Raw genomic sequence first — 71,620 nt, 5'->3', positions numbered from 1 at the left:
TGGGTGCCCCCCGAGCCGATTCTGTCAAGAGAATTGATGGTATCGGCTCTGTTGGATAACATGTTGAACCCAGGCAGAATGGTGGGTGAGGATAATTTTGGCCGATCGCTGGAATCGGCCTCCACGTTGCTTTTGAAGGTTTTGTAAGTTCCCTTCATAAATTTTTGGGGCCGATCAGAAGGATCAGCCTCTCCTGGTTTGCTCATTGGTTTGATCTTGCTACTTGGTCAGGCTGGATAAAACCAACCCCACCTCGACTTGATGCGCTTGCCGTCGTCCACCTTGAGTGCTCCGTAGAGTCGTGGAGCGCTAAGCTCGTCGGCAAGACGAGTACCATGTTTGTGCCGACCGATGTCTCATCATCGGCTTTCCTCTGTTTAGGCGCCACTCCATTTTCCGTGGACGACCCTCTTCATCCAGGGTTCGCTGAACCTTTGCAGCCAGATCAGGCCGTGCCTTCCTTAGCGTATGAAGGTACAACCTTTCGGCTTCCTCCAGGCCGCGCAATCGCTGAACCCTGCGCTTTTGGGAACGGCTGAGTCCGTCCGGGCACCACCTTGGCCGGTGATACCTGTCTTCTTCTACTCCTCCCTCGTCTTCTGAATCCTCAAGATCTGCCCAACGAGGTGACTCAGCGCGTTTGCTTTGTGGCGGGAGAGGCCCTAGGCGCTCGAACACAGACACATTGGCTGCCTCCTTCTTTTTCTGATTGCATTCTGGGCAATTTCCGATTGTGGGCAATCGGCTCATTCCTGAATCCCAGCAGTGTCTGAAGAAGGGGCAGTCCCAATGCCTGGCGTTGTCATCTTGCTCCCTTGATGCTTCCGTGGCACGGCGCTCGTGCTCCTCCTCATCGCGATTCCGCCGACGATATCTTCTGGCTTCTCTAGCCAGACGATCTCCTCTATCATCGTAATTGGACCGTCGGCGTTGGTCATACTGACTCACATATTTGTTGAGGAGGTGATCAGAGAGGGGTCGCCGATATCTTATATTCTTCACCTCTCCCTCTGTGACATAGCGCTTGCCATCATGACGGAGCCGATCGCGTGGAGCGGCCTCCTCTGTATCCTTGCTATGAGAGCAGCTGCCCTCATCTCCATCTTTGCCAGAGTGGTTTCCAGGTCCTACCATGTTGATGCTGAACGAGGGACCCGGTTGGCAACCTTCAGGGTAGATGATTTCTACCATGTTAACGGCGGGGAAGGGTTGGGTGTCGACCTTCATGGCGTACTGGTTGAAAATTAGCCGCCCCTTCTCTATCGCCGCATGGATGTGCCGACGCCACACCCGGCGATCGTTGGTGGCATGGGAAAGCGAGTTGTGGAATTTGCGATGACGGCTTTCCGTTTAGCTCTTTCGCCGTGGGGGACTTGAGACCTTCAGGAATCGTCAACTGTTTCTCCTTGAGCAGGAGGTCGAAGATTTGTTCAGTCTTGGTTACGTCAAAATCAAATCCCCTAGGCGGCCCTGGTGGCTTTACCCATTTGCAGGCCACGGGGGTTCCTCCCCGAGTCCACTCAGCCACTTCTATTTCTTGGTCTCCCGCAGGCACTTCATCTTCCTCTGTATCGACCATAACTACTGCACGCTTGAACTTGTCTTGGTACAGGTCGGGGTGGCGCTGTTCATATGCTGATAGTTTCGAACCATGTGCGCCGACGAGGATAATCTCGCTTGGGAGGCCATGTCTTTAAGCTGTGTTGCAAGGCCTCGCTACCGCCAACTCGATCGCTTCCTTTTCAGTTATACGAACCGAATAACATCGGTTCCTAAGATTCCTGAAGCGCTGGATGTATTCTGTCACCGTTTCCCCGCGCTTCTGACGTAGTTGTGCTAGATCGGCAATGCCAGACTCGGAAGCTTCGAATGGTATTGCATATGGAACTGCTCTTCCAATTGCTTCCAAGACTGGATGGAGTTTGCTGGCAAAGAGGTGTACCATCCAAAAGCCGATCCCGTGAGGGACTGTGAAAAGAGCCTCACGCGTAGCTGATCCGACACTGAGGCCGGTCCTAGTTGAGCCAAATATCGGCCGACGTGCTCGATGGAGCTGGAGCCATCTCGATCCACCGAATTTGGAGAAGTCGGGGAGCCGATATTTAGGTGGCAGCGGGATCATCTCGTAATCGTCGGGGTACGGCTTGGAATAGCCGATCGCCCTTCTTTTCGGCATCATGCCGAACCGGTCTCTCGGTATGGTACCGATCCGATCCGCTGTGCTTGGCCGTAGGAGTTGCACTCGAAGATTCGCCGGGGTGGCGTACTTGGCCAGCCATGTGTGCTTTTCCAGCTCCGAGCCATTTGCGGGAGCTGGGCTCGGGAGTTTCGTCGGTGTGGCGCATTTAGTTAGCCACGTCCGCTTCTCAAGCTCGTCGCCGACGTTCCTCCTGTCTTCGCCGGAGTCCCCGATGTTGTGGCCTGGTTTGTGAGTGCCCGGTCACCACAATCCGGCACATACATGCACGCGTATCCATGAGGGATCTCCTTAGGCGCCTCCATTAAGAACTCGGTAGTCACTAGGGTCGCCACCAATCCTGTAGACGAGGAATGCCGGTGTAGTCGGCACTTCAGCGAGGTGCTGCCAACGCATATGGCAGCGGTGGACGGGACTCGGAGTGGCAACTCTCCTTGATGAGTCCCGAGAGCTGGTCCCGACGGCGAGTACGGTGGCTCATGATCTCCTGGATCACGCGCAGAGCGACACGCTCCAACACGTTGACCAAGTTCTCGGAGTGGCGGTGTAGCGAGTGAGCCACCAGGTAGTTGATCTCCTGCCGCAGACCCCTGGTGCGTTCCTCCGACGGGGTAGAGAGGTCTATCCCATCGAGCGCACCTTGCGGTGAGAACCCCTTCCATCCGATGCCATGGGAACGGGTTCTGCGAAAGAGCCGATGAGGTCGGCTTCGAGGGTGGCCTTGATCTCGTTGTACTGCTTCTTGAGGTCGTCGGGCGGATCCTCGTAGGTGACCGGGCGTGTCGTCCGCCATCTCGGATGTAGATGGCGATGTGGTTGATGTAGACGATTGTCCCACCGGGCGTGCCAGAATGTGTTGACTGCCAAAACCCACCGGCGGGCAGCGGCCTTGTCAACACCGTAGAGCCGGGAAGAGCCTAGAGCTGCGGCTGGCTGAGACCCCTCCGAGCGACGGCCCGCAATGCTCTTCTGGTCACACGCGGCGTTGCGAAGTGCAAGGGCGTGCCACCTGACCTATACCTGGTCGGGAAGGTGATGGGGATGCCTCGCTTAGTTTCCTCGCAGGGCATACATGTAAACATTAAATACGAGCCTCGATCGGCTCTCGAGTTATCCGTGAATCGGCTCAAAGAGCCGATCCACCCATGATTCGTACGGGGTGCACGAATACTTGGTGGTCCTGCTTGATCAAGATGAAGCTAATGAGATCTACGACGATTTAGGGTTTTCACCGCATAATCGGATCATCCTACTCCAGGTTGGGCCTCGAGGCCACGCACGGTGCTCGTAAGCCGATCCTAAACAAGGCCTAAAAACCAACATGAAGTTGATCCTCGGAACATCCCGTTTAGGACCTGCGAACGCCACCCTACGCGCCACTGGATCCTCCCCCCCTTTGTAAGGCCTAACTATTGCGAGATATTAAACTAATCCTTGTAGAACAAGGAGCAATCGTAACGGATCAGATCTACTAAATAATGATCAAGCGGGGTGCCGCCCCACACCCGAGATAGGCGTGAGGGCGGCTAGATATGCAAGGGTTGCACTACGTAAGCATGCTTAAACGAAGAACAATGCTAACCCTAACACATCTAATGATAACTACGTTGCTCGCCATCAAAAGCGCTTCGATACGAGCAACGCATGAACAACGTGGGGCTTGTGCTGCCTAGATCGCAAGATGCGATCTAGGCAGCATGTCGCTTACCTGATAGAAACCCTCGAGACGAAGGAGTTGGCGATGCGCCGAGATTGGTTTGTTTTGGAGTTGAACGTGAGTTGTTTTTTATTCCATAAACCCTAGGTACATATTTATAGTCCAGCGGACTTTCTAATGTGGTCGTGCACCAAACCGTGCACGAGTAAGATTCTATCTCTAAACTAAAATAGATCTAATATGTTACAGATACACGGGCAATTAAGCCCAACTTGGTATAAAAGGCCGATTCACGTAATCCTCCATGTATACTTCCTTTAAGCCCATCTTGATTGCGGCCCACCTCTGACTCGGTTAAATTCTGGTGATAACAGGAGTATAGTTATCAAATACCAACTGAAATTTAATAAAATAAGACAATATCAATCAACAAGCAAAGATAGAGTTTTCATTAATCTTTCGGGATAGTTACAAAGACCTTACAGTGGAGCTAAAGAAGTACGTATCGCCAAATAACTACTTTGGCGACAAGAGCAAAAGAAACAGAGAAAGAAAAAAACAAGGAGGCATGCAACTAGACCTCCGGCCTCGATGAGCTAGGAGTCGAAGCTGGCTTGATCCCGAGATATGCCAAGATTTTCTTCGTGTTGGGCTTGGCTGCCTTAATCAGCGACCTCCATCTCGATTGCTCTATTTGATCGGTGTCGCCAACTTTCATCCAATCAACGATCTGTTGGTACGTCGAGCAACCAGAGCAACGAGTGTTTTCGACGACAATCTTCATGTTTTCCTGACGCATCTTCGGTCCAAGGTCTTCGATGAATTGAAGCTCTTGGCAAGGGCAAGGAAAGTCGGGGCTCCTCTTCTTCGGGAAGAAGTAGGGGAACAGCGTCGACAATCCTGCACTAGCATTTGCCACGCCTTCACGAATTTCGGACCCATGAAGCTCCAGATAAGAAAGTGCGTCAAGGAGAGGGTCATTGACGGGATTCTCCAGATCAAAACCTTGGTTTGTTTGGGCTAACACAGGAAACAAAACATTAATCAAAAAAAAAACAAGAAACAGGAAGTCCACTAAAAAATAGAAGGGATCGATAATATTACTTTCAGTACGTCGACTTTGTGATTTCAGACGCTTGAGGATCCCCTGCTCACGAGCAGCTTGTGCAGCTTTATGCTCGTTTAAAGCAGATTCAGCATCCTTAAGTCTTTTTTGCAGTTCCTCGACACTAGCAGCTTTTGCTCTGGCTTCGTCAGCCTCGGCTTTAGCTTCGCTAGCAACAAGTTCGGCTTTCTTGCGAGCCGCCTCACTTTGCTCCAGTTTTTGAGCAAGTGCGTCGGCACGTTTATTAGCCTCTGCAAGTTTCTCTGTCGAGATAAAAAAAAGGAGGAAAGATCAAAAAATTGCGACCAACAACAGGAGCAAAAAGTCAGAAAGAACGGCAAGAATAAAGGTTGTTACCTTCAGTTCTGCTGGCATACTCACGGTACCCAATGAATTGGGATCCGATGCGGATAAGATCTTTGATCATGGGCTGTCAAAGAAGAACAAAGCAAGAGAAACATCGGCATGAAAAAAGAGTGAAGGCATGAAAAAGCAAAATAGAGGAAATATAGATATCGACAAACTTACATCATCCAAGAGCAGGGTCGAAGAGCTGCCCAATTGAGGGGAAGGCTCGATGATCGTTTCAACCCTTGTCCTTTTTGGTGAAGAAGCAAGGGGGCTTGAAGGAGGAGTGGTGGTGGCGACGTTTTGTTGAGGAGGCGAAGATTCTTCTCCTTCAACTACCGTCTCCGATACAAGCAAAGTGTGTGACGCGCTCGTCCGAGGAGCCACGTCACGAGTTGGTACTTCTTCCTCGTCATCACTGCGATTGAGGATCAATAGCATAAAAAGCAAGACACGATAAAAAACTTCGACTACAGAAATAAGGGGAAATCAAAGTGACTTACGAGCTGACGAGGGATGCAAGATATGGATCATAAGTTGCCTTCTGCTGTGAAGGATCAACTTCTTCGGCTTTGGAAGTGCCGGAATCTTCGGCGTTACTCCTCTTCCTTTTCCTTTTTGGAGAAACAGCGGGAGGAGGAGATTGGACCGATATAGTGTCCTCGGAAGATCCCGCAGACTTTCGAGAATCCACGGGATCATTCACAAAAGACGGAGCTTCTTGATTGTCATCAGTGACAATGCCCCTTTCTTCGACTTCTCCATCCTCAGGAAGAGGAGGAAGGGAAGCCATAGTAGGATGGTTACTGCAGGAAAATAGCGACAAAAGAAAAATTAGAGAGATATCAATACAATGAGATGCAGGGAAAGTTCGGAACAAGATAAAAATTCGAGAAGACAAAATACCTCGGGGAGAGGATGGGCGGAGCTGTATGGTTCCACGCGGCAAGAGGAGAGAATAGGATCCTTCTTGTTCAGCGAGGAAATTCTTCGAATCAGCTTCTCCAAGTCCTTCAAAGAAAGATCATTGGAGAGCCTATTGGCGTCATTTTCACCAGCATACGTCCAAAGGGGATTTTTGCGAGCCTGAAGAGGCTGCACTCTAATCCTAAGAAAGTAGGCAGTGATTTGAACACCAGACAGCTCTTTGCCTCGAGTATTTTGAAGCTGATGAATACGAGACATAAGTGCTTCTGTCGCCTTTTTCTCTTCTTCGGAAGCTTCAGCATCCCAGGAGCGGCGGCGTTGAATTTTGGCACTTCCGTCGAAAGGGATTATGTTGTGTTCCACAGAATTGGCACTTTCTTCGTGTATGTAGAGCCACCTTTTGCGCCATCCTTGGACAGAATCAGGAAATTTGACGTCGAAGTAATCAACGTCAGTTCGGACACAGATAACAACGCCGCCTATGTTATAGGTGGCGTTGTGGGAGCCATTGCGGCGGAGGCAGAAAATGCGTTTCCACGAGCCCGAGTTAGGAGGGATTCCAAGGAAGCATTCGCACAGCGTGATAAAAATGGAAATATGGAGGATGGAATTGGGGGTCAGCTGGTGCAGTTGAATCCCATAAACAAAAAGAAGGCCGCGGAGGAAATCGTGAATTGGGGCAGAAAGGCCGCGGATGAGGTGATCAACGAAACTAACCCGGTACTCCATTGGAGGGTTTGGGTAGCTTTCTTCGCTGGGAAAGCGGATGGCGTCCTCTTTCTTCATCCAGGCCAAGCCTCTTCAGCATGTTGACGTCTTGGTTGGAGATTTTAGATCTCTCCCACTCAAGATCTTCAGCGGCCATCGTGGACTCTGGAGTACTGTGGCGAGTGAGTCGCGTGCGCGGTGGCATCAACGGCACTGGGAAAGCAACGTTCGTGCGTGCAGAAGATCAAAGAGAGTTGGGCGCAGGGGAAGTTTTTGCAAAGAGGAACAGATGTGCGACGAAAGCGAAGGAGTGAACCGAGGTTGAAGAAAGGTTTATATAGGAATCGGGCGAAGCAATGCACCGTTGGATGAAGAAATCGTGTGGTGAAAAAAGATCTTGTAGATAAAAGGATAAAAAGGTATTTTTACTGAGATGGAATAGAACAGGCGTTACCGTACGTGCGCCAGGAAAAGCGGAGGACGTGTGTCCCCCACTTGCACGACGTGTCAACGTGGTGGAAACAATGGACCCACAAGGCAGAAAAATCCCGACTATTAATAGAGATGAAGTAAATTTGACTAAGGGAAGCGTGCCGACAAGAAAAATAAAAGAAGATTGGCGACAGGAGAAGTTATTTGAATACTTCGGGAGCCTTTGGTCAAATACAAGTTTTTGCCCAAATGCTCGGGGGCTACTTCGATAAAAGTAAAATTTCGAGTATGGCAATATAGAAATTATGGGAGCCTACAACCAAGCATAAGTTCTTGGCTGTAGCCCCGGGGGCTACTCCCATCGGGAGCGCTGTTCGCGCACCCGAGAGATGAAAAGAAGATCATATCGGGAAATAATGACAATATAGCGACAAGGTGGACTAAAATGTTGAGCCTACAACCAAGCACAAGTTCTTGGCTGTAGCCTCGGGGGCTACTCCCATCGGGAACGCTGTTCGCGTGCCCGATGAAATTAAAAAGAAAAAAGATAGAAAAGCAAGAGAGTATATTTCGAGTTATAATTAACTCTACATATACTCCCATCGGGAGAGCAATATAAGTCATATTTGACTCGATAAAATGTGCCATTCCAACAGCCGAAAAAGCACTCGACAATATATTCTCAGAACGCCAAAGTTGCGATCAATTTCTGAATGCCGCAAATTTGCGAAGGTAAGACCCCAGATCCGTTCTGCTGGGCGTGGCATCGCCGAAGACTGCGCTCTGCTACTTTTATCCGTATCAACAGATACGAAGAAAAATCCTAACGGACGCGTTAGGTACCCGATAAATATGACTGGGACTTGACAGAATGGTAAGACCTTAAGCGGCACCTGTCGAAGTTTACACCAGTATCCCGAAATCATGTCCAGGGACGTGATTTTGAAGTAGGTTTTTGCGGATTGCCACTAGAGCAGTTAACTAGTACCTGATCCGTCAGATGAACTAGCCCTAACTACCATTATCCCTGTACAATATAGAAATTTATATGAAGAAATATAGAAAAGTCTAAGTTGTCGAATAAAAATAAACAGTGGAGATTTTCCCTGACTCTACGATTCAAGCAAAATCTCGGGGGCTGCTGACATAGGCATCCCTAATGGGCCTGCCGAAGATAGTACCCGGGGTTTATTGAAGGCCCAATACTCGAAGAATAAGAAGATTCGGGAGCCCAAGATATATTAAGGAAAGTTAGAGTTGTAATAGGAAGTGCTATTTGTAATCTGGCGGGATGAGTTAGAAACCGTCCCGGACTCTGTAACTTGTACAAAACGAAACCCTCGGCTCCGCCTCCTATATAAAGGGGAGTCGAGGGACGAAGAGATCATCGAATCATTGTTTACAAACCCTAGTTTTCATAATCGTCGAGTACTTTTCGGCTGAAACCTTCGAGATCTACTTGCCCTCTACTTCCAACTAAACCCTAGCCTACAATCCATAGGCATTGATAAGTTAATACCTTGTCACATATTCATTCATACCACCTGTATTTCACTATCTCTTCGCCGAACTAGTGCACCTATCAGGTGTGTTGGGGACACAAGAGACTTCTTGCTTTGTGGTTGCAGGGTTGCATGAGAGGGATATCTTTGACCTCTTCCTCCCTGAGTTCGATAAACCTTGGGTGATCCACTTAAGGGAAAGTTGCTGCTGTTCTACAAACCTCTGCTCTTGGAGGCCCAACACTGTCTACAAGAATAGAAGCTCCCGTAGACATCACCGCCCACCCAGCGCCACCACGTTCCCGGGGCCGCCGCCCCGGCCTCCCTGCCGCCGTCACGCGCGCCCAGACTCATAAACGAGGTGGTAGAGGACCACCATGGGACAAGGCCGCCGCCGGCAGCCACACGCCGGCGAGTAGACGCCGCAGCCGCCAGCGCCGAAGACTCACGCCGGCCAACTGGGACCAGGCAAACCGAGGCGCCGGACCACCACCCGCCGGCAGGCGCACAACCGCCCGGGGACGGCGCCGGCCGTAGCGCTGCCCACGCAGCCGCCAGGACCGGGCACAGATGAAAAATCCGGGGCCGCCGCCCCGGCGCACGCTGCCAGATCGAGCCCGAACTGGCCCAGATCTGGCCCACATGGCCGAGCTCGAAGCAGACAGCAGTAGCGCCGGCCGCCGCACGCCGCTACGCGAGATCGACGTCTCCACCATGCTGCAGAGCAGCCGCGGCGCGCCCCGGAGCCGCCGCCCCGGCCTCCCCACCCCTCGCCGGCAACGCCCCACACGGGCCAGCAACCGCCTACAGAGAGACCCCCACGCCCTTTGGAGATGGGGCCCGCCGCCACCGTGGCAGGGGCCAGCGGCAGCGGTGGAAGCGGCGGCCGGACAGGAGGCTACTGGCGGCGCGGAGGTTTCCGCCCCCGGCATCGCCTAGGGAGCGACGCGAGGAGCGGGTTCGTTTCTTGCATCATCTCGCATTCTCGCTCTTTTGGCACGCAAATGCAAATTCAATAATCCCAATTTACACGTGAGTTCACTATTACAGTACCGGCATACTCTGTGGACTAAAACCACTGTATTTATTATATTCACAAAATCAAGCACTACAAAGTACTAGTACCTCCGTTCTAAATTAAGTGTCGCACTTTAGATTAAAATGTGTATATCTAGACAAAAGGTGCGTCAATTAATTTAGAACCGTGAACAAACTATTAACATGCAACAAATCAAGCCATATTTATTTTGCACCTCTTCACTACTCTTAACTCCTGCTACCACCAAAGTATGCTAATCCAGCTTCACATCCTTCTCCATCAGTCCGCTTATAGAAGTATTTGGTGGAGCCTTGCCTGACAAAACAAAATATCAACATGTCAGATTTTGGCGCTGCCACACGCACAGCATTTGCAGATAAATATATTACTATTTATATATAGTTCGTATACCTAGGTTGATTAGTTACTTTGCTTTTTGGACGGTGTGGCATGACTTGTCATCGCTTGAGCTTGAGCTGCTTCATACATGCGAAAGCAAGACAAAAGCAAGAAAACATTAGAGAGCCCGTTGATTATTTGGTCACGTCAATCAGAAAGTGCAACAGAAATCTTTTAGAGAATAGGGACAGAAAGGTGGATAAAACACTAAGGCCGGCGTCGACGATTATGCACGCATGCATGCAATGGAAGATCAGTACCTGCTCTTAGTCGGAAAAAGAAATAACAGTAAGCTGGAGTGTACTCACCAGTAAAAGATGCGTGTTTATGTCCAGGCGCATGTGGATTCTCTGCACGGTAATGTACCAACCTGTTAAACAGTTTCTCGAACCCATGGAATTAAGATACAACGACAGGGCTATATAGTACCCACCAGGATCAGGACCTTTAGAGCATCTCCAGTCGCGTTCCCCAAACCGTCCCCCAAACCGCGCCGGATCGAGCGTTTGGGGGACGTGTTTCGTTCGTGCCGCGTTTGGGGGACGTCGCTCCCCAGCCGCGTCCCCCAAACGCCGCCCCCAAACATTTAAAATAATTTTTCTGGCATTTTTATTTCAATTTCCACAAACTAATACATAATTGGGAACGTGGTTTACACGAAGACATAGTTTGGAACATGGTTCTCCACAAACTAATACATAGTTTGAACCATGGTGGACACAAATATAAAATATTGCAAAGAAACTAAACCTAACTAGGCCGTGCATCGAAGGTTTCGTGTGTTCGCTGCTAAGAAAGAACACTCGAGGGCACACCCAGTCACCTAAGCTGGAAAATCCAGCGGGAGGATGGTGCCCTTGTTGGTTCTACCGATGAGGCGAACAGGCAGAAACCTCCGTGCACGTATTCGCTGCGAAGAAACAACACTCATTCAGTCGTCCTCCTCGTCGGTGCTTGTCGTCGTGGGAGTCCCTGTCGACGTGGTAGTCCCGGAGGCAGCGCCTCTCGTCGAAGACCTTGACGCTCATGTCCCTGTTGCCGAAGTAGGAGAACACGAGGATGAAGCCGGCTTCGAGGCTGTGGTGGCGCGCGAACTTCTCCCAGCCGATGTTGAGGTACATCTTGCCGCGCGCGTCGTAGATCGCCTTGACGATCCACCGGCGGTAGCCGCACGAATGCTCCCGCAGATGCATCGTGCGCGGGCGTACGCCGCCGACGTACTCGGCGAAGGAGTCCGGCAGCCTCTGGATGCCGCGCGGGTCGCCCTTGAGGACGTGGACGAACTCGAACAGGACGTCCGGCTCCACGTCCATCTCCGACGATGAAGACGACGGCGTGGGAGGCGACGACGAGCGTTCAGCTATGCCGCGGCCACGACCACGACCACGACCACGGCCGCGGCCGCGAGGTCGGCCTCCGCCTCTACCAGACATAGCGTCGAGTCTTGTTGAGAGATGGTGGCGGCTAGGGTTTGGGAGAGAGGCGCTAGGGTTTGTGTGTGAGAGGGACGATGAGAGGCGCCCCTTTTATAGACCGGAGGGAGGCGGAGGAGCGGTGGCGCTCATTGACGCCGGCACGCAGAGCTAGGCGCGACGGGACGCGTCGCTGCGCCCTCTGCGGGAACTGCACCGTCGCTGCGCGCCGATAACTTCCGTCGCGAGGTAGGCGGCGGTTAGGTTTAAATTAATTGTGCCGCTGACGGGTCGGCCCCGCCACTCCCCGCCTCGCTTTTCGTTGTGTCCGGCGTCCCCGGAGCGTCCCCTGTGGGACGGGGACGGGCTCGGGGTGCCGGACACCGTATAGGGGCGCGCCGGACAAAAAAGGGCTTTGGGGGACGCGGCTGGAACGCATTTTCTGTCCGGCGCGCCCCAAATCACTTTGGGGAACGGTTTGGGGGACGCGACTGGAGATGCTCTTAGTCCTGGCTGCAGAATTTTCTAGTTCACGCACAGTCTTGGTACTCATCGCTGCATCACAATTCAATTGGTAAAAGAATTGGATTAGGATTTAAAAGAAGAGGGTACTCAAGACTCAACACTTGACACTCAAGATTCACGAAATCACGAGCAATCGAGATCGGTACTAACCAGAACCAGGTGATGCATAGTAATTTGCAAGATTTTGTGTTGCAACATTCGGTATACGGCTACCTGAACTAGTTTGTTGTTGAGGCACAGACTTGGCACTGCCCGCTGCATAAATATGACAGGATACAAATCAGTTAGCCCGTAACTAGTATGCAGCATGCTATGATATAATTACTGAAGAGCTGACCGGACGCCTTGGACTGCATCGTCTTTTGAGTTGGAGAGGCCCCTTGTTACGTCTTGAGAGAGTTTGAGTTGTAGAGGCCTTGTTCGTCTTGAGAAAGCTTTGAGTTGTTGATGGCCAAATGCTGCTTATATAGTCCTAGCCATTGCGAAATCTTAGAAATTTCATCGAATTAATTAGGACGATCATCACATATCCTTAGAAAATACCAGGCATTATTTACATAACGTAATCACATTGATGTGTAGTTGTGTACTTACATCCATGGGTGCCAAATTCATTGAATCTTCAGTTAGACCTAGTTGGCAGAATTAACAAGAATTAGACCAAGAATTATTTCAAGGTGTGCACATATATATGTCTGTTGTTTTTCATTTCAACAATGCACCCTAGCTAGAGTTGGCTCAGTGAACACGACGAGACAGAGAGAAAATATTCTGCTCCGTACGTCTATTAATAAAAGAGTACTTTCTCTTCCCTTAGGTCAAAAACGAAATTTTAGGAGAAAATATGAATAGTTTCAATGATAAATCAAAGTACTGATATCTCATATCTCTCATGAAATATATTTTCCTAGCATATTCACTGTGTACTAGAGATGTTGATATCTCTGTACATAAACCATGGCAAAACTAAATAGCATCTGTCTTAAGACAAGAGAAACTGGTTTTGCGTATATATACATGGCGAGAGTAGTTTCCATGAAAATGGAACTGCCGCAACATATGGTTGTCATCCGCTTGCTTCTCCATGGTCCAAGCTGGCTAATTGAACACAGTGGTTGTCCTAAAACACAGCTCAGACATCCGTCAAAACTATATACATTAGCGAAAACCGCACGAAACATGCTCATGGATCGACTGAAGGAACGAACCTAATATCATTACACGTACGGAGAACTTAAGAGTCTCTGAATTTCCTTGATCCTGCTGGCTCTGCGTGCATGTTCTAAGTAAACATCCGCAAGTATGCAGATGGTACAACTACCAAGGCGCAATTTTGCTTGATCTGACTATCGAAATAAAATTCATAGTACATCAAGTCAAGTCAGTTACTGTAGAATTTGGACGTATACGTCGTCATTGGGTGAAAATTAAGAAGTAGTACAAAAAAACTTAGTACGTTTAATTTTAAACAACATTGTACCTAATTCGTTGGAGAAGAAGCAGACAAACGTCGTTTGCTTCGATGTTCTGGGCGCTGTCACCGAAACTACCCTACCTGACTTTATGTACGGACTAGATTTGGCAGGATAAGATAAAAGGGGCGACAAACTGCAGGTGTTTACATAGAAGTCGCAGGACTAAAGTATCTGGTATAAAGGCGACAAACAAATAATGAAGAACGATAAAGAAAACACAGCGAAGACATAAGATTTAATGTGGAAATCCCCTTCCAACATAGAAGGGGAAAAACCACGCGCGCCAGCCACACTAGTGGAGAAGAGGCCTTTGGTCCCAAGCAAATGACCCACTGCTGAACCAAACCGGGTCCAATGCCCCCATTGGACCCGGTTCGTTTCTGCCCAGGACGACCCCACCCGCTGGCGCTCTATCTGTAGCGGCCTTTGGACCCGGTTTGTCATATAAACCGGGTCCAAAGGATCCACCCGCAGAGCCGCGGCGAGGCCGTGTCAGCTCGGGGAACCCTTTAGTCCCGGTTTGTATGACAAACCGGGTCCAAAGCCCCCTCTCGGCTATATAACCTTGCCCCTGCCCAAGTGTGAGCCACACTTAGCCATTTTTCACTATCTTCACAAGAGGGTGTATTGCTCTCCTCTCTTCTTCACATGCACAAGAGGTGTTCGATGAAATGCTTAAGAGGATTTGCCACTTGAGTTTACACAAATCAAGCCACACTTAACTTGCTTTTTTCTTCTTCATCGAGGTTAACAACTTTATCCTTTTCATACGCAATTGATAAAATGCATGTGTATATATACATCGTGATGTTCCGTAATGGTTTTGACCAGCTTAATTATATCATGCGGATGAATCGGCAATGGATGTACATTGACCGACGGTTTGACGAGTTCACTTGCGGGCCTGGATAATTTTATGGCCGTGGCGGAGGCAAACAAACATGGTGGCTTCATGTATTGTCCATGTGTGGACTGCAAGAATACCGTAAATTACGCTCGCTCGAGTCTCATTCACAGCCACCTTCTGCGATCCGGTTTCATGCCCGGTTACTATTGTTGGACCAAGCACGGAGAAAGAGGGGTTATGATGGAAGACAATGAAGAAGAGGAAGAGGATGATGACGGTTATCCCAATTTCCCTGAATACGATGATCCTGCAGAAGGCAATGAAGACAATGAAGTAGAAGATCAAGAGGCACCGGATGAGCCTGCGATGATGATCTTGGCCGGGCCATTGCTGATGCAAGGAGAGAATGTGAAACCGAAAAGGAAAGGTTGGCCTTCGACAAGATGATAGAAGATCACAACAAATTGTTATACCCAACTTGCGAAGATGGCCATAAAAAGCTAGGCAGCACTACTCGGAATTGTTGCAATGGAAGGCGAGAGAACGGTGTCAGCGACTCGGGATTTGGAAAGTTGCTGACAATAATTAAGAGGAAGCTTCCAAGGGGTAACGAATTGCCCGCCGATACGTACGAAGCGAAGAAGATTGTCTGCCCTCTAGGATTAGATGTGCAAAAGATACATGCATGCATTAATGACTTGCATCCTCTACCGCGGTGAGTACGAGAATTTGGATGCATGTCCGGTGTGCCATTGCATTGCGGTATAAGATCGACGAGATGACCACTGGTGATGTTGAGGGCGAGCGCCCCAAGAAGAGGGTTCCTGCCAAGGTTATGTGGTATGCTCCTATAATACCACGGCTGAAACGCTTGTTCAGGAATAAAGAGCACGCTAGGTTGTTGCGATGGCACAAAGAAGACCGTAAGAAAGACGTGATGTTGAGGCACCTTGCTGATGGATCCCAATGGAGAAAAATCGATAGAGAGTTCCCAAACTTTGCACGGGATGCAAGGAACTTAAGGTTTGGTCTAAGTACGGATGGCATGAATCCTTTTGGAGAGCGAGTAGCTGCAGCCATAGCACACGGCTCGTGACTCTTTGTATATATAACCTTCCTCCTTGGTTGTGCATGAAGCGGAAGTTCATTATGATGCCGAGTGCTCATACAAGGCCCGAAGCAACCCGGGAACGACATTGATGTGTACACGAAGCCATTAGTCGAAGAACTTCTACGGTTGTGGTCCCTAGCAGGTGTACGTGTGTGGGACGAGCACAAGCGGGGAGGAATTTGACCTAAGAGCGATGCTTTTCGTAACCATCAATGAGCGGCCTGCTCTTGGTAACATTTCGGGACAGTCAAACAAGGGATACAATGCATGCACACACCTGTTTACATGAGCTCGAAGGTGATTATTTGGAAAAAGGTCGGAAAGGTCGTGTACACAGGGCATCGTCGATTTCTTAGGATTACCCATCCCGTAAGAAAGAAAGGAAAGCATTACGACGGTGAGGCTGATCACCGGAGGAAGCCTCCCCATCGTGATGGTGTTGATATATTTGGTATGGTCAAGGATCTAGATGTAATATTTGGAAAGGGTCCTGGCGGACGGTGCGTTCCGAATGACGGCTGCCAGGACACGCGCCCATGTGGAAGAAGAAATCTATTTTTTGGGAGCTAGAATATTGGAAAGTCTTAGAAGTCCGCTCTTCAATCGATGTGATGCACGTGACGAAGAATCTTTGCGTGAACCTGCTAGGCTTTCACGGGGCGTGTACGGGAAGACAAAAGATACACCGAAGCACGGGAGGACCGGCAACGTTGGAAAGACCCCAAAAATCTGCATGAGAGAGTTAAAGGACGTCATTTATCCGGCTACGCTCTTACAAAAGCGAGAGAAGGAGATATTTTTTGAATGTCTTAGCGAGTATCAAGGTCCCGTCCGGCTTCTCCTCCAATATAAAGGGAATAATAAATATGGAGAAGAAAACATTCCGAGACACGAAGTCTCATGAGCTGTCACGTGATAATGACACGGTTGCTTCCGATTGCATTGAGGGGGCTTCTACCGGAAAATGTTCGACTGCCCATTGTGAAGCTATGTGCATTCCTCAATGCAATTTCTCAAAAGGTAATAAACCCAGAAATTCTACCGAGGTTGCGGAATGATGTGGTCCAATGTCTCGTTAGTTTTGAGCTGGTGTTCCCACCATCCTTCTTCAATATTATGACACATCTCCTCGTTCACACAGTCGATGAGATTTCCATTCTCGGTCCTGTGTTTCTACACAATATGTTCCCCTTCGAGAGGTTCATGGGAGTCTTGAAGAAATATGTTCATAACAGGTGCTAGGCCGGAAGGAAGCATCTCCAAGGGCTATGGAACGAGAGGAGGTCATTGAATTACTGTGTTGACTTTATTCCGACCTTAAGCCGATTGGTGTTCCTGAATCGCGGCATGAAGGGAGACTAAGTGGAAAAGGCACGCTAGGAAGGAAATCAATGATATGTAGGGACGGGATTTCTTTGACTCAAGCACACTACACGGTTCTACAAAGTTCCACCATGGTGGCTCCGTATATCGGTGACCACAAGAACTTTCTACGCTCCCGGAACCGGGGCGGTCGAACGATTGGATTAGACGTGAACACATGTCGACTTTCGGCGGTTGGTTGCAAAAACATCTCTGAATAACGAAGATATTGAAGATCAGTCTGTACTTGCTGGCCCGGACACCATCTTCGAGCTTGTAGTGACTTTCCAAGGGTACGAGATAAATGGGAATACATTTTACACGATCGCCCAAGATAAAAAGAGCACCAACCAAAACGGTGGTGTCCGCTTTGATGCAATAATGAATGAAGGCCCAAATGACACATATTATGGTTACATAGAGGATATCGCGGGAACTTGAGTATGGACCTTCTTTTAAGGTCCCTTTGTTTAGGTGCAAATGGGTCAACAAAACGGGAGGCGGGGTTCGGGTAGACAAGTTGTATGGAATGACAACGGTGGATCTCAACAATCTTGGGTATAGAGACGAACCATTCGTCCTAGCCAAGGATGTGGCCCGGGTTTTCTATGTGAAGGATATGTCTAGCAAACCAAGAAAAAAGGAAACATAAGGAAACAAATACATCAAACGATGAGCCAAAGCGCCACATAGTTCTTTACGGAAAAAGAAACATCGTGGGAGTGGAGGACAAGACGGACATGTCGAGAAGATTATAATAAGTTTGATGAAATTCCACCCTTCGGAGTGAACATTGATCCAAGCATCAAGTTAAATGATGAAGATGCTCCATGGTTAAGGCCGAAGAAGATTAAATGATGAAGATGCTCCATGGCACAAATGAGTATCTCAACATGGCAATCAATTTCCCATTTATTTTTGTGTAATCATTTAACTGTATGTAAGATATGAAAAGTGGAGATGTGGTTGGCTTTTTGTACCATATATATAGAGGAGATGTAGTCGTTCACGGGTTTGCGGGGGAAAAATTCCGGCGCGGTTCCGAAGATGCCGTAGAGGCATGTGCACCAACAACATCTTCGAGAAACTGCGCCACGGGAGATTTCCCAACCCTTTCCCCAACACTATTAGAGGAGATGTAGTCGTTCGGGGGCTTGCGGAAAAAATTCCGAGGAGCAACTTCCGAAGATGCCGTAAGGCTTGTGCACCAACGACATCTTCGAGAAGTTGCGCCACGGAGATTTCCCAACCCTTTCCCCAACAACGTTAGAGGAGATGTAGTCGTTCACGGGCTTGCGGGGAAAAAATTCCGAGGCGCAGCTTCCGAAGATGCCGTAGGGCGTGTGCACCAACAACATCTTCGAGAAGGCTGCGCCACGGGAGATTTTCCAATCCATGGGAATGAATCTCCGCTTGGCTTGTTGATGCTGCTTGGCAAGCCGTATCGATGCTCCTTTTATAGGCACGGCACCGCTTCTACTCGACGGGGCGTCGTGCGCTACATGCTTTATCTCATCGAGCGGTGCGTCCACCCATGCGTTCTTATCCTGCCGACATCTTTAGTCCCGGTTGTACCCACCAGTCGGGACTAAAGGTTACCCACACGTCCTTATCCCACCGACAGTTTTGTTAGATGACAAAAAAAGGATCTTTCGTCCCGGTTGTACCCACCAGTCGGGACTAAAGGTTACCCACACGTCTTTATCCCACCGACAGTTTTGTTAGATGACAAAAAAAGGATCTTTCGTCCCGGTTGTACCCACCAGCCGGGACTAAAGGTTACCCACACGTCTTTATCCCACCGACACTTTTGTTAGATATGACAAAAAAATGATCTTTACTCCGGTTGTACCCACCGGCAGGGACTAAAAGGTTACCCACACGTCCTTATCCCAGCGCGAGTTTTTGGCGCCACTGCGTTCCCGCCTATTTTTCTTCCCGCGCTTTCCCTTGCTTCCCGCCTCCGTCCTCCCGCCATTTTTTCACTATATATATGTTGGCTTGGCCTCCATTTACATATCACATCTAGACTCATATCCGCAAACCTCATCACCGAGGTCACATGGCTTCCATCGTATCTCTAACCCTCCGGGAGGCGGAGGGCGCTTTGCGCGTCGAACTACCCCTGCCCGCCGGGCTACCGCGTCCCTACCGGCTGGTTGCTCGAGCGTCGGAGGGGTACCGGTCCCTCCTGTCCCTCTAGGTGTGGCGCGCGAGATGGCCATCACGAACCACTACTACTTCGAGCTCACGCCGGAGCGGCGGAGGAATCCCCGGTGGCATCCCGAGCTACAGCCCGACTTGGGAGAGCTTCTTCATCAATCGGCGTGAGAGGGCGCTCGCCAGGCACGAGGACGGCGGCCCGCCTCCTTCGAACTTCAACGAGGCCGGCCGTCGGCTGTGGTGGCGCGACCGAACTCTCCAGGGCGTCATGGCCCACCGTGGCCCCCGCCTGCGCTACCCTCAGTCCCAGCCCACGCGTGCTCTCCCGCCGAGGTTTGACTACCGCGACCCCGATGCCGGCGACGATGATGACGGCGACTACGACGACTACGGTGGCGAGTACTATAGGGCCGGGCACGAGTATGACCGAATGACTCGAACGGTCGAATGCGGCCATGTATCTTAATTAATTTTCAGTTGAGCTAGGCACGAGTACTATAGGGCTAGGCACGAGTACTATCTGGCCATGTATCTTAATTAATTTTCAGTTGAGTTATGTACTTTAATTCCACATGTAATCCGGCGGGAAACTTTTCTCATCATCGGCGTACGCCACAACGACTTTATTGAAAATACAATAATATAGATAAACAACTAGTCTAGTCGATCTACTCGTCGTCGGAGGTTGTCTCGGTCCAAATGTCGTCCCACCGAGGGTCGTTGTCGGCCCAAGTTGTATTCGGGTTATCGAGCTCGAACACGGCGACGGCCCGACGATGGCGCCTGTTGGACCTGCGTTGTGCCCGGAGGTCAGCGAAGAACGCGGCGGTGTTGTCGACGTCGTTGGGGAACTGCGCCCTCCACTGGCGCATCAACTCCTCGTCGTGCTCGGCGATTGCGATCCGGCGCTGCACCTGGCGGTGGCGGCGACGGTCCTCGTCGTCGACGAGGCACGGCGTCCGGCGCGAGGAACTCCGCCTCCTCTAGCGATTCGACGTCCGGGAAGTTCATGTCGCACCGTGGCCGCCGAAATCGCCATGCGGCCGCGTCGTAGCGCGCGCCGCCAGCTCCCGGGGTGTTGTACGTGCCGAGGGTGAGCCGGAAGCCACCGGCACGCATCTCGGCATAGAACCTACCGGTCGGCCGCGCTCGGACGCCACGGAAACCGGACGAGCCGCGACGGCGCGGCGGCATCCCGGCGACGAATGAACGGAGGCGACGGCGACGTGTGGTTCCGCGCGCACGCGGCGCTTTATAGCACAGCGACGCGGCAAGTTTGGCGACAGGTGGCGCGGGGAAGCGGCGGGGCGTGGCACGTGGAAGCGGCGGGGCGTGGCACGTGGAAGCGGGATCTACACGTCGCACGGCGGTGGCGGCGGGGCGAGGCACGTGGAAGCGGCGGCGACACGTGGCACGGGGAAGGGACACGTGTGGCGGTGGCGGTGGTGGGCAGTACACGGCGGTGCCGACGGTGGCCAGTACACGGCGGGGGCGGTGGTGGGCGGTACACGGCGGTGGCCCGTACAGGGCGGTGACGGCGGGGCACGGGGAAGGGACACGTGTGGCGGTGGCGGTGGTGGGCAGTGCGGTGGCTTTTTTTCATTTGAAATAAGGCGGGAATGAAAATTTTTAAAAAATTTGGCCTTTGGACCCGGTTTGTATTACAAACCGGGACTAAAGGCTATTTTTGCGCGCGCAGCGAAAACGCAGCAAAAATGGCCTTTGGTCCCGGTTTGTATTACAAACCGGGTCCAAAGGGGGGCCTTTGGACCCGGTTTGTAACACGCACCGGGTCCAAAGGGGGGGGGTATATAACTGACACTTCGTCTCCGCGCGGAGATCAATCGCGCGGAGACGACGGGAACGACGCCGCCAGGCTGCCCCGCCCGCGGCCGCCGCCCACCGCGCCGCCGCCCACCGCTCGCGCGTCGCCCGCCGCCGTCCGCGCGCGCCGTCCGCCGTCCGCCCACCGCGCCGCCGCCCACCGCCACGCCCGCGCGCCCGCGGCTGCCGTCCCCGCGCGCCGTCCGCCCGCCGCGCGCCGTCCGCCCGCCCGCGCGCCGTCCGCCCGCCGCCGTCCGCCCGCCGCCGTCCGCCGCCGTCCGCCGTGCCGCGCCGCCGCGCGCGCCTCCACTCCGCCGCGGCGCCAAGGTGAGCCGGCCACCATTTTTTTTTTAAGTTTTAAGATTTTTAGATTTTTGTTTTTATATATGTTAGATTAATTAGTTTAGTACAAAAATAGTTAGTTTGATTAGTTAGATTAATATATGTTAGATTAATATATGTTAGATTAGTTAGATAAAAAATTAGTGTTAGTGTTAGATAAAAAATTAGTTAGTTTGTTAGTGTTAGTGTTAGTGAAAAAGTTAGTGTTAGATAGAAAATTAGTTAGTTTGTTAGTGTTAGTTTGTTAATTAGTGTTAGTGTTAGTGTTAGAAAATTAGTTAGTTTGTTAGTGTTAGTGTTAGTGAAAAAGTTAGTGTTAGTGTTAGTGAAAAAGTTAGTGTTAGAGTTAGTGTTAGTGAAAAATTAGTTAGTTAGTGTTAGTGTTAGTTAGTAAGTATGTAGTGCCACCGCGCCCCCGGCCCAAAATAAAGTATGTAGTGCCGGCGCCCCCCAAACGGTAGTGCCGGCGCCGACTAAGTAGTGAAGTTATTTTTTAATGTATGTTAACGTTGGTACATATATATATGATTTGTTTTCGTAGCTACGATGCCGCGACAGCGGCGCGCCGGCGGGCCGTGGTCCGACTCTCACCGAGGAGATGGAGCAGATGGGGGAGGTCCGGGGCCCGGGCTCCGCCGGGTGGCACCTGGGAGGTCTTAGCTTCCGGGTCGCGCACCTTGGTGCGGAATCCGGAGTCCCGTCGTCGACCCGGATATTCTATGGTGGAGGTCTTATGGGCCACGGTCGTTTCGGAGGGAGCCGGCCCCGCCGAGGAGGTAGCTCGGCGCATTGCGGCGGAGGACGAGCACGTTCGCCGTTACATGTACGCGTTAGACAACATGTATAGGACCGGATGGAGCGTTATGCGGGGATCTCATGTTAGCTATGCTCCCGTTGTTGTTCCGTGGCTTTGGGGGCACACCCGGCGCGGCTCGGGACCCGGTCGGCGCCCTCTAGGACCCGGTGCTGCGCGGTTGAGTGGTTGTAGTAGTGATTGATATGTATTAGGGTTAAATAAACATGAACCCGATCTATGTATGCATGTAATCGCACTATCTCGCTTTTAGCACTATATTATCGATCCTTAGTTAAGAACTACACATATGTAACTCCATTTTTTCGGTTTTCCGCATTATCCTTAATTTGATCATATGATGGTTCCTATGTATAGCTTGCAGGTCGTTGTAGAAAGCATGGAGAGAGATGAAATTCAAGAAAATTTCATGGAGGAACTCATAGCAAACGGTACTCCGGATGATCGCGACGACGACGTTATTCCGGATGATGGCGGTGACGATGTCACCGCAACTTATTTGAATGACTCCGGTGAGGGAGCGGAGAATATTGAGGAAGAAGATCCTAGTGGCGCCGGTGAGGAACAAGATCATCATAATGGCTCCCGAACTGTAGTTATCACCGAGGTATATAAACTAATTAAGCCGCTGTTGATCGACTAGATGCATTAACTAATTAAATTGTACTGACTATGAATTATTTCTTTTTTAGCCCTCCGGATCGAGCACTTGTTCTGTAAAGTCGAGGAAGCGAGGCCCGGCCAAAAAGTTGGATGACGGTGTTAGGCACGACATCACCCACATCGAAAATGATGGTAAACCGATTGCTCCGAGAGAAAGGTGCAAAGGCATTTATAGCTCAATGCGGAGTGCTTGTTAGGGACCACGTCCCGATCACCGGTTCGAGAATGGCACAAGCCGAAGGGACTAGTGCTGTGCCTGCAGAGGAAGAAGGTCAAGGTCTTTATATCGATGATGTAGCCAAAAACAGCATTATGGACAAGCTCATGTCACATTTCAACATAGTACCCGAAGAGGGGGTGACGCTGAAAAGGCCAAGATGGAGCAGGCCCTCCGCGAGTTTGGCAAGAAGAAGATGGCCGAACTATTCAAGAGCCACAAGAAAAGATTGCGCCGCCTTATCAAGATAAAGAAGACTCCGGACAATGAGAAGGTAAAAACTCACTGGGAAGAATTCGTGAAGTACGACGACGGAGTCGAAGAATTTAAGAGAAGGTCGGAAATAAATAAGGCAAATGCTGCGTTGAAGCTATATCACCAAATTCGGGTCCAGGTGGATACAGGGCTAACCGTCCTAAGTGGCAGGCAGCTGAGGCGGAACCGACCGATAAAGGGATCAGATTAGGGACACACGGTTGGATCGAACGGTGCAAGGAGTGGTTCTACGGGATTGGGGGAACGTTGGATCCGAAACGAGGGAAGTGCATCTATAAGAAAGCTCATCCGAAGGTTCCCATTGATGCCCTGGAAAAAGCACATAGGGACGTGGAGGCGGGGTTGTTCCAGCCCGAAAGAGAGAACGATGAGCTGACACGCGCCCTTGGGAACAAAGAACACGGCGGACGAACACGAGGCACGGCGAGGCTCCGTTCCGTGGAAGTATGGCTTTCTCGCGGAAAGGAAGAGATTTCCCGATAAAAGCCATGAGAGGAGGAAGGCAAGGGAAACAGACCGCTCGGCTAACTTAGAGGAGGGTATGAGCACCATGCAAGCCCAATTAAGCATGGTAACCCAAGTACTTACATCTCGGATGGCTCGGGGGCAGGTCGTAGATCCCGCACTGCTCAATGCCATCGCCCCGCCGCAATCTCAACCACACCGGAAAAGCGAGCGTGGCTTCCTCTCGGCGGGTGGATAATGATGATGATGATGACCAGGTGGTCGAGCCTCCTCGCTACCCCCGTGGATGATCTCACTGAGAGCCGTCCTTGTGAGCTGCATGTTAAAGTTTTCAACCTATCCTTCAAGGCGGCGGTCGGCATCCTCTTACCTACAAGGTCTTACCATTGCCGTTCGGTCCAAGACGACTTTCGTTGTTGTGATGGTGGATGAAGTGATGAGCGCTTATGAGGGGTTGGTGCTTGAGCACCACTGCAGGTGAAGATGGGGAAATCAAAGAACCGGGAGAAGCCCGTAGAACCACCGTGCAATGGCGGAAGGAGAACATTGTGTTTCCAGGTGAGAAGCCAACAAGCATGCCACCTCCGCCTCCTCCGCCACCTCGAGTCTCCTCCGCGTGATGATTCTCCTGTGCGCGATGATGATTCCCCTATCCATGACCGAGTCTGCTCCGCGTGAAAATACTCCGCCGCCTCCTCCTCCTCCTCGTCGGGAGACTCCGCCGCCTCCACTTAAGCAAAAGAGGAAGCTGTCCGCGGCACCTCCTACAGCTCCGAAGAGATCATCAACTCCAATGAGGGCACGGACTCCGGAGTTGTTACCACATGAGCAGATCGAAGAGCAAAGGCGTTTCTTGCGCCGAAGAAGGTGTTTATTCGACCGCGGACAGTGAAGCACTTTGCCGAGACGAGAATGAAGAGACCCGAGCCGAGAGCTGATTATGACCGCTCTCTTGGACAGTCCTCTAGAGCGAGCAAAGAAGCAAAAAAGTCGCCCGGCTTGGACAGCGAGGACATTCAGGCCGTACCCCACTTCATCGTGGAGCCATATCATGATCCGAGACGGCATCGATGATCGAACGGGCGGCTAGAGCTCGGGGAGCATCGGTTGAGTACGAAGATTACTATCCAACGGCTCAAGTGGTAAACACGTATAGATACGGAAAAGATCTCGTCAAACCCGGCGAGCTCGCGCGTCTAGGGACTCGAGATGCGAAGGTTGCATGACTCGGTACTCGAAAGCCTGTCGAAGATGTGAAACCTACCTCACGGTGTATCTTAGAGATGAGCATTACTTCCGGGGGGAAGACGAGATAAACCTTGAGTTATGCGAACTGTTTCAGTTATTCAATCAAGACGCCCTCGACAAAGCTGTCATCAGTTGCTACTGGCACCGTAAGTGATTTATTTGTGTAATTAAGTTTGTAGCTCATTCATTTGCACTAACAATTATCCTCATTATATTCTTTGTGTACGCTATACATTTAATTATGCAGAATGAAGAAGCTGGAATACAAAAGAGGCAAGCTCCTACCGCTGGGGTTCATAGACCCAAACACGGTTCATGAAGTTACGGTTCGAGACTTCGCCAAGGACACGAGAGGACAACATCGTAATGTTTTTAGAGAAGCAAGCGAGACAAAGAGGATATATTCTTTCCCTACAACTTCAAGTGAGTGTTATATATAACATACATTATGCTTGTGCATCTTCCACTTTATTCTCGTAATCATTGAGCTATGCTTGTGCGGTTTCCATTTTATTCTCCTAATCATTGATCTTCACCTTGGAGTCGTAAACGTCATGGACTCGAAACGTACGGAATATGCGGAATGGGCGGACATGGCTGCCATCCTCCGGAGGTAGTTTCAATCAATTTCGTATTGGCATCTTCATCTGCTCTAATTCGAAGATATCATCAACTAATCAATTACTCATTTACTCATTATTTTTTGCCGGGCGGGGCTTGGAAACGGTTCATCAATACCGTTCCGGGTGAATGGTGGAAACCGGAGCTTACATTTAGAGATTACCACTGTAAGTAGTACTATATATATAGCTATGTCCGTGAAACTTTATATATGATATTTACTTTCAATACGATGCTTGATTATTAGTTTGATCGAACTATTTTTTCGTAAAGTGTATGAGGCGGGAACAAGGGAATAACTTATGTGGATACTACGTACTGCACCTTCATGCGTGACATGGCCTGTCCCAAGGGTGGGGATCCCCAAATACACCACACTCGTGTACGATAACAAATTTTCACAATTAATCTTAATTAGTACCATCTATTGTATTGAGTTCCATTCATATATTGATCTCCTTTTTTAAATATAGATGACACGCCTGCGGGACACTCTCATAACAGCGGATCAAATAAAAGCAATTCAAGAGGAAATCGCGGGATTCTTTATTACCGAGGTCCTTACCCTGGTGGAGAGCACTATCGGAAGATCGTGACGGCGGAGGATATTCGTTCGGGAAAAGTTGTATTGTAAATATGCATGCATTACGTGTACTCGTGTTGACTATGTCGTCTCACTGGTGACGATGTCTATATATATTCATGACGATTTTTTGTGGTTTCTTGAATGATATAGATATGCATTGCTGAAACTCTGCCGCGGCAAGGGAAACAGATTGTTTCTGCCGCCGCGCAGAACGCGCTGGTACAGCCCAAATCGTGCCGCGGCGGAGAAATAGCAATTCTCCGCCGCGGCGAGAAACTATAGGCCCGGTTCGTACCACGAACCGGGACCAAAGCCCTTCCGGCGGGAGCTCCACGGTCGCACCACGTGTTGAGGCCTTTAGGCCCGGTTTATCTTTGAACCGGGACTAAAGGGTACCCCCTTTAGTCCCGCCTAGTTGGTCCCGGTTCGGGAACCGGGTCTAAAGGCCCAAATGGACCGGGCCTATTGCCCCGTTTTCCACTAGTGCCGGCAAATACTTCACTATATCGGGAGTGTTTACAAACGTCGTGGGTTATCTTATAATCTGATAAAGCCTAGTTGGCGGCTTACAAGACGTATATATAGGCGGTGGCAACGATCTGCTCGTCAGAAGTTAGCCTTCCTTTAGTATATGAATATGAATCACAATATAACAGCGTGGTCGGTGCATCCTCAATCAAATTGTCGAGACTAACCGCGATGGAGAAAATTGCAAAAGGCCACCATAATTGGGGTTAGGGTTGCAAAAAAACACCATCATGCTATTTTTTCGCAAAAAACACAATGTCTACGCTAGCGCTGTGACAAAAAACACTGATCGGTACCCGGACACTCATTAATTGTGTTTCTGACGAGGGGGGCCCAATGTCAGGATGACATGGCACCAAGGTAATGGTCAGCTACCGACCGCCGTGAGCGGCCCTTGACGGCATGCACCTGTCTGAACCTAAGCCGTTCGAACATGGCTCGGTCATTCACTTCTCTCGCATCAACATGGATACCGCCGCCAGCGGCGGCGCCGCAGACAATATTCGCGGCGGAGACCCAACCTTCGCTGGAGATGGCGGAGAGGGCGATGGAGGCGCCGGAGGCGGGGAAGGTTTGTTTGATGGCGTCGACTATTGCAGAAGCTCGAACCCCATTGCGCTGGAGTCGTTGTTTCAAAGGTTGGCCGCGGCGTTCGCTGAGGTCTGGAAGGCCAATCCGACACATAGCCATCGCTTCACTAGCTCGCTCGGCAGCGTTGAGTAAGTCTTCCTATCCCAGTTGAATTTGTACTTTATCTCAATATAGATTTGCTAGCTAGGGTTTGCGATTTCAGTATTGTACAATTTGTTGGAAAATAAATGTAGATTGGATGACGATACTTGGGACATCAGATTTCACTTTGATGGCATAGATAATTTGGAAAGGACATTAGGCAGATCAGACATCACATATATGATTATGTTATCATTAATCAAGTCAGTTCGATATGGGATTCAAGATAAGATGAAATATGTGAAGCAGAGGGAAGAGGAGTGTCTGGGATGTCAGTGATTGATTGGCACATGTCAAAGGTGACTGAAATGGTGCAACTATATGAGCACAAACAGTGCATTTCAATCACTATGGTCAGAGCCAACTCACAGCTCACTACAGGAATGGAGCTAGACGCCGATGGCCAGACTCTACGCCGAGGGCTTTTTATCGGGGCCGTCGGCGTACCTCCTTGCCAGGGCACCGCCGGAAGACGACCGTCGGTGTAGAGGAGGCTACGCCGAGGGCAGCCGTCGGCGTCAACCTGGCCCTCGGCGTAGCACCGGCATCGCCTGCCCTTGCACCCACGCCGTCACCGCCCGCTCACGGCGTCAGACAGACGCCGAGGGCTACCCTCGGCATAGGGCATGGCCCCCCTATGCCGACGGCCACCCTCGGCATATAGGTTTTTTTTATTTTTTTATTTTTTCTCTCTCATATTACTTTATATTATGTTTCTTTTATTTATTTACTAGTATGAATTATGTAAAAAAGGTTCTATTTTTTAAGAATTCGTAGATGGCATATGTAGGTCCCACGGGTGACGCTCTTCGCAGACGGGTCAACTGGAGCCACTATGCCCAACTTCTGCTATCGATGTACATATGTCCTAAAACATTTAGGAAAATTCCATTGCTAACCCTAACTCCAACCCTAACCCTAACCGAGGCCATTCCCGCCTTAGGGTTTCCCGCTTCTGCGGGCCAACTTTCTATTTTGCGAACATTTTGGTAACCCTAAACCTCACCCGGATCCTAACCCTAACCCTAACCCTAGGGGTAGATCTGCGGGGTCCTCGCCCTAGGGTTTCCCAAGATACAGACCATCGGAGCGTCGGAATCGCATACATGGGCTAGCACTTGGTGTGTCCGGCTTCTCGGACAGGGGGTTCCTACACTTAGGCAGATTCTGGATGTATAGGGGGGAACTCCCTCGGAGGTGAACCGGAGAGAAACATGGGATCATATGGGATGATCCTTGTTACCACATGTACCTATGACCTAACCAAGCTCAAATGGAGGCATATGCCCACTGGGGGACCCCCAATGGGATGCAGTCAAAGGGATAGACCGCGCGGTCAACAGAACTAGGGTTTCGTCAGAAATCGAGCCTCGGAGGTGGTGAATGGCCCCAAAACTTGTGTGTGTCCACATGGCATGCACAAAAGTGATACATTTAAGAACTTAAGACCTAGACACGATACAAAACACTTAAATAACTAGACCCACACACATACCAAAGCGCTTAAAGAAGTAGACCCACACACGAACCGAAACACTTAAAGAACTACACCCACACAGGAACCAAAACACTTAAAGAACTAGACCCACACACGAACCAAAACATTTAAAGAAGTACACACATACACGAACAAAGCACTTAACACTGGGTCGATGCATGACCCGCTAGACACACGGACTCGACACACACACATATTAATCAGAAGTCGAAATCTTTGTCCTCGCTGGGGGTGTCCTCTGAAGCGGTACTTGAGAGGTTCCACAACCACCATTCATCATCCTCCCCCCATGTCGACGCCTCTCCTTGGGCGTACTCTGCTTCATATTCGGCCCTCCTCTGCCGCTTTCCCGCCCTCCTCTCTCTCATGTATGTCTGCTTCTCCTTCCATAATGCGCGCTCTGCCTCGACGGCTCCGGGGTGGTCTCTGCGCCACTGTGCCATGAACTGCTCATCCGCCTCAGTGGTATCAATCCGCCGCTGGCCAGACTTGTACCGCCGCGCTTCACCCTGTGAGCGAAGTAGCGGCTCAGTAGAGAGACTCTGAGCTTCCGTCAGAGACCATCGGAACGTCGGAATCGCATACATGGGCTAGCACTTGGTGTGTCCGGCTTCTCGGACAGGGGGTTCCTACACTTAGGCAGATTCTACATGTATAGGGGGGAACTCCCTCGGAGGTGAACCGGAGAGAAACTTGAGATCATATGGGATGATCCTTGTTTCCACATGTACCTATGACCTAACCAAGCTCAAATGGAGGCATATGCCCACCGGAGGACCCCCGATGGGATGCAGTCAAAGGGGTAGACCGCGCGGTCAACAGAACTAGGGTTCATCAGAAATCGAGCATCGGATCTAGGGAATGGCCCAAAAACTTGTGTGTGTCCACATGGAATGCACAAAAGTGATTTGGGATGGTTTTATATCCAAGGCTACCCCCCAAGTTTGTCCGGCTTCTCGGACAGGGGGTTTCTACACTTAGGCAGATTCTGCATGTAAAGGGTTAGACCGCACAGTCAAAGGCGTGGACCGCGCGGTCGATTTAACGTCGACGCGGTCAAAAAATTTATATGAACCTATTATTATATATATGTTAGTATAATGTAGTCAGACAAATAAGTAAGAAAAAAAACAAAAAATAAGGAAAAAAGTAAGAGAAAAAAATGCTATGCCGAGGGCCACCCTCGGCATATAGCTGGCCCTCGGCATAGACCGCCCGCGCCGACCCATTACAAGGGAGCTGGTCTGGCAGCTCCCGACCTAACCCTAAACGCGCCCGCGCCGCTCGCTCTGCCCCGCCCGCGCCGCCATGCTCTGCCCCGCCCGCGCCGACCCATTACAAGGGAGCTGGTCTGGCAGCTCCCGACCTAACCCTAAACGCGCCCGCGCCGCTCGCTCTGCCCCGCCCGCGCCGCCACGCTCTGCCCCGCCCGCGCCCGCCACGTGCTGCCCCTCCCCGCCGCCGGCCGCCCGCCGCCGGCTGCCCGCCGCCACGCGCTGCCCCTCCCCTGCCGCCGCCCCCTGCTCGCGCCGCCGCCTCGCGCCGCCCCCGGGTTCCCCTGCACGCGACGCGGCCGTGGCTGCTCGCGCCGCCCCCGGCAGCCACGCGCCGCCCCTTCCTCCGTTGCCGCCTCGCGTCGCCCCTGGCCTCCTCGCTGCCCCTGCCTCCCCGACCCCGCCCCTGCCTCTCCTATGGTAAGTTTTTTCAATTTTTTTTCATTTTTTGTAACTTTTATTTCTAGTATTGTATGCTATTTAGAAATACAAATAGAATGGAAATAGTTTGTGAAATGTGAAATGTTTGTGAAAGGTGAAAATAGAAAATGTGAAAATGTGAAATAGAAATACAAATAGGAAATGTGAAATGTCAAATGTCAAATGTGAAATGTGTAATAATTTGTTTTTTATTGAATGGAAATAGGTGCCGTCGTGACCGCCGACCTCGTGACCGCCCCGTCGTGACCGCTCCGTCGTGACCGCCCCGTCGTGACCGCCGTGTCGTCGTGTCCGTGATTCTCTCCGGCCGCCGAGGGCGAGCTAAAACATCGCCTCCCCTTCTCCGCATTTTCTTATGTCAGTAAATTCATTTTCCAAGTAAAGTTGCGTAACGTAGGTGTCACTTCCCGTCCGCGAGCGTTACACGGATAAATATGCATTAGTGGTCAGCATATTTTGAACCGTAACTCTTGCGGCATTTACGGGACAGTCGGCGGATGCGCAGTTGTCTAAGTTTTCCATGTTCTACTCCGGTCCGAGTCAGGATTTCGGCGGCGCCTCCCCGTTGATCTCCAGATGCACATCCTCTCGGCTTTTTGCCGTGACATGTATCGGGAGAGCAACGGAGAGGTGCTACCGAAATTCTGACTTGGACCGGGGTAGAGCATGGAGAACGTGGCCAACTATGGATCCAGCAGCTGCTAGGAGCCCACCTAGTAGAGATGTAGGTTGATGCATGCGTTTTGCCCGGTAAAATAAATAAAAATATGATGCATTTAATTTCCTATTTGATATAAATGCTATGTACGTGGTTTGGCTCCCAATAAATCAGAGGATGGCTGATAATGGTTGGATGTATAACGAGCGTGTTAGTGCGACTGAGAAAACAACTGAGTGGACAAGGAAGACCCATTTTCTGGTGAATGAGTTAGCGCGTGGTACAAAGGGGCTGGTTCGGGCACTTTGCCCCTGTGTTCGCTACGTGAAGCGTCAACGTCGTGGAAAGGATGAAATGTATAGACACCTTCTGCAATATGGGTATATGCATGGGTACGTCACGGAAATCGACTTTGATGAGCGCGAACGTGACAGAGGTGAGGTGATGCGGCAGTGGCTCAATGGCAATGAGTACGATGGAATTAGAGACTTTCTAGATGATCTCGTCCACGCCGATGTCCCGGATTCGCCACCTCCAGAACCGGAGGCGCCGCCAGAACCGGAGGAACCTCCAGAACCGGAGGAACCAGAGCCAACCACGAAGGCCTTCTATGGTATGATTGCCGCGGCTAAGAAGCTTCTGTACGAGGGCGCCGCGATTTCTCAGCTCGATGTCATCTCCCAATGTCTAGCCGACAAGACCCGGTACAACAACACCCGTGAGGGCTTCGAAGCAAGTCTGAAAACAACTGGTAACATGTTGCCCAAAGATCATTGTCTGCCTAAAAGCCTGCACGCGACGAGGAGAATGATGAAGGACCTCAACATGGATTATCAAAAGATAGACTGTTGTCCGAAAGGCTGCGTTCTATTTTGGAGACAGTTTGCGGAGGACAAGTACTTGTCCCATCCGTAGCGATCTAGGTATGAAGAGGTAACGGGAAAGGATGGCCAGGTGAGGCAGTCAAGCACCGCAAATTCGATTCTTCGATATCTCCCATTCATAAAAAGAATCCAGCGGCTTTACATGCACGAGGAGACAGCCAAATAGATGACGTGGCACAAGTATGGGAAGAGATTCGAGGACGAAAACAAGCAGTTGAAGATGGGACATCCATCCGATGGTACGGCATGGAAGAACTTCGATAGGAAATTCCCCCTTGCGGCAGCCGAGGCTCGGAATGTCAGAATTGTGATAGCAACAGATGGCTTCAATCCAGTGGCGGAGCCACACACTAGCTGTGTAGTCACTTGACTACACAGTTTTTCAACTATACAAAGAAAAATTATGTAGAAATTTTCTAAAAATTTACATAAATACATATATTTGACTACACAGATTTAAATAGACTACACAAGGTTGGAGTTCTGTCTCCGCCACTGCTTCAATCCATATGGTATGTCGACTGCCAATTACAGTTGCTGGCCCATGTTTGTTATTCCGCTCAATCTCTGATGAGGACATCCCTACCTCACTACTACCTCCGTCATTACCAACTGAAGATGATCCTGCTGTGAAGCTCAAGTCCAATGAAGTCAGGATTGGACCAATGACACGAGCTCGTGCGAAGCTACTTAAACAACAGGTGAACTTGTTTCTAAACGATACCTTGATTGATGAGAACTTTATACTACCTAAATCCTATTACTTATGTATCATCAGGTATGAAGAGGAGACAAGCATCGCACGAGGAGGAGAGGAGCAGTCTGGACGTGAAGATGGACGTGAAGGCTGGACAAGGAGCTGGACATGAAGATATCTCATGGACGCGCGAGGGAGGAAGCGGGAGGAATGCGCGAGAGGAGAAGAAGAAGTCCGAGCCGGTCCGGCACCCGGTCGGACCGGCCCCCACGCCGGGCCGCCCGGTCCCCGGCCCGGTCAGCCGGCCGCCAACCGGCCGCCAACCGGAGGAGTGCCTCGTGCCGGGCAGAAACCGGAAGCTCGCGGTTCCCGGTTGCCGCCCGGTTGACCGGACCACCGACCGGACCGGCCGGTCCACGGCCCGGTCGACCGGATTCCGGAGCCGGACCGGTCCGAGTCTATCTCGACCAGATCTATTCTGGGTCGGTTATTCTTGTATCTTTTCGACCAGAACTCGTCCCGGACACCTATATAAGTGCCCAGGACGCCCCCTAGCTGTTTTAGACCACGTTTAAGATAAACCCTAGTTTTTAGTTGTTTGCTCTAGCAAAAACTATTGAATCCCTACACCATATTGCTTGATATTGTGTAGATCCTGAAAAAGTCTTGTGTGATCTGCTGTTCCATTGGGAATTAGACGGTTGCAACTTACCGCTTCGTGGTCGGCGGCTACATGCGCAAGTGTGTGGAGTTGCGAATATCTTGCAGGGTTGAGAGCTGTTGCATTGGCGACAGGGACCAATCGAGAGATCTCGTCGCGTCATACAAGTTATCATCCACTTCATCGTCGTGTTTCTCCGCTGCCATCACCCCGTGATCATCATCACCACCGTTGCTTACTGAGAAGATCGGGCCACCCCATATCATCTTGGTATCAGATTTCCGAGTTTTCCTCGGTAAGCCATCCACAATCCACCCCATAGTTGAGTTGTGAGTGTTTCCTATCCGAGAAAAAGCCATAAAAAGTTAGGGTTAGGGTTTGCCATAGCCTTAGATTGCACTAATTTCGAGTTTTAGTTGCTTTTCGTAGTTGTTTTTGCGTATCTTTTTCTTTCCATCTAGTATTTTAGGGTTTGTGTTTTCTCTATCATCTAGTTTATCATTGTGTGTCAGTTTTGTTACTCCGAGTCCACATAGCGTACAGTGTGCTTGTTCCCAACCATAGACACAGCCTTTCGATATAAAGTGACTAGGAACTTCCCCAGAAGAGACTAGTTTTACCGCTCGACAGGCTGCTCGTTAGGGTTTTGATGCTTTGCAATTTCTGTTGGCCGTGTTATCAAGGAGTTGAGTCAAAAAAAAAAATTGAAAAGAAGCAAAAAGAGCTACATAGCTGCGTGTGTTACAAAGAAAAAAAAATCCAAAAAGAAAAGTGACGTGCTAGTTGAATCAAGTGAAGGCCTAAGTTTACTTTACTGCACCCGTAGTTGAGCAATCTTGTGCCTGTCTCGTTGAGCTTTGCTAGCGTCTCTCTCGTGCATTGCAACCTTTCCTACATATAGTTGCATTGCCCCATTATATCGCCTTGTGTGAGTATCATTGGTTGTCTACGGTCGGCGCTAGAGCTTGTTATTGGTGCAAATAGGTAGCCTACCTACAGCCCCACATATACCCTGCTTTGTCGTGTGATTTGTTCTTATACCTTTGATATTCGCTTCGCTACATCCGTGCACTAGTTGTTACTACAAGTGGTAAGCAACACTAATTTACTTAGGAACGGTAAGATTTCTTTTTCTTATCAGTTTTGAGTGAGTTGTGAGAATACCACCATATATTTTTGATTTAGTGCACTAATCTACTAACGATGTCTGCTAGTGATCATAAAATTGTTAACCAGGAAAACAAGAGTGCTTGCGAGATATCATCACATGGAGGGAGTATGAGGCTCTTCGTAATGAGATGCGACGTGAATTCCGCGCTCGGGACGAGGTGCTTAATGGGAAGATTGATGAGATTTCCCAAAAGGCTGGATGCTACTCATGTGACCGTCACTACCATGCAAGATCAAATGACGGATGTACAACGTAATCTTGCTGATTTGCGCTTAGCTGTTAAGAATTTGACCGCGCAACAACAACAAGACGATGACGAAGATCCTGAGCTTCAAGATGACGCACACAATGCTCGTGATGCGCCACGTGGTAATCGTCCTCGCGGTTGGGCTCCACTTGGCCGCAATGGTCGTGGACAAGATGAGGAAGATGGCTTGGGTAAGCCCAAGTTTTCTATCCCCAAGTTTGAAGGAGGAGCTGATGTTGAAGAATACCTCACTTGGGAGCTCAAGATTGAGAAGTTGTGGAGCTTACATCCACATTATACTGAAGACCGGAAGATCAAGCTTGCTTCTTCCGAGTTTGATGGCTACGCTTTGCGTTGGTGGGATGCTTTTGTCCGTAATAGAGATGAGGATGATGAGCAGCCTATACGCACATGGCGTGCCATGAAGGAGGCAATGACTTCTCGCTTTGTGCCTACAAATTACTTGCGGAATATATATGATAAGCTGACTCTATTGAGACAAGGTGTGAATACTGTGGATGAATACTACATGGAGATGGAGATGCTTATGCAGCGTGGCCGTGGCCGTGAGTCTCTTGAGATGACAATGCAGCGTTTCCTCAACGGTTTGAAGTATGATATCAAAGGCATTGTTCGTCACTACAACTACACCAATATGAATCAATTGTTACATCATGCAAGAGAAGCTGAATCACAGTTGGCTGACGAAGCAAAGGTCAAAGGTCGAGCTACAGGAGGTGGGCGTTTCACACCCCGCACGGCACCATCTTCGGCGCCGGCGCCTTCGACGCGCTCCGCACCTTACTCTACTCCACCTAGTAAACCGGTCTCCAATGTGTCTAACACAAAGAAGTCCGAATCTGCTACAAGTACGAGTGGCTCTAATGTGTCTACTGCGCGTAACCGTGATATGGTTTGTCATACATGTGGTGGCAAGGGTCACTTCAAGAGAGATTGTCCTAACCGGAAAGTCATGGTTATCAATGAGGACAATGAATACGAGACTGGAGATGATGTTGATCCTAATGCTCCAGAAGATGCTGATTATGACACTGATGGTGAAGATGCATATCCGTCTGATGCTCGCACCATTGTTGTGTCGCAGCGTGCTCTTAATGTGTTGCCTAGTGCATCTACTCAGCGCTGCAATTTGTTCCAAACAAAGGCTTTAGTTGGTCCCGACAAGGCTTGCAAGGTCATTATTGATGGCGGGAGTTGCCGCAATTTAGCAAGCAAGGAGTTATGTACCAAGCGGAAGTTGAAGTATCTACCGCACCCGCATCCATACTATATTCGGTGGTTGAGCGACAATGGTGAGATGAAGGTAAACCACATGGTGCGTGTTGAGTTTGCTATTGGACCGTATAAGGATTGCATTGATTTTGATGTCGTTCCTATGACGGTGTGTCACCTACTATTGGGACGGCCTTGGCTCTATGACCGTTCTGTGCAACACAATGGCCGTGCTAATACATATCACTTGGAGTTCAAAGGCAAGAAAATTAATTTACAGCCTATGACACCACATCAAATTGTTAATGAGTCTCGTCAGAAAGTTGAAGTCAACTTGGAGGATGCTTCATTAGATAGGCGAGAGAATTGTAATGTTGTGAGTGATATAACGAAAAGTGAGAGAGTGAATTCCTTAGTCTCATTAGCCACCAAAGAAGACATGAGAGAATTTAGTGAGGATCCTACAGCCATGCCTCTTGTGCTCTTGTACAGGGGTACGGTTTTGGTTTCTAACAACATGACCCCTCTTCCTATTGGTGTTTCTAATGTTTTGCAGGAATTTGGCAACGTGTTTCCGGACGAGGTACCCGCAGGACTTCCACCATTGCGAGGTATTGAGCATCAAATCGACTTGATTCCCGGAGCTTCGCTACCCAATCGGGCACCATATAGAACGAACCCCGAAGAGACGAAGGAGATACAAAGGCAAGTACAAGCGCTACTCGACAAAGGTTATATCCGCATAAGCCTTAGTCCTTGTGTTGTTCCTGTTATTCTTGTTCCTAAGAAAGATGGTACATGGCGTATGTGCGTAGATTGTAGAGCGATAAACAACATTACTATTCGATATCGTCATCCTATTCCCCGCTTAGAGGATATGCTAGATGAATTGAGTGGTGCTGCTGTTTTCACTAAAATTGATTTGCGTAGTGGTTATCATCAAATTAGGATGAAAGAAGGGGATGAGTGGAAAACCGCCTTTAAAACAAAATTTGGTTTATATGAGTGGTTAGTAATGCCTTTTGGTTTAACTAATGCACCTAGCACTTTCATGAGACTGATGAACCATGTTTTGCGTGATTTTATTGGCAAGTTCGTGGTTGTGTATTTTGATGACATATTAATCTACAGCCACAATGAATCTGATCATATTATACATATTCGACATGTTTTGCAAGTGTTGCGTGATAGTAAACTCTATGGTAATCTTGAGAAGTGCACATTTTGCAAAGATAAGGTCATATTTTTGGGTTATGTTGTCTCTAAGCATGGAGTAGAAGTAGATGTGTCTAAAATTGAAGCTATTGTTATCACCAGATTTTGGTCAAATCAGGAGGTGGGCCGCGAGAGAGATGGGCTTGGAAGATTACACATGGAAGATTTCTGAAGCGGCCTTATGTGGAGAATTTGGGTTAGTTTACCCATGTATCTTTTTATAGTAGATCGCGTCATGGATTAAAAGTTAGAGTTTGTCTCGTGTACGGTGGGGATATTCCCACGTTAGAAAGTCCCCTGGACTATAAATATGTACCTAGGGTTTATGGAATAAACAACAACTCACGTTCAACCCCAAACAAACCAATCTCGGCGCATCGCCAACTCCTTCGTCTCGAGGGTTTCTATCAGGTAGCGACATGCTGCCTAGATCGCATCTTGCGATCTAGGCAGCACAAGCCCCACGTTGTTCATGCGTTGCTCGTGCTCGAAGCGCTTTTGATGGCGAGCAACGTAGTTATCATTAGATATGTTAGGGTTAGCATTGTTCTTCGTTTAAGCATGCTTACGTAGTGCAACCCTTGCATATCTAGCCGCCCTCACACCTATCTCGGGTGTGGGGGCGGCACCCGCTTGATCATTATTTAGTAGATCTGATCCGTTACGGTTGCTCCTTGTTCTACAAGGATTAGTTTAATATCTGCAATAGTTAGGCCTTACAAAGGGGTGAGGATCCGAGTGGCACGTAGGGTGGCGTTCGCAAGTCCTAAACAGGATGTTCCGAGGATCAACTTCATGTTGGTTTTTAGGCCTTGTTTAGGATCGAGCTTACGAGCACCGTGCGTGGCCGCGAGGCCCAACTCTGGAGTAGGATGATCCGATTATGCGGTGAAAACCCTAAATCGTCGTAGATCTAATTAGCTTTATCTTGATCAAGCAGGACCACCAAGTATTCGTGCACCCCGTACGAATCATGGGTGGATCGGCTCTTTGAGCCGATTCACGGGATAACCTCGAGAGCCGATCGAGGCTCGTATTTAACGTTTACATGTATGCCCTGCAGGAAACTAAGCGAGGCATCCCCATCACCTTCCCGACCGGGTATAGGTCAGGTGGCACGCCCTTGCACTTCGCATCGCCGCGTGTGACCGGAAGAGCATTGCGGGCCGTCGCTCGGAGGGGTCTCGGCCGGCCACGGCTCTAGGCTCTTCCCGGCTCTACGGTGTTGACAAGGCCGCTGCCCGCCGGTGGGTTTTGGCGGTCAACACATTCTGGCACGCCCGGTTGGACGATCGTCTACATCAACCACATCGCCATCTACATCTGAGATGGCGGACGGCACGCCAGTCACCTACGAGGAGCTGCCTGACGAGCTCAAGAAGCAATACAACGAGATCAAGGCCACCCTCGAAGCCGACCTCATCGACTCCTTTCAGAGAACCCGTTCCCATGGCATCAGATGGAAGGGATTCTCACCTCAAGGCGCACTCGATGGGATAGATCTCTCTGCCCCGTCGGAGGAACGCACCAGGGGCCTGCGGCAGGAGATCAACTACTTGGTGGCTCACTCGCTACATCGCCACTCTGAGAACTTGGTCAACGTGTTGGAGCGTGTCGCTCGCGCGTAATCCAGGAGATCATGAGCCACCGAGTACTCGCCGTCGGGACCAGCTCTCGGGACTCATCAAGGAGAGTTGCCATTCCGAGTCCCGTCCACCGCTGCCATATGCGTTGGCAGCACTCGCTGAAGTGCCGACTACACCGGCATTCCTCGTCTACAAGATTGGTGGTGACCCTAGTGACTACCAGTTCTTGGTTGAGGCGCCTAAGGAGATCCCTCAAGGATACGCGTGCACGTATGTGCCGGATTGTGGTAACTGGGCACTCACAAACCAGGCCACAACATCGGGGACTCCGGCGTTGACAGGAGGAACGTCAGCAACAGAGCTTGAGAAGCAGGCGTGGCTAACTAAGTACGCCACACCGACGAAACTCCCGAGCCCAGCTCCTGCAGTTGGCTCAGAGCTGGAAAAACAAACATGGCTGGCTAAGTACGCCACCCCGGCGAATCTTCAGAGTGCAAACTCCTACAACCAGCACAGCGGATCAGATCAGTACCATACTGAGAGACCAGTTCGGCATGGTGCCGAAAAGAAGGGCAGTCGGCTATTCCAAGCCGTACCCCGACGATTACGAGATGATCCCGCTGCCACCTAAATATCGGCTCCCTGACTTCCCCAAATTCGGTGGATCAGATGGCTCCAGCTCCATCGAGCACGTCGGCCGATATTTGGCTCAACTAGGCCCGGCTTCGATGTCGGATCAGCTACGCGTGAGGCTCTTTTCACAGTCCCTCACGGGATCGGCTTTTGGATGGTACACCTCTTTGCCGGCAAACTCCATCCGAGTCTTGGAAGCAATTGGAAGAACAGTTCCATATGCAATACCATTCGAAGCTTCCGAGTCCGGCATTGCCGATCTAGCACAACTACGTCGAAGCGCGGGGAAACGGTGACAGAGTACATCCGAGCGCTTCAGGAATCTTAGGAACCGATGTTATTCGGTTCGTATAACCGAAAAGGAAGCGATCGAGTTAGCGATAGCAGGCCTTGCAACACGGCTCAAGGACATGGCCTCCCAAGCAGATTATCCCTCGCTGGCGCACATGGTTCGGAAACTATCGGCATATGAACAGCGCCACCCGGACCTGTACCAAGACAAGTTCAAGCGTGCGGTAGTCATGGTCGATACGGAGGAAGATGAAGTGCCTGCAGGAGACCAAGAAGTAGCGATGGCTGAGTGGACTCGGGGAGGAACCCCCGTGTCCCGCAAATGGGTAAAGCCACCAGGGCCGCCCAGGGGATTTGATTTTGACGTAACCAAGACTGAACAAATCTTCGACCTCCTGCTCAAGGAGAAACGGTTGACGATTCCTGAAGGTCTCAAGTTCCCCACGGCGAAAGAGCTGAACGGAAAGCCGTATTGCAAATTCCACAACTCGCTCTCCCATGCTACCAACGACTGCAGGGTGTGGCGTCAGCACATCCAAGCGGCGATAGAGAAGGGGCGGCTAATTTTCAACCAGTACGCCATGAAGGTCGACACCCAACCCTTCCCCGCCGTTAACATGGTGGAAGTCACCTACCACCGAGGGTTGCCAGCCGAGTCCCTCGTTCAGCATCAACATGGTAGGACCCGGGAACCACTCGGCGAGAGATGGAGATGAGGGCAGCTGCTCTCATAGCAAGGATACGGAGGAGGCCGCTCCACGCGATCGGCTCCGTCATGATGGCAAGCGCTATGTCACGGAGGGAGAGGTGAAGAATATAAGATATCGGCGACCCCTCTCGATCACCTCCTCAACAAATATGTGAGTCGGTATGACCAACGCCGACGGTCCAATTATGATGATGGAGGAGATCGTCCGGCTAGAGAAGCCGGAAGACATCGTCGGCGGGATCGCGATGAGGAGGAGCACGAGCGCCGTGCCACGGAAACATCAAGGGAGCAAGATGACAACGCCGGACATCGGGACTGCCCCTTCTTCGGTACACTGCTGGGATTCAGGAATGAGCCGATTGCCCACAATCGGCAATTGCCCGTAATGCAACAAGAAGAAGAAGGAGGCAGCCAACGTGTCCGTGTTCGCGCGCCTAGGGCCTCTCCCGCCACAAAGCAAACGCGCTGAGTCACCTCGTTGGGCAGATCTTGAGGATTCGGAAGACGAGGGAGAAGTAGAAGAAGACGAGTACCACCGGCCAAGGTGGTGCCCCGACGGACTCAGCCGTTCCCAAAAGCGCAGGGTTCAGCGATTGCGCGGCCCGGAGGAAGCCGAAAGGTTATACCTGCATACGCTAAGGAAGGCACGACCTGATCCGGCTGCAAAAGTTCAGCGAGCCCTGGATGAAGAGGGTCGTCCACGGAAAATGGAGTGGCGCCTAAACAGAGGAAAGCCGATGATGAGACATCGGCTGGTACAAACATGGTACTCGTCTTGCCGACAGAGCTTAGTACTCCACGACTCTACGGTGCACTCAAGGTGGACGACAGCAAGCGCATCAAGTCAGAGGTTGGGTTGGTTTTATCCAGCCTAACCGAATAGCAAGATCAAACCAATGAGCAAATCGGGCAAGGCTGATCCTTGTGATCGGCCCCAAAAATTTATGAAGGGAACTTACAAAACCTTCAACGAGCAAGCAACGTGGAGGCCGATTCCAGCAATCGGCCAAAATTATCCTCACCCACCATTCTCGCACTGGGTTCAACATGTTATCCAACAGAGCCGATACCATCAATTCTCTTGACAGAATCGGCTCGGGGGGCACCCAGGTATATGAAAATACGAGGATATGCAACGGAAGCATCTCATCTTCTGGTGATGGGTATTGGAATATGGGGGCCGATGCACAGGTCGGCCGTAAAAAAATATATATATATATATGAAAATTCAAAAATTTTCGAGCACGACCGATGCGGCGAGGCATCGACTTAAGGATGTGGAAGCCGATGTGTGGCCATCGACTCAAGGGGGTAACTCGTTATGATCAGAGGGTCAATGGAGCACAAAGGGAGATTTTTTATCAAGGAACTCCTCAATGGAGTAGTTTGGAGGCTCGGATCCTCTCTTCAAGAGCAATGCCACCAAAGGAAAGGAGCCGGTCTGGCCTGCAAGAACTGAGGAAGCTCGGGGGGCAGCTCACCTTGAAGGCTCTCTGCTTTGAGAAGCCGATTTGTGTTCGAATCGGCTGGCTCTGCATAAGAAACTCCCTCAGGCATGATCAAGACCAGGTCCAGACAGCTAATTGGCGTATCCTCGTCTCTGTTTTGCCTTGGCTAAGACTCGGGGGGCAACAGGCCTATGAATGCCTCGTTCTTGAGAGCCGATTGGAGTTACCTCGGTTGTTATTGCATCATGATCGTCTCAGGGAGAAACTGGGAAGGAAAAGCCGTCGTCTGGTACGAAGTTTGGACCGTGCTGGTGCTGCGAGAAAAAGAGGGGGTTGGTTCCTCAAATTAGCCGATGAATAGTCATCGGCTGCGGGGCTGCAAAACGCCGCGATTGAGAAAATCAATGATGACCCGATTCGTCACTATCGGTCTTGGTGTGGCAAGCGGAGGGATGGAGATTGGATTAATGAAAGGAGAAATTGGAAGAACGAGTTCTCATTAATTCAAAGGAGCAGCTTTACAAGAAGAGCCGATGGCTCTCAAAAGAGGGATCTAGTGCCTAGTGCACTCGCTACCGCTAGCCCTATTCTACTAGTCGTCGCTGTCCTCATCGTCGCCGTCGTCGAGGTCGTCGACGCTGCTCCCGAGGAGCTCCTCGCCGTCGCTGCCCCGGCCGTCCGTCGGAGCCTCCTCCTCCTCCTCGTCATCATCATCGTCCTCGCTATCCGCCCAGCCGCGGAAGCGCTTCGTTGGAGGATACCCGATGGAGGCGGAGGAATCATCTTCCTCCTCCTCATCTTCTTCCTCGTCGTCATCGTCGTCCTCGCTGTCCACCCACATGCGGGAGCGCTTCTTCGGCGGGAGCTTGGCGGAGGGGGAGGCCTTGGCCTTCGCTGCTTCTCCTTCTTTCTCCTCCTTGTCGGAGGAGAAGGGATTCACTGCGGGGTGAAGGCTGTCCTCGTTCTTCTCCTTCGGCGAAGATTGGGGGAAGAGGTTTGAGAAGGAAGAGGAAGAGGAGGACATTGCTACAGGAGGAGAGGGTTTTTTGGTGCCGATGGCTGGGATGGAATAGAGGATAAAGAGAGCTAACCAGTCGGCACGGTTAAATAATGAGAAATCTGGTGAAGGTTTAATGCCATTACGGCTTCCAAGGAATCGACGCCAAAGCTGTCGAGATTTGTAGAGAAGCTGAGAAGACGGGGCATAATGATGACGAATGTCAGTAACGGCTCGCTGCTCGCCACGACATGACCCTTCGAAGGAAAAACGAGTGGTTTTGGAATTATCATTGCCAAAACCAGGGGGCATGTGTTATCACCAGATTTTGGTCAAATCGGGAGGTGGGCCGCGAGAGAGATGGGCTTGGAAGATTACACATGGAAGATTTCTGAAGCGGCCTTATGTGGAGAATTTGGGTTAGTTTACCCATGTATCTTTTTATAGTAGATCGCGTCATGGATTAAAAGTTAGAGTTTGTCTCGTGTACGGTGGGGATATTCCCACGTTAGAAAGTCCCCTGGACTATAAATATGTACCTAGGGTTTATGGAATAAACAACAACTCACGTTCAACCCCAAACAAACCAATCTCGGCGCATCGCCAACTCCTTCGTCTCGAGGGTTTCTATCAGGTAACGACATGCTGCCTAGATCGCATCTTGCGATCTAGGCAGCACAAGCCCCACGTTGTTCATGCGTTGCTCGTACGGAAGCGCTTTTGATGGCGAGCAACGTAGTTATCATTAGATATGTTAGGGTTAGCATTGTTCTTCGTTTAAGCATGCTTACGTAGTGCAACCCTTGCATATCTAGCCGCCCTCACACCTATCTCAGGTGTGGGGGCGGCACCCCGCTTGATCATTATTTAGTAGATCTGATCCGTTACGGTTGCTCCTTGTTCTACAAGGATTAGTTTAATATCTGCAATAGTTAGGCCTTACAAAGGGGGAGAGGATCCAGTGGCACGTAGGGTGGCGTTCGCAAGTCCTAAACAGGATGTTCCGAGGATCAACTTCATGTTGGTTTTTAGGCCTTGTTTAGGATCGGCTTACGAGCACCGTGCGTGGCCGCGAGGCCCAACTCTGGAGTAGGATGATCCGATTATGCGGTGAAAACCCTAAATCGTCGTAGATCTAATTAGCTTTATCTTGATCAAGCAGGACCACCAAGTATTCGTGCACCCCGTACGAATCATGGGTGGATCGGCTCTTTGAGCCGATTCACGAGATAACCTCGAGAGCCGATCGAGGCTCGTATTTAACGTTTACATGTATGCCCTCGCGAGAAACTAAGCGAGGCATCCCCATCACCTTCCCGACCAGGTATAGGTCAGGTGGCACGCCCTTGCACTTCGCATCGCCGCGTGTGACCGAAGAGCATTGCGGGCCGTCGCTCGGAGGGGTCTCAGCCAGCCGCAGCTCTAGGCTCTTCCCGGCTCTACGGTGTTGACAAGGCCGCTGCCCGCCGGTGGGTTTTGGCAGTCAACGGCTATTCAAAATTGGCCTACTCCCATGAATGTGAGTCAAGTAAGAAGTTTTCATGGTCTAGCTGGGTTTTATCGCCGTTTTGTGCCCAATTTTTCTACTATTGCTGCACCTTTGAATGAATTGACTAAAAGGGTGTTGCATTTGAGTGGGGCGTTGCCCAAGATCATGCTTTTGATGAACTGAAACGATTGTTAACTTCTCGCACCGTTGCTTGCACTTCCCGATTTCAATAAACAATTTGAGATTGAATGTGATGCTAGTGGTATTGGAATTGGTGGTGTGTTGATGCAAGAGGGTCGCCCAATTGCATATTTTTCTCGAGAAACTTTCTGGTGCTAAGTTGAACTATCCGATATATGATAAAGAATTGTATGCTTTAATTAGAGTTCTTGAGGTTTGGCAACATTATTTGTGGCCAAAAGAATTTATCATACATTCCGATCATGAAGCTTTGAAATATCTGAAAGCCCAATCTACTTTGCATAGGCGTCTTGCTAAGTGGGTTGAGTTCATTGAGTCTTTTCCATATATTATTAAGCATAAGAAGGGAAAAGATAATATTGTTGCTGATGCTCTATCTAGGAAGACTATGCTATTAACCCATCTTGATGTTAAAATTCCTGGATTAGAGGTGTTATGTGATTTATATGCGACCGATCATGATTTTGCTGAACCGTACCGCTTGTGTGTTATGGGTAAAGCATGGGAAAAGTATCACATACACGATGGGTTCTTGTTTAGAGCTAACAAACTATGTGTTCCAGAATCGTCTGTGCGTTTGCTCTTATTACAGGAATCACATGCTGGAGGTTTGATGGGTCACTTTGGGCGTGAGAAGACGCTACTCATGCTCGCTGATCATTTTTATTGGCCAAAGATGAGGCGGGATGTGGACAGGTATGTGAAGAGGTGCATTACTTGCAACAAGTCCAAGTCCAAGCTGAAGCCTCATGGTTTGTATACTCCGTTACCGGCACCAACTACACCTTGGGAAGATATTAGTATGGATTTTGTGTTGGGATTGCCGCGTACTAAAAGAGGCCATGATTCTATATTTGTGGTAGTGGACAGATTTTCTAAAATGTCACACTTTATTGCTCGCCACAAAAGCGACGATGCGTCGCATATTGCTAACCTGTTTTTCGGGAGATTGTTCGACTACATGGAGTCCCGAATACTATTGTTTCGATCGTGATGTGAAGTTCATGAGCTACTTCGGAAGACACTTTGGGGAAAGCTAGGGACAAAGATACTGTTCAGTACTACTTGTCATCCCCAAACTGATGGTCAAACTGAGGTGGTGAATCGAACCTTATCACAACTGTTGAGATCCATGATCAAGAAGAACCAGAAGGAGTGGGAAGAGTGTTTGCCGCATGTGGAGTTCGCTTACAACAGGGCGGTACATTCTACCACGGAGCTGTGTCCTTTTGAGGTGGTGTATGGTTTCAAACCCATTACTCCACTTGATTTGTTGCCTTTGCCCATACATGAGAGAGTTAATATGGAGGCATCCAAGAGGGCAGATTTTGTACGTAAGATCCATGTGAAGACTAAAGAGTTGATAGAGAAGAAAGGCAAGAGCAATGCTGCAAGGATGAACAAGAAGCGCAAAGAGATGTTGTTCAAGCCTGGTGATATGGTCTGGGTACATTTTCGCAAGGATAGGTTCCCGAAGCTGCGGAAGTCTAAGTTGAAGCCTCGTGGTGCTGGTCCTTACAAAGTGCTTGCCAAGATCAATGATAATGCATACTCGATAGATCTTCCAGAGGATGAGTTTGGTGTCAGTAATTCTTTCAATGTTGCTGATTTGACACCATATGACGGAGAAGACCTTGAAGCGTCGGGGTCGACGCCTTTTGAAGGGGGGGGGAGATGATTAGGACATCCCTACCTCACTACTACCTCCGTCATTACCAACTGAAGATGAACCTGCTGTGAAGCTCAAGTCCAATGAAGTCAGGATTGGACCAATGACACGAGCTCGTGCGAAGCTACTAAACAACAGGTGAACTTGTTTCTAAACGATACCTTGATTGATGAGAACTTTATACTACCTAAATCCTATTACTTATGTATCATCGTGTATGAAGAGGAGACAAGCATCGCACGAGGAGGAGAGGAGCAGCTGGACGTGAAGATGGACGTGAAGCTGGACAAGGAGCTGGACATGAAGATATCTCATGGACGCGCGAGGGAGGAGCGGGAGGAATGCGCGAGCGGAGAAGAAGAAGTCCAGGCCGGTCCAGCACCCGGTCAGACCGGCCCCCACGCCGGGCCGCCCGGTCCCTGGCCCGGTCAACCGGCCGCCAACCGGCCGCCAACCGGAGGGAGTGCCTCGTACCGGGCAGAAACCGGAAACTTCGCAGTTTCCCGGTTGCCGCCCGGTTGACCGGACCACCGACCGGACCGGCCGGTCCACAGCCCGGTCGACCGGATTCCAGACCGGACCAGTCCGAGTCTGTCTCGACCAGATCTATTCTGGGTCGGTTATTCTTGTATCTTTTCGACCAGAACTCGTCCCGGACACCTATATAAGTGCCCAGGACGCCCCCTAGCTGTTTTAGACCACGTTTAAGATAAACCCTAGTTCTTAGTTGTTTGCTCTAGCAAAAACTATTGAATCCCTACACCATATTGCTTGATATTGTGTAGATCCTGAAAAAGTCTTGTGTGATCTGATGTTCCATTGGGAATTAGACGGTTGCAACTTACCGCTTCGTGGTCGGCGGCTACGTGCGCAAGTGTGTGGAGTTGCGAATATCTTGCAGGGTTGAGAGCTGTTGCATTGGCGACAGGGACCAATCGAGAGATCTCGTCGCGTCATACAAGTTATCATCCACTTCATCGTTGTGTTTCTCCGCTGCCATCACCCCGTGATCATCATCACCACCGTTGCTTACTGAGAAGATCGGGCCACCCCATATCATCTTGGTATCAGATTTCCAGTTTTCCTCGGTAAGCCATCCACAATCCACCCCATAGTTGAGTTGTGAGTGTTTCCTATCCAGAAAAAGCCATAAAAAGTTAGGGTTAGGGTTTGCCATAGCCTTAGATTGCACTAATTCCTACCCCAGGCACGAGCTACACGCGTCTCAAGCATACCCTCACCGCCGACAGCCCCCAGCCTCGTCCCCGGCCTACTCGTCCACCCGCCTACGATGTAAGTTTTCCTCATTTTCATCCTCTTTCCGGTTTTCCTTCCTGCATGGCTAAGTGTTGATGAGATTCATTGTTTCTGAAATTCTAGCATGAGTTCGAGGCGGCCTTCGAAGCCTGTAATGAAGCGTATCAGCAGGCCGCTGCGCAGTGGAATAAGCAGAATACGGCCTACATGGCGTATATAGGAGTAAGTTTGAATCTTTCTTCTCGCAAGTAGATGACAAGTCTCAGTTTGATGCTTTATTTCTGCAAAGCCTGACTTGTAACCTATCTTGCAGGCACTGATGACATCTTTGTCTACTGGTACACCGCCACCGGACCCCGTTCCCATGGCGGGGGACATGCCTATCATGCCATCGAGGGCAACTTTCGCTATGACTTACTACGGATCCACACCGGTAAGTTCTTTGCCAAACCGGTAGTTACCACTTTCCTTTGCCTCGCAAGTTGCTAACATGTAGGGAACATGTAGGGAACGGGATGCTCCGGGAACCAGGCCTCGTGGGGTGGGCGCGAGGTCACACCGGTTCATGGAGGTGCCTCTCCGTCTCCTAGGCGTACTCCGTCGACTTCTCCTGGGCGTACTCCCAGTGCCTCTCCGTCGACTTCTCCTGGGCATACTCCCGGTGCCTCTCCGTCGACTTCTCCTGGGCGTACTCCCGGTGAATCTCCAGCTGGTTCTTCTGCAGCTTCTACTGGAGCGCAACCTCGGCACCGGGCTTCTCGTTTCGCCAACGATGAGGGCGGATACACCCCGCCCGGGTCCTTCCTGCACTAGTCAGCTCACACTATCTATGCGCTTGCTTGCTACTACTATGTATTTGGATGACATGGCATTCTCCTCTTGTATGCTATTATGTGCACCATGTATGCTACTATGTGGATTTTATGCTATTTTGTTGAATTGTGGTGAATTTGGATGAATTTCGATGAATTTGGATGTATGAACTGTTGTACTGTGCAAAGTGAACTGCTGGAACGGTGCAAAGTGAACTGCTGGAATTAAAAAAAAATTGAGCAGGTCTACGCCGAGGGCTATGCCGTCGGCATAGAACCCTGCTGCGACCATATGGTCAGGTCTATGCCGAGAGCATTGCCCTCGGCGTAGACCTCCGCCTGGCAGCCGCGCGCAGCGTGCCGCGTGTCCCCTGCATGGCCCATGCAGACGCCGAGGGTCTGGCCGTCGGCGTAGACGCCGCAGATGGCAGCCTCGCGTCGCGCCACGTCGCTCCACGGCGCGCAGTTGGCGTGGCTACACCGAGGGCAACACCGTCGGCGTCTGATGCACCTCCGTTAACGGCGACGGCGCGCCGTGGCCAGACGCCGAGAGCAGCGATGCCGAGGGTGAGGTTGCACCGTCGGTGTAGGCGTCGTACGACGATGGCCAGGCCTACGCCGACGGCACGGAAGCCTACGCCGAGGGACCCAGACGCCGAGGCCATACGCCGAGGGCTGCCGTCGGCGTAGCCTACGCCGAGGACCAGGCGTGGCTACGCCGAGGGCAGCCGCGTCGGCGTCTACGTCCATTCCTGTAGTGGCTCGGTGCAAATATTAACTGAAGCTCAAGTTCCAATTTGAGAGATAGGGGAGCCTGTAGTTTATTCTGTTGACAATGAAGGAGTGTTATTTAACAGTCAAGAAGCTGAAATAAATTCAGACTATTTTCTTTTGTGTAACCATCTTTTTCTGTACAATAAAGCAGATATGAAAAAGATTTTTGCTACAGTAAAAACATTTGTCGAATTGGGGGGCAGAATGGACACGTGTCGGAGGCGACGCCGAGAGCCCTTCCCAAACATGATCACGCGCAATTCGACTCCGACTCCGACTCCGACTCCAATTCGTACGTACGTCGAGAGGGCTTCCCAAACATGATACGCGCAATTCGACTCCGTCTCCAGTTTGTACGCACACGGAGATGGCGTGCCGCTGGCTCTATATATTTGGAAGGAACCAGGAGCAGCAATGCATCCACCGATCTCTCGCTCGCACTAACCTACGACGCACTCAACCATGGACGACGCCGCCGTGGCCGTGGCCTCCGCCAACTGCCGCTGCAGCCGCATGGTCTACGTCGGCAACATCGCCTTCAACGCCACCGAGGAGGAGGCCCGCGGCGCGTGCGAGCTGATCGGCCCCGTCCTCTCCATGCGCCTCGCCACCGACGCCGCCACCGGCAAGCGCAAGGGCTACGCCTTCGTGGAGTACGCCGACGACGCGACGGCGCAGAGCGCCTGCCGCAACCTGCAGGGCCACCTCCTCCGCGGCCGGCCGCTGCGGGTCGGCCTCGCCGACAGCGACCGGGCGCGCCGGCGCAAGACCGAGAACGAGCCGGTCGGGCTGGAGGACGCCATCCACGCCGCGTCTCTCGTCTCCGGGCGCCCGCCCGCGCCCTCCATCACGCGGCTGCTGGCGACCGCGAGCAGGCACCATCTGCGGGAGACGGTGTCGACGTTCGAGAGCATGGGTGCTGAGGCCTGCAAGGCTCTCAAAGAGCAGGTCCCTGGGCTGGCGGAGGCGATGGAGCAGGTGCAGCATCTGCTCGACATGGCGGCCGCGGATGATGCCGCCGAGGAAGCGAGGAGGAAGAAGCGGGCAGCGAGCGCCGCCGAAGAGTCCGATGATCAGCGCGCGAAGCTGAGGAAGGTGGAAGATGGCGGGAAGGCTGCGGCCCGCCCAATACTACCCTGCTTCTGACGATACTGACGAGGAACCAGCAAGTGCATGATCAGCATCGATCTGTAGTTGCCCTAGATCGTGTTCTTTGTTGTTCTTTCCTTACTAGTTCTTGAACTGATAGATCAGGCGAAACAAGCCTCTTGTACTACTGTATATCTCGTATGAAAATGAAAAATTCTTGATGTTCAAGCTATCATTTCAGTTATTTCTATGCTAGATTCTTGTGTTACTGCCGTCAAATATCTTCACTTTCTATGCAAACAATAACTGGTGTTAAGTTGTGGATTTTATTTTTTATTTTTGTTTCCCCTAGCAAATCTTGTTTGTGAGTGATGGGAATCTAGAACGTACTCTATCCTTGTTGGGAGTCCATTGTGTTTTTATTCAATGCATCCATTTAGAACTTAGAGTTATTCGGGGAATTTGAGACCAAAAGTTTGTGGGTGATTCACATCTTTAATACGGAGATATATGTCGATTTATCGTTCGCTAGTAGAAATCCGTAACGGAAACAATTTAACATGGTGGTCACGGACATATGGATTGTCGGATGAAGCTTGGTATCATGTGACCGTTGTAGTGTAACAACGGGAAAAAGGGCCAATAGATAGGGATTTTGGAACTGCAGTGCCAAGTTTGATTGAGCACGGGTTGACAAAACGAGCTCTTGAGAGCATAATCATTGTGAGTTCCTCCCCTGCAGCCATTGGGTCTTCATCCTTCCCCATGTCGAGCTCCACTGTGTTGAGTTCCGCCTCGGCTTCTTCCGTGCGAAAGCCACTTGCATCGACCGCCATCGTTGGTACGGTGCTCCCTTTTGTTCGGACTCTAGGACGACGGTCAGCGCTGATGTGCCCTCGTCCGCTCTCACTCCGAGTTTTGCTAGATTTGCTACCCACTACTAGGAAAAGGCCTAGCCGTAAGACTGCCATCAGTGGCGCACCATGGCTGCCGTGCGCCGCCACTAAGCAGTGGCGCACCACAAAACGGTGGGCCACTGTTACAAAAGTAGTAGTGGCGCACCTTGATTCTGGTGCGCCATAAGTAAGTGGTGACAGGAGGCCAGATCCTCCCCCAACCTAGTAGTGGCGCACGTCTCCGGGTGCGCCACTGCTACATTCCTTACCTATGGCGCACGTTGAAGAGGTGCGCCACTCGCTAGGAGGTGTCCAGAGACCGTTTAGAGATGATAGGCTTAGCAATGGCGCACCGCTGTGGTGCGCCACTCGCTACATAGGTTACCTATGGCGCATGTCATTAGGTGCGCCACTGCTAGGGGGTGGCCGGAGCCCCTTTTAGAGATGAGAGGCGTGGCAGTGGCGCACCACTTAGTAGTGCGCCATTGCTATGTCTTAGCTTAATAGGTAAGTAATGGTGAAGCTTTCTTAGCTTAATACCCTACTCAATCTCAACTTTTTACATCATCCAACACTCTAGGTCTCGCCGTATCGGTAACTTTGTTGGTTTTATGCTTTGTGTGTGACCGGTTCCGATCGTCTTGCACACACACGTATGTGCGCATGCGCGAAAGCGTCTCGATCACGTGCATGTGTGTTGTATGCGAAGCCTCCACATGTGTTGTATATGCAAAGCTCTCCGATCCACACATGTGTTGCATGTGTTTGTTTGCAGGGATTTGAAATGCAAAGGTCACCGCGAAATATGAGCCATGGGTAGTAGCTTCCCAAGTGGACCAATGCTTCTTCATTACCGACCCGCAAAAGCCCAGCCGTGTTGTCGTGAGGAGAGGCAAAAGGAGCATCGTCGGAATGGATGGAGCCGCCAACGAGCTAGACTTTGACCAGTACGGCGATCCGAAGATGGAAGATGACGACGACGATGATGAAGAACCATACACAACAAGAAGAAGCAGGACCACCCTACCTAAAGGCCGTCCATTCAAGAGAAGAAGTCTAGGAGTTCCGGGGCTAAATTATTCAACCGCGAGAAAGAAGGGCAAGAAGATTGTGAAAAGATAATTATGTATCATTTTCTTGTATGAATAATGGATGTCATATTGTTAATCTTCACATTGTACCGATCAAAATAGACATATAATTTATATTTTTGGATATTTTCTAGATTCTATAGTATTTTAAATATTCTACATAATTATAATTATTTATGCCTTTTATTTTGGTGTATTATGCTATTTTGGATGTTTATTATAGTGTTAAATCAATTTAAAAAGAAAAGGAAAAAAAATGGGGCCGCTGTGGTTCGAACCTGGCCGGCGGGGTTTGGCACAAACCAACCGAGTGACGTAGCCGATGCGGTACTAAGCGGGATATGTCAATCCCCACCGCGTTATTGTTTTGACCCAGACATAAAGATGCAGTGGCGCACCCCTAGAGGTGCGCCATTGCTAAGCCTCATAGTGGCGCACCCCGAGAGGTGCGCTATTGCTAAGGCGTCAGGGGACTTAGAAATTTCCCCTTCTTCTTCCCCCGTCCCGACCACGATCCCACCCGACCGCCCTCTCCTTCTTCCTCTCGAGCCGCCGCCGTCCCTCGATCTGCCACCCCTCCCCTTCTTCCTCTCCGCCGGCGACGCCCTGCGCCCATTCACCACCGCGCCCTCCCACCTTCTCCCGGATCTCCGAAGCCACCTGCTCGCCCTCCATTCCCCACCGTGGCCGGATCGAGATTTCCCCACCTGCTCGCCGTACTCGCCGCAACACGTCGTGGAGCACCGGCAAGAGAAGCGCGCTCGACCGCGCCGACGCCGCCACGCCTTCGACCGCCGACGCCGCCGCGAGGACCGCCGACGCCTTCGACCGCCGACGCCACCGCGCATCCTTCCCGGTAGCCGCCGTGCTCCTCCCCTCCTTCTCCTCTCGCTAGGTTAGTTGCTACTTCTGCTCGGTGCTCCCCCTCGAGCCGCCGCTACTCCTGCTGCTCGGTGCTTCCCCTCGAGAAGCAATTATGTGTGTTAATTATCTCGCTATCTTGTTCATGTGCTCGGTGAGAAGCAAGTGTTGATTCACCTAAGTGTTGATGGAGTAGTACATCAGCCACAAGCTTTTAATTCATCATGATTTGTTTAGTTGATCATGTCCCGACGCAATGTGCTTATATTTTGTTTGGGTTAGTGTTGTTTTCTTGATTTAACATGTTTAAATAGCTGATTCACCTAAGTGTTTGTATCTCGTTGTGTCATTGGACATCCTATGGATATACGCATAAACAGTAGAAAAATAGCTCAGAGCAACATGCCAAGTTTAACTCTCGTAGGATAGTTCTTATCTTGTCCCTCTCCTCATTTTGTTGACACGGCGACCCGGTCGAAAACAATCAAAGCAGCATAGGCATAGCTATATTTAGCTTATTTATCAACATCTACTAAAATTTTAGACTAGATAGATTAATTGTAATCCTACTTATTTGATTTATGTGACACTAGATAGCTTAATTGTCTTCCTACTTATGTGATTTATGTCACTCGCATGTGTTCTTGCTCTGAATTTGGAAAGCTGCACATCGTTAGGCAGCTTGTATCCGTTAGGCACGTAAAGTTTGGCAACAATCCAAATCGGAAAATACACAATCTTGTTTCTAAAGTCTATTGAGTTTCTATGGTGTGCTTCATTTGAATCCATTAAAAATGCAACGTATTATGTTCTAACTTTGGATTATCACCCGCCTCACGGTCTCTCCCCAAGCAGATCCTCTCAAGCTCGCCGCGGAGCAGGAGCAGCAAGTCGGCGACCTTCTTCGAGTTGTAGCACGTCGCGCACGTCCGCGGAGCGAGGAGCAGGAGCAGCACGGTCTCTCCCCTCTTCGACGCCACCTCCCCGCCAGCGGTAGCCTCCCCCTCGATTCACCTCCCCAACCTACTGCTCGTGGTGAGCTCCCTATGCTCCTCCTCCTCCCTATGCTTGCTGCATGATGATTCTGTAGAAATGCTAGTAATTTGCTTCATGATGATGCTGTAGAAATGTGTGTATCGTGTTTACTCCTACAGATGTCTATGCAAATTTAAGATGATGCTGTAGAAATTGGCTGCTCTAGTAGATATCTAGTGTTGTGTCTGTATGAGCATCAGCACTCCTACTGCTGTTAAGCTAGTATGTAGAGAGTCGAGAGCAGAGCTAGGTTGCTTGGTTGCTGCTGCTGCTATAGGTTGCTTGCTTGCTGCTGCTGCTGCTGCTTGCTAGGGTTGTAAAATTGGGTATTTTTTGCTTGCTGCTGCTGCTAGGTTGTTAGCTTGCTTGCTGCTGCTGCTAGGCTGTTAGGTTGCTATTAGTTGCTAGGTTGATTGGTGCCGCTGCTAGGTTGATTGGTGCGGCTGCTAGGCTGTTAGGTTGTTGTTAGTTGCTAGGTTTTAGATGTGCTTCTTAGGTGCTGCTGTGGTTAGGTTGTTGCTTACGTGCTGCTGCTGTTAGATGTTGCTTAGGTGTTGCTGCTGCTAGCTTGCTGCTAGCTACTGCTAGCTTGCTGCTGCTAGCTAGCTTGGTGCTAGCTACTGCTAGCTTGCTGCTAGCTACTGCTAGCTTGCTGCTGCTGCTAGCTAGCTTGCTGCTGCTACTAGGTGCTGTTGGATGGTGGTACTGGCTGCTCAGCTGGTCGATATGTGCTATGGTGCTCAATTAGTGTACATGTGCTATGGTGCTCAGTTGGATTTTTTGGTGTATATGTGCCATGGTGCTCAGCTGGTGGATTTTTTGGTGTATATGGTGTCATTTTCTTGTGCAGGGATCGACAGAGTTGCCCATTATCGCCGAAATGTTGATTCATTTCCGTTTCGGCGAAAATGGGGCACTCATATGTCCATAAATTAGCATAGGTCATGCCCAATTTTTCCGTGAAATCTTGCGCTAACTTTATGCATTTTTTCCTACTTAGTTCGAACATGGCCAACAACGAAGAGGCCGGCGGCAGCGGTAGCAAGCCATTCTGGATGCTAACCGATGAAATGGAGGTGATGGAGTCACAACCTCGCCGCGACGACGGCGAGGATGATGGCACCGATCCGAGTACCGAGCGGACGATGCCGCCGAGGCTGACACCACTGATTGTGCCGCCGAGGATGACACCACGGATGGTACCGGCGAGGATGACACCGGCGCACCGAAGAAGCTACGGAGGGAGCGTCGCCCGAATGTGCTCAGCACCGTGAAGCATGCATTCACCGAAGTGAACGCCACTCGGGCTTCCAACGGCGCCCCCGATTTAGTCAAAGGTTACGCTGCCCAACTCGGGTGCATCCTCCGGAGCACGGTCTCGATCAACACCGAGAACCTCGGGCATCCCGACCGAGCGAATTTGCGCACCCTCCTCTTCCGTAAGCTGCACGAACGATACGAGTTCCCGGTGGACTGCTCGGAAAAGCGTCTCATGCGGAACAAAGTGCACAATGCCGCCCTCACGAAGATGAGCACCGCCCTCGCTAGTTGGAGGAACCGAGTGAAGACAATGATTAATAATGGTGAGAGTTACGAGAAGATCAAGGAGTCAAATCCCTCGATCACCGAGCAAGACTACACTGATTTCAAGATCAAGTGCGAGAGCGAGTCAACGTCGGATTCTAGTCAGTGGGGGAAGGACATGCGAAAACTGAACTTAGGCACCCACAAACTTGGTCCTGGCGGTTTTAGGGTGGCGCAACCGAAATGGGACGCCGCGGATAAGGAGCGTGTGAAGAACGGCCTCGAGCCCCTCTTCCCGCAATACAAAAACAAGCAAACCAGGAACTTTCTCCCGGCCCGGTACCGTCTTGACCCGAAAACAAAGGAGCTCACCACCACTCCGGATGTGAAGGAGTTTGAGGCTCTTCTGGTAAGGAATGCACCCGCTTAATTAGCTCCTTTATGGTTGCATTCTTATTGATGAATCCAAATTTCTAAATGGTTCATGCATGTTCCTCCCGTAGGCTAAGGAGATCGCTGCGGAAAGTGAAAAGGAAGCTAGTAGCGGCGCGGGGTCCACGAGCTCCTCGCAGTGTGCCCCTTGGGACAACCCTTTAAATAGGGCGTTGAATGCCCACAAGAAGAGGGATCCATTGAGTAAGCCGACGTCGGCTGGTCGTGTGGCCGGCGAAGGATGCTCTATGAAATGGTCAGAATACTATAAGTCGGGGAAAAAGGAGAGAAAGCCCCCCATCGATGAGAAGGAGGTCGCACAGCTCAAGGCACAAGTTGCGCAGATCCCGACATTGGTCGAGGAGCAAGTGCGGCAACAAGTGCAACAAATCGTGGAGACCCAACAGAGGACGCAACGACAGCAAGTGGAGGACCAAGTGGGCACGACGCTTAGCTCCCTCATCCCTACCTTGGTTGCCGGTCTGGACGCGTGGTATAAGGGAGGACAAAAGGGGAACCCCGGTTCCCGGTTCGCGGGCAGCAACTCCCACAACGTGGAGCCATCGGTGAGTCCACAGGCGGCAACAATGGTGTCTCCGGCGGCGCCAACCTTGGTGGCTCCCGCGGCGCCAACCGTGGTGGCTCCCGCGGCGCCAACCTTGGTGTCTCCTGCGGCGCCATTACTTCAGCTCAATGCACCCGTCGCTGCGGATAATACGCCGCCCGGCACCGCGCCATCAAGCGGCCACTCCATCAGTTGCACGCCCGTCGCCGGCGGTGCCTCGACCTTAGCCGAGCTGGACGCCATCACGGTAACCAACCCTCGGCCAATGACTTCCATATCCCATCCTTTGACTAGCTAGCCATCCCTAACGCCCTACATGTTTTCCGCGAGCTCCGCCGTCGACGTCCCATGCACTCTCCTGCACTTTGTGAACGGCGAGTTGATCGATGTTGCCAAGGCCAAAATCGTTCAACCGAGCAACCGCCGGCTACACGGTAGACCCATGCAACCCGACGTGTATAGGATTCAACCGATTCGGGTGCTTAGCGGCTACGACGACGTGGTACCTCCCTTTCAACCCGATGGTGCCGACGAAGATGATCAGGTCCTTGCCCTCCACCAATGCTTCAATTGGTCCATGGTTTGGCCAAAGAGCCAGATTCGTTTGGGGGCGAGCGACACCACCCCACGGACAGCACCCCAAGCCATGCCGGCGCCAAGCCATGGCAAGACCACCCCAACGGTGCCGCCATCAGCTGATGTGGACATGCGGATGGCACAGGATCCGAACGACGGTCCGGACGAGGACAAGTACGTTCGCCAACCTGGACCGCAACTTCGATTTTGGGGTGATGGACTACGATCTCGGTAGCCAACCCTCTCAAGCTGCCGCCGAGGGAAAACCTTTTGCAACAAGCGGCGCCTATTCTGTTCTCGTGAGACGCCTCCAGCTGCCGACTTCACCGAGACTCAGCCGATAGCCGAGGTGAGAAGTGTTATCAGTCCTAACACACCGAAGAAGGCTTGCGAAGAGGAGAATGCGAGTCCCGATAAAAATGAAGCCGAAGGGACGGAAAAGAAAGAAGAAGGATGACAAGTCCGCCGACCCAGCCGGCACCTATCCGTGCTCGGGACGGGCCACCGGTGCCCAAGAATATCGAGGCGAGGGTGCATGTGTCGGGTGAGCGGATGCTAATTCAAAGATTGTACGATGCTGCACCCGGTCCTATGCGATCTCCGGTTGACGGTATTCAGTTTATGGAGGAGCGGCGTCTCGGGGAGAAAGATAATGGATACCCAGAGTGTATATTGCCAAGGTGCCCTCGGGCCATGGCTTTGTCGATAGTGGCTTCGCGGAGAAGATCTTCCCGCGGTATGATGACATCTTTGCCATGCTGAACAGGTTATCCGCTGCACTACACCTTCATTCGCCTATACTCGCTCAGCAAGGCGATGCGGATCATTAGAAACAACATCCCGGACATCGCGATAGCCGACCCCTTCTACATGCGTGCCGTCCACTTGGCCACCGCCGGAGACCGGGCAGTCGCGAGTGGATACCTCAAAGACTTCTTTCTAGCGAACCGGAAGAAGTCTAACATCCTCCTGCTCGTATTTCCCGAGTAAGTCACCCCCTCACCGTACCGGTCTTAACTCGTGATTTTTTTAGATTTCAATCGTCATGTTCTTAAACATTATGTGTTCTACGCAGAGACAAAACCTGCACACTCATCTCCATAACCCCGAAGCATTCCGTGGCCACATACCTCGATGCGGACGGTAAGTCAACCACGGACTACACGAATGTCAAGGCCGTACTTGATGATGCTCTCAATGCCTACGTCAAAGCGAAAGGCAACATGCAGAGGCCAAATGTTAGGTACGGGAAGCATGTGTTCAAGCACCAAACAAAGTTTCCCTGCGTCAAGAAGCCGCCTTCTAGTAACAAGGATGCCTACTACGCCCTCTATCACATGGATAAGTTCATACGGGACCAGCAGCAGCTTACGCTACTCGAGCATCTCATAGACTGGGCCAACAAATTGGCGCGGGTCCCTGACGACGGCATCAAGCAAGACTTCTTCCGCATCCAAGTAGAGTTTTGTGAAATCATCCATCAAGATGTCGTTAGAAGCGCGGGGAGTTCTGCGCCGGCTATCGGCCGTCAAATAGTGACATAGACACAATGCTCCAAATGCAGGGTGACGACTACCGCTCATGGATGTGCTTGAAGAAAGGCGGCGGTTTTATCCACGCTCCGCAAAAGTCTTGATGTGCGAGCCTAGTTATGTAGTTGTGAACTAAAGACGAGCTTCTGTTGTAATAAACTTTATCCAGCACTTTACTTGCATGTCTCGTTTAATTACTAGTTCGGCTATGTTTGTGAACTTATATATATGGCTCTATCGTTTTCCGCACTTGATTTGGTCGTTAATTTTGTTTGCATATGCCGATGATTAGAATGTTCGGTCAACTGTACACTCCGGGGTGTCGCTAGTGAGCCTGGTGTGATGACACAAATATCAATCTCTTGTGCATCCTACCTGGCCTCACTAACGCCATCCCGGGATGTTAATATTTGTTTTGACCGACAAAGTATGAGGCCCTTGTCATTCTTCCATTTGCTTTGGTATCTCAAAATGCCGATGATTAGAATGTTGGTCACCTATACACTTGGGGAGGGGTCGATGAACTCGGTGCGATGACAAAAGTATCAATCTCTTGTGCATCCTACTTGGTTTCATCGACGCCTTCTCTAAATGTTAATATTTGTTTGGACTGACAAAGTATGAGGCCCTTGTCATTCTTCCATTTGCTTTGGTATCTCAAAATGCCGATGATTAGAATGTTGGTCACCTATACACTTGGGGGAGGGGTAAGTGAACCTGGTGCGATGACACAAGTATCAATCTATTGTGCATCCTACTTGGTTTCGCTTACTCCGTCCCTAAATGTTAATATTTGTTCCGACCAACAATGTATGAGGCATGCCTTTTAGTTCATACTACTTGGATCGTTTTTGAATTTGCTCTTATTCGTTGCAAACATCTATGAGCGTGCACTAATGTTTCTTTGGCTTGTGCATATGTACGCAGATATGACGTGGTATGTCGTGTACAAGGGCAAGGTTCCCGGAGTCTACAACGACCGGGAGGAGTGTCGGAGACAGGTTCACCGCTTTAGCGGTAACAGCTACAAAGGGTACACCACTAGAGCGGAGGCCGAAGACAGATACGCACGCTATCTGGCGGGAGAGAGGACGGAGCGGAGGAGGAACCGGATGAAGACCACTTTCATCGGGACGGTGCTAGTAGTGACTCTAGCTCTCTTCTATGTGATGCTAGTTTAGATGATCGACCTTGTGCCACTACTAGCTCATTTGTGACTTGTAACACCGTAACTTGCATTGTAACCTCTAATGTGAATGCTTGTGAATCATGTGGGGCTAATGTAAAGAACTATGTATGGATAAGCTGTGCTGTTGTTTATATCTTGTTATATATCCTGTATTGTGCTATTGTACTTGTCATATACAACCTGTATAAATACCTGCCAAGATACAAAAAAAAAAATTCGAAATCCTAGCAGTGGCGCACTAGTGGACCATCCGTGGCGCACTACCACTAAGTAGCGAGTGGCGCACCGCTATCGATCCGATGGCGCACCGCCCGTGATCCTCTCCGAGACTAGCGGTGGCGCACAAGGATAAGTAGCGGTGGCGCACGTCTCGGAGAGGGCGAGTGGCGCACGTACTAACGCAGCGAGTGGCGCACCTACTAGCTGGACCGAGTGGCGCACGCAAAACTGTAGCGGTGGCGCACCTCTTACGCACGAGTGGTGGCGCATCGCCTCGACCAACGATGGCGCACCACTTTGGAGTAGTAGTGGCACAGTCGGTGGGCATGTCAATGGCGCACCAGGCAGTGCGCCACAGGTATCTAGGCTAGTAGTGGCGCACCCCTAGTGTGCCACTACTATGTGTTAGCAGTGGCGTGATAACAGTGGCGCACCACTAGTGCGCCACTGATGGCTATATGTGGTGCGCCACTGAAAGCCTTTTTCCTAGTAGTGACCAAAGCACAACAACGCTGCTACCAATGTTGCTCGGTGCTGCTACCAACATAGAATAGTGATGCTACCGACCAGCGGGTCGGCGATGCTGCAAGTGTTGTCTAGTTTTGCTGCAGGTGATGGTCGGGGATGCTACGAGCAGTGCTCAACATTGCTACCATCCCGGGTCGGCTATGCTACGAGAATGGGTCGTGGTTGGAGATTTTTCTACGGGGAGAAAGATTTATATCTATATACTCATATTTGTTTTACTACATTGGAGTTTTCTAAATGTTGGAATGGTTTTTTATATTTTTATCCCACTGTGAAAAAAAAGTATGGAGCTGATGCTACAAGGTCTCCGCCGAGGAGTGGCCTGACTTTTTTTCTGACTATCAATACCACACATTTTTAAAGTAATAGCAAATAGTACATGGTCTTCGAGGTCTTCAAATTTATTCGTCTTCTATGACACAACCTTGTACTTTTCTAGAGACAGATGAATGCAGATACCAAACTACAAAAACCTATAAGTAACATTAAAGGTTTCTTCCATAATTTTAACTTGAGTCGCAATGCCAATGCTAGTGCATGCAGACGCGCACATCAATTAAAGTAGTCAATCAACATCGGGAACAGTAAAACACTAGTATGCCAGGGAAAAGCAATAGATTACCCTTGTTGACGTCGCTGGGGAGCCGAGAGTCCATTGTCGAGGACGTAGCAGCCGTGAAAAATATTGGGAGGACAATCTTCCTCGCGACAACCATGAGAAAAAAAATCCAAAATCAATCTGGTGAAACAGGATCTGAAAGCTCATACCTAGAAAATTGTAATTTTCCAACGTCGTCATTTATACCGGCAAGGAGATCTCGTTATCAAACTAGTAACAGAAGATCACTTATTATGGACGAATCATCTCCACTGAGGCAAGTACAAAAAAAAACAATTACCAAATTCCTAGAAAACACAACTTTTATGTTTTTAAAAACTTCACACATAGATTGGGTTCCCACCCCTCCCGACACCGGCGAGGCCGGACGGAGGAGAGGGAACGGATGTCGGAGGTGGAGGGGGCGCTCCTGCATGTCTACTTTCTTTTTGTTTTTACCGAGCCGTTTTTGTACGAATAAACCAGATGCTGGAGAAATGTGGGAGAATTTTTTCTTGTTACGCAGGACTATTATTTTGTGTTAAAATTATTTCTGTAAAATACGAAAAAGATTTTTGCTACAGTAATACATTTGTGGATTGGGAGGCAGAATAGACACGCGTCGGAGGCGAAGCCGAGAGCGCTTCCCAAACATGATCACGCACAATTCGACTCCGACTCCGACTCCAGTTCGTACGTACACGGAGATCGCGTGCCACTGGCTATATATACTTGGAACTCGGATCAGCAATGTATCCACCGATCTCGCTCCCACTCACCTTCGACGTACTCAACCATGGACGACGCCGCCGTGGCCATGGCCTCCGCCAACTGCCGCTGCAGCCGCATGGTCTACGTCGGCAACATCGCCTTCAACGCCACCGAGGAGGAGGCCCGCGGCGCGTGCGAGCTGATCGGCCCGGTCCTCTCCATGCGCCTCGCCACCGACGCCGCCACCGGCAAGCGCAAGGGCTACGCCTTCGTGGAGTACGCCGACGACGCGACGGCGCAGAGCGCGTGCCGCAACCTGCAGGGCCACCTCCTCCGCGGCCGGCCCCTGCGGGTCGGCCTCGCCGACAGCGACCGGGCGCGCCGGCGCAAGGGCGAGCACGAGCCGGTCGGGCTGGAGGACGCAATCCACGCCGCGTCGCTCGTCTCCGGGCGACCGCCCGCCGCCTCCATCACGCGGCTGCTGGCGACCGCGAGCAGGCACCATCTGCGGGTGGAAAAAAATAGCGCGCTATTCCAACGCTAATAGCACACTATAGCATATCTGAAGAGCTGACGCTACGCTATTTCGGCGCTATAGCGCGCTATTCGCGTTAATAGCACGCTATAGCATGCTAATAGCGTATTTTTAGACCCACGCTATTTTGTTATAGCGCGCCGGGAGACCATGGCGACGTTCGAGAGCATGGGCGCCGAGGCCTGCAAGGCTCTCAAGGAGCAGGTCCCTGGGCTGGCGGAAGCGATGGAGCAGGTGCAGCATCTCCTCGACATGGCCGCCGCGGATGACGCCGCCGAGGAGGCGAGGAGGAAGAAGCGGGTGGCGAGCGCCGCCGAAGAGTCCGATGATCAGCGCGCGAAGCTGAGGAAGGTGGAAGATGGCGGGAAGGCTGCGGTCCGCCCAATACTACCCTGCTTCTGACGATCCTGCGGAGGAACCAGCAAGTGCATGATCACCATCGATCTGTAGTTGCCCTACGTCGTGTTCTTTGTTGTTCTTTCCTTACTAGTTCTTGAACTGATAAGATCAGGCGAAACAAGCCTCTTGTACTACTGTATATCTCGTATGAAAATGAAAAATTCTTGTTGTTCTTTCATTTTCAGTTATTTCTATGTTAGATTCTTTTGTTGCTGCCGTCAAATAACACATGTATGATGTATCTTCACTTTCTTTGGATGTTCTATACAAACAATAACAGGTGTCAAGTTGGATTTTGATCTGGATTTTTGTTGCACCTAGCAAATCTTGTTTGTGACTTGTGAGTGATAAGTGCATGGCCACTGGGAATCTAGAATGTTCTCTGTCCTTGTTGGGAGTCCATTGTGATTTTATTCAATGCATCCATTTAGAACCTAGAGCTACTCGACGAATTTGAGACCAAAAGTTCATGGGTGATTCATATCTTTCTTACCATTCACTAGTAGAAGCCGGTAACTGAAACAACCTAACATGGTGGCCCGCGGGCATATGGATTGTCAGAAGAAGCTTGGTATCCTGTGACCGTTGTGGTGTAGCGGCAGTAAAAGGGCCAACAGATAGGGATGTTGGAGCAGCTAAAACGGCCATGATGACTACATAAATCTTAGAAACAAGGCATAATGTGCGAATTTGACAGACGAGTTGACAGCAATAGGATGTGGTATTTCACCTATTATTAGATTAGTAATTAAAATTACTAATCCCTGCTTCTGACGATCCTACGGAGGACCCAGCTAGTGCATGATCACCATCGATCTGTAGTTGCCCTACTTCCTGTTCTTTGTTGTTGTTTCCTACTACTAATAAATGAACTGATACATCAGGCGAAACAAGCCTCTTGCACTACTGTATATCTTATATGAAAATGAAAAATTCTCGGTGTTCAAGCTTTCATTTTAGTTATTTCTATTTTTTTTGAACATCATTTTAGTTATTTCTATGTTAGATACTTTTGTTACTGCTGTCAGATAACACATGTACCATCAATTTAGAGCCTAGAGCTACACGGGGAATTTGAGACCGAATATTCCTGGGTGATTTGCATCTTTCTTAAGGAGATCTATGTCGGAGATCTGTTCACTAGTAGAAACCCGTTACAGAAAACAACTTTTTTTGAGGGAAAGCCACCGCAAAAAACCAAGATTATTAGGAAAAGCTTTGAAGCGAGGCATAATTTAGAATTTTGAAACACAAATTGTGAAAATAAGACAGCTAGAGGATGGTGTATTTCATCGTCTTATTATATTAGTAATTAAAATTGTTCTCTGTTGGGGCCAAGATTACATGTCAAGTAGCACTATTACTCAAGAGCATAAATACTCCGTTATCTCGCCCAGACTTTCTTGCTATTATAGTACTATGGTAGATTACCACAGCAAATAAATCAAAAAATCATTCCACACTAAATCTATATGGTTTCTAGTTACAATCACCAAAATAGCCAACCCCGGAGCATCCACATCAAAAAACTGCACGCACCATTACTGCTTCTTGAAAAAAAAAGTAGCTCACTGCAGAGTGTTCCTGAAAGCAGAAACTAGTCTTGGCGATAACAGCAGAAAGAAAGCCAAGACAGAGCCGAAGAACATCTTCGTCAGGTAATGCCTCATGTCCATGTCAGAGTCGGTACCCTTGACCTTTCTGGTTGTCAACGCGGAAGCAGAGGGAAGGGCTTCAACAACAGCATCTGCGAGGTCCGAGATGAAGGATGAGGTGCATCCAAGAGCTGGAACCCTGCCCCAGTTCTCAATGCCTGACTCTAGAGCCAACTCTCTGTACTCCATGTCGATTTCTTCCAGTGTCTCAATATGCTCACTCACAAAGCTGAATTTTATATTAGTAAATGACGTAAGCGATAGTCGAAAGAGTGGCACAGAGCGAACAAATAAGTATGGCGACTGAAAGACAATAATATACTACTCCCCTCCGATCCATAATAAGTGTTGTGGTTTTAGTTCATTTTTGGTCAAATTTGAACTAAAACCACAACACTTATTATGGATCGGAGGGAGTATTAAAAGAGTATGACATAAAGATGCAGCCTCAAGTTAGATATCAAAAGATCCTAACAGAATATATCAGACAATCATTATCTTGATGTGTAAAACGTACTGTTCAAAATACTCCACCTCTCCCAAAATGTAAGCCATATTTTGACTTGTTAAGATTAAGTCTTTGACCAACAATCACTCAAGTACTATGTGGTTTCTATGAAATAAAATCGTAATCATAAGTATACTGGACCATTAAGATTGACAAGATTGTGCAAGTGACAACAATGTAAGGAGCACACAGGTACATGATGACCAAGTTGAGGTAAATGAAGATATGGAGCTAGCCATAGAGATTGATAATGGCATTACACTACAAGGCAGAAACTAATATATGCAGTTGAGTTGGTTTAGGTGTGAACAGAGGGCCTAATAACCAAAAATACATAAAGGCGCATAGAAAACCATTCTTGAGGAAAATACTGGAACTAATATATGCACTTCAAAGTGGTTCAGGTGTATACAGAAAGAGATACATAAAATTGGTAAAGCATAATTGTAAATTTGAAGATTACCTTACTGGAACAGCAAGGAGACTCTTTACACCCTTCTGACCAAGTTCCACTAAAACTTCATCAGTATAAGGCTTAAGCCACTGAATTGGTCCCACGCGACTCTGCCATATGTGTGGAAAGGTTAATGCAGGAGTAATCAATAAAAGGAGAAATAACACAACTGTATGATGTTCAACCATGTAGATTTGTAGAGTAAGATGGACAAAATTCGGTTTCTAGTTTCGAAGTACAGAGGATCACTTAAATATTCATGGAATTTCCTAAACAAATGCATTCATAACTCGAAACAGTGGTTAACAACATAAGTGTTTATTTGTTCCTGTATGATTGTACCTGGTAAGCCAAAGTATGGTTATTCAATGTTCCTCTAGATTTCAGTTCCTCCATGATCAAAGCAATGCAGTCCTCCATCTGATCTCTGTACGGATCTCCGGCATCCGTAACATAAGTAAGTGGTACTCCATGTGCACTGAAGAATATCATAACCTGTGAATTATGAGACATAATGTCAGAGGGACATCACAGTCTGTTTGTTAATTATTTAATAAGAAATGGTAGTGCCTGCGTTGCACTTAAAAAATAAATCATTTCAGATATCAACATACTCTTCAATGTGCAGTAGTATTCATAAGTTCATAGAAGTAACACAGCATAAAATATCACAGGAGTATCTTTTAGGAGAAATCTACTTCTATAGTTTCCATGTGCTCAATCACAGATCTACCTTTTGTAGCTACTACCGGTAAAATCTAACCAATTAACTGGAAATATTGTTCAATGGTATCTACTAAGAAAGTTACAGTGATCTCATAGACTGCCAGTATTATTTCGGTGATTACTTTATCAGGATACTGCATCTTTCTCTTTCCAGGTCATTTTTAAGGTGCCCAGCATACTTCAGTATTCAGTATTCACAAAAGGAAGTGTCATGATACGCTAGTAGCACATTCAATATGCACTCTCTAGTACAATTTCATAGTTATTTCCTCATTTTGAATGAGTACTGGCACAGTGGCAGCATAAAGCATTATACCACCCTCTCAAAAGTGGTTATGCAGAGATTGTAGATACAAACACATCATATGATTTAATTACTTATTTCTGCCCAGACTCCAGAGTTAGGTGCCTGTAATGGGTAAAAATACAAAACCACAGGCCCGAGTAAATTTCTATACTAAAGAATGTACAGCACATCAAATGGCTAAGCTGCAAGTTTTGCAAGTATTCTTACAGGTCAACAACTACACAAAATATATGAATTTTAAGAGAAAACCAGAAGCAAAACATGGAAAAGAAATGTGCAAACCTCTTCAGGATTTGAAAAAACTGTTAATTCCTTCTGAATTAAGTCCGCCATTGATTTCACATAGCCCTCCCGCTGGTACCATGATTCAATAATGGAAATCGGCAAACCAGCAAAAAATGCATCTTCCCTGCACGGATGATGCCGTATTAGAATTTCATGTTCTAAATAGTCCGAAAGAAGATATTTCATAAGATAAGGCAATCCCATACTTGACAATGTTTTGGAGAACGCGGATGCTTGACCCGCTTGTCGATATGGAGTACTGAGGGTATAGTGGAAGAACCACAAGCTTCGTAATTTTATCCTTCTTGATCTATCATCAATCAAAAGAGTAAAAGACCAGTAACGCCTCAGTTAAAAACTTGGAATCAATTAGATAAAACCAAAATACAAAAGGATTATCCCTGAAAAAGAATGTTGCAAAGTGTATGACCAAATTCATAGCCAAATTCAAGAAAGTAAAATACAGTTATATAAAGTGAATATTAAAAGCATGGCTAAAACAAGATTTCAAAGCTAGAATAACGGTATCTATTAACTACCATGGATGAATAATTAAACAAAAAACCAAGAAACTATAAGAAGTCGTTTGGAAGCCAGGATTTCATTTCGTTTGTAGCATTTTGAAATGAATACATGTATTCATTTCATTTACATTGTAATTCTAGAAATGAACACTTGTTTGGTTGCCACAGGAATTGCAAATGACAGCAGAATTCCAGATTGAATTTGTAAATACTTCCATAGAGAAACGCAAATGACAGATCTCAGCTTGGAATTGTGTTTACACATGGTGTCATTTTGCTGGATTTTCTAAATGAAATGACGGCTCAATTCTGTGGCAACCAAACAGCCCACCTATGGAATTCCAAAATGAATTCCAGGATTCCAGGCCCAAATGATGGATACCAAACGACCTCTAAAGGATTTAAAGGCACTTAAATTGATGAGGGGGGAGTTTTAACCTGATCGAAGGCTTCTTCGGTGAACGGGTACCAATACCGCATTCCAACATATATATCTGCTTCCAAATTCTTCTCTTTTAGTGCAATCTTCAAAGCATTCGCCTGAAAATTAAATTAATTCAGTTAAGATGCATTAAATCCCTGCTGATATAACAAGTAATACTGAAATGAGATGTAACTGTGAATCTGTGATGGAAGTTGCATAGTTTAACTGGTTTCTGACAAAGTTGAGAAGTCACAACTAATATTAGTTAAACACAAAAAAAGTCACTGGTGAACTTTTACCTGCTCATCGGTAATTCTCCGCAGAGGTGATCCACCACCAATTGAAGCATACGCCTCTTTACTCTTAGGAGCTCTGAGGGTAGAGATAAGTTTGGCCAGTGGTCTTTGGAGAAATCTGAACAGCCTAGGGAGTCGAATGATATCCTGGGTAGTAAAAAGTAAGTCAAGAGGATACCTTGTTTAAGTACCGAACTGAAAAGTACAGAAATTATAAAATAATTAAGAAACAGATAGAGCAAATGTGATTCACATTAGGATATCTACCGTGTGAAGAATGACCAGACGACATGGCTAGGGATACACAAGAGACCATAGAGTTCGATGATGAACTTTACACGGTACAGAAATACTTCCTTATATAAACTAATCCATAATTGATGCATGGCTATCCCTTATACAGCTTGTTTGGGTACATTGTGGTCGACTCAATCTCTTCAAATCGATAGATATGGACTCAAATGCATTCTAATTAGAAGCGAAGAGGTCTAATCCTACTCCCACCCAACTAACCCTTATAGGGACGACATGACCCCTCCGAAGAGAAAATCTCTATATCTTGAGAAGTTAATCTCTACCGGAAGGATTATATCTCCAAGGGAATAAACCTGACTACCAAAAAAATACAAGCATTGGCTACACATAATTAACAAGGAACGGGTGAAGTTGCATTGGCAATCAAACTATGAGCATGTGGCACAATCACTTACAGGATCAGCAAAGAGGTTGAACAGAAACGGCTGAACGTCATTGAGGGTCTCTGGACCACCAAGATTAAACAGCAGTACCCCAACCTTTTCTTCAACAGCATGTGCGGTTACGCCCTTGACATTTTCATCAAAAGTAGTGTATGCATCCGCAGCAGCGGCGGATCTCACAGCAAGACCGCGCTGATGTTTGAGCACTGGACCTCTGTGAACCAAGCTAGATGTTCCACTCGCTGACAACTGCAAATGTTTAGCCTTGGCGTGCAAGTCCTTTTGCTTGGCAGAACCAGCAAGATTCGTAGAACAGCCAGCTTTACCGCATGACCTGTGAATGGTAGCACAATCAGGCAAGTGAGTATAGGCTTCAGCGCACCTCAAAAAACTAGCAGAAGCTAGATTGATCTGACAATGACAGTATGACCCAATTTTACTACAGATTCAGTTATAACCTATCTACCAAGAGAGCGGTTCTTTAAGCAGTACAGCTTCTGAACTGATCAAGCATATATATCTTAGCAAGTCTTTGAACTTGTGTGTTGACAAAGTCAAGCATACCTTTACTTTTTTGCAGTCAATTTTCTTGCAGACCATTAGGACTGGCAACTATTTGATCTTTACAACACACCCATAATTCTAGACTGTAATCCACTTCACATCGTCTCGAATAAGACGGTGTTATTTGGATAGTGCAAACATGAAACTTACTCTGCAAATATGTGGAAATGCGTGGCGCCTGGGAGATGTTCGCAGGCGCAAACAATCTATTATTGGTTCCAGGATTCGCTACAGGACTCTGAATCCGGAAAAAAAGAAACTGCACCGTTTTTTTTCTGAACATCGTGTCGAGTTTTGTCTACGCGGTGGGATGGCATGGCAGGCGAATCGAATTTCCACGGAAAGAAATCGTTTTGCACTAGTTTAGGACTGGATCATCAGAAATATTCCCGTGACTGCGACGGCACCCGAAATCTAGTTCGCGCCAAACCCCTCCGCGCGCCCAGATCAACGGCGAGCGCACCCGGAGCAAGGAGGAGGAAACATAATTGGACAAGAGGGATGGCGAGGAGCGATAGACGGTACTCACGTGGCCGAGCCGAAGACCTTCCCCTGGCACCGGAGATCAAGAGCCCCGGAGCGGACGCACTCCATGGAGGAACAACCTTTCCCCGACAAGAGACGGCGCGGCGGCGCGGCGGAAAGGGGGAGAGAGATCTGCGGACTCGCTTGCAGGGGAGGGAGGGTTCGAGGAATGATGGGCTGGCGCGTGGATCTGCCTGCCCTGCCCTGCCCAGTGTCTTCTTCGTCTTCTTCCCCTCTCCACGACTCTCCCTTTCTTTCTGGAATCAGAGGAGCTCCTCTTTGTCTTTGGTCAAATAAAGGCAGCGAATCGACAACTACCCAACTATGCTCCATGAATTCTTCCTGCGCCCACGTTCGTCCACGGAGACGCTAGGGCCCACTGGGGCACAACGCGCCACCGCGTCGTACTGCAGGCCCATTTTCCTATTGGATGGATGGATGGGCCCTTCTCCTTGTTTATACCTAGTAAGGCTGGGAGAGTCTATCGAGTATGATCCGATCGTCTCGTCTGGTGGAGTTGGCCGGCGGACGGCGGCGACTGGACGCGCGTGGCGGCGGCCTGAAATCAGTGGCGGGTGGCCGCAGATCTCGTCACGTCGTGGTCGCCGCGGTTTTTCCAAGCAATCTCCACTGGTATCGAATTTTCATTATCGCGAGATAACGAAAATACAGCGTCAGGTTTTTCAGGTTTTACTATTTACATCATGGACCAGCAGATAAAAAGCCCGACGAGGCAAGAACTAGAGTGAAACAGTTTCAACACCCTACTAGCTAGCTTATCAACACACACTTCACAGGCAAAAGCTGATAAGAAGACAGCACACAGAGAACAACAACTCTCTGGCATCAAAAGCACTACAACTATGGGACAAGCAGAAGAGGAGATCTTGTTCTTTTTCTTCAAGTTTGCCACCGCACTATTACCACCACCATTTCCTCCTCCAGCGTTCAGGGCCAGATTAATGAGAGCAGCAGCTCCCTGCTGGAGTTGAGCAGCCTCCGCGTCAGAGTGAGCACCTGCCCAATATTTCATAAAAGAAGTTGCAAGAAATATCAGATCAACATGATTTTTCAGGAATTTCTTCTCAAAGCATGAACTGTTAAGCGTTTTTCAAATAGCCCAGCAGATGGCTGCAATGCCGGCGATCTGGACATTGCGGCTTGCACGGGAAAATTGTGGCATCCACCAGAAGAACTGTGCAAAGGATCCAGGGCGAGTGGGGGCACCCACAGCCATCCCCACCATACTCCAAACATATTGAGCTGCAGGGCAAGAGAAAAACAAGTGTAGAATAGATTCATGTGTGGAGCAAAATTGGCAAAGGGGGTCACCAATCCATTTTCTTTTCAACAGGTTATCCTTAGTGGCTATTGCATTGTGCCAAATCAACCAGAGCCAGATTTTGATGTTCAGAGGGATTTTGCTTTTCCATAAGTGCTTGAAGGATATGTCAATCCCATTTCTACACATCTGTTTATACATACTTTTCACAGTGTATTGCCT

At 49.6% G+C, this 71,620-nt stretch overlaps 3 protein-coding genes across 3 annotated transcripts; 2 read left to right on the top strand and 1 right to left on the bottom strand.

Moving 5' to 3' along the window:
- Positions 1-49,832: 49,832 nt before the first annotated feature.
- On the top strand, positions 49,833-50,516 carry LOC124656647 (cleavage stimulating factor 64-like). Its single transcript, XM_047195354.1, has one exon. The coding sequence runs from the start codon at positions 49,833-49,835 to the stop codon at positions 50,514-50,516; it is 684 nt and encodes a 227-aa protein (XP_047051310.1).
- Positions 50,517-62,322: 11,806 nt separating this feature from the next.
- Positions 62,323-63,153, top strand: LOC124656646 (cleavage stimulating factor 64-like). Its single transcript, XM_047195353.1, has 2 exons — positions 62,323-62,727; positions 62,899-63,153. The coding sequence occupies exons 1-2, from the start codon at positions 62,323-62,325 to the stop codon at positions 63,151-63,153; spliced, it is 660 nt and encodes a 219-aa protein (XP_047051309.1).
- A 1,261-nt stretch (positions 63,154-64,414) lies between these two features.
- On the bottom strand, positions 64,415-70,248 carry LOC124653781 (ferrochelatase-2, chloroplastic-like). Its single transcript, XM_047192845.1, has 9 exons — positions 70,121-70,248; positions 69,040-69,361; positions 68,333-68,476; positions 68,048-68,149; positions 67,292-67,395; positions 67,083-67,209; positions 66,110-66,262; positions 65,777-65,877; positions 64,415-65,034 (listed from the first exon to the last, which is right to left on the bottom strand). Exons 1-9 carry the CDS (start codon positions 70,183-70,185, stop codon positions 64,719-64,721), a joined length of 1,434 nt encoding a protein of 477 aa, XP_047048801.1. The 5' UTR covers positions 70,186-70,248; the 3' UTR covers positions 64,415-64,718.
- Between the last annotated feature and the right edge of the window lie 1,372 nt (positions 70,249-71,620).

The sequence above is a fragment of the Lolium rigidum genome, chromosome 5, assembly GCF_022539505.1.
Source record: "Lolium rigidum isolate FL_2022 chromosome 5, APGP_CSIRO_Lrig_0.1, whole genome shotgun sequence".
Lineage (NCBI taxonomy): Eukaryota > Viridiplantae > Streptophyta > Magnoliopsida > Poales > Poaceae > Lolium > Lolium rigidum.
The sequence above is the reverse complement of the archived record's forward strand: the minus strand, read 5'-3'. Positions and strand labels throughout refer to the sequence as shown.

What these genes read in the sequence shown, in the direction of transcription:
- LOC124656647 (XM_047195354.1), top strand. Translation starts at nt 49,833, where the DNA reads ATGGACGACGCCGCCGTGGCCGTGGCCTCCGCCAACTGCCGCTGCAGC.
- LOC124656646 (XM_047195353.1), top strand. Translation starts at nt 62,323, where the DNA reads ATGGCCTCCGCCAACTGCCGCTGCAGCCGCATGGTCTACGTCGGCAAC. An exon ending in CGAGCAGGCACCATCTGCGG is followed by an intron (nt 62,728 to 62,898) that starts GTGGAAAAAAAT and finishes GCGCGCCGGGAG; the next exon opens with ACCATGGCGACGTTCGAGAG.
- LOC124653781 (XM_047192845.1), bottom strand. Translation starts at nt 70,185, where the DNA reads ATGGAGTGCGTCCGCTCCGGGGCTCTTGATCTCCGGTGCCAGGGGAAG. An exon ending in TCAACCTCTTTGCTGATCCT is followed by an intron (nt 68,477 to 69,039) that starts GTAAGTGATTGT and finishes TTTACTACCCAG; the next exon opens with GATATCATTCGACTCCCTAG. An exon ending in GGAGAATTACCGATGAGCAG is followed by an intron (nt 68,150 to 68,332) that starts GTAAAAGTTCAC and finishes TTTAATTTTCAG; the next exon opens with GCGAATGCTTTGAAGATTGC.